This window comes from Pezoporus flaviventris, unplaced genomic scaffold (assembly GCF_033815535.1).
Source record: "Pezoporus flaviventris isolate CSIRO_AGI_PZ_B2104156 unplaced genomic scaffold, CSIRO_AGI_Pfla_v1 ptg000029l, whole genome shotgun sequence".
NCBI lineage: Eukaryota > Metazoa > Chordata > Aves > Psittaciformes > Psittacidae > Pezoporus > Pezoporus flaviventris.
The window spans coordinates 1,644,227-1,716,315 of NW_026892577.1; the positions used below are offsets into that span (position 1 = coordinate 1,644,227).

A 72,089-nucleotide genomic window follows, 5' to 3' on the forward strand; every position below is an offset into this window, starting at 1 on the left:
TTTTCCTGTTGTAAATTTTCCCTGTTCCTTTCTTCTCCCTACACAGACGCACACCAAGTGTGATCTCTGCTGGTACGCAGTAACGCTGCCAGCGCTTTACTGGGGATTGTTGGCACAAGCATCCCCTCATCCTCCAGGTAGATGCAGGAGCGGGTTACGTTTGTCACTTGAACATAGGATTCACTTGCTGCAATTCCTGTGTGCACCAGATCTGCTTGCAGCATTTTCTAGAAGGCAAATCTCCCCTGTGTTGTAAATAAACAACACAGAAATAAACTGAACTAGACTTGACCACTACGAGCCGCTGTTTTAAAGCAAACCATGCCCTTCCTGCATTAGATGCAAAACCACGTTTTAAATCGTTTGTATTAATGCATTTTCAGGCATTTCTGACTTGCCAAATCAAAACAGATTTCAGGTGAGGTGTGGCCTTGTGGTTAACAACAACCCTAACTCCTACTTCACAGCTCCTAATTCCATCTATGCCGGTGTTCAAGGCCAGCTTGGACAGAGCCTTGGGTGGCATGGTTTAGTGTGAGGTGTCCCTGCCCATGGCAGGGGGGTTGGAACTGAATGCTCTTAAGGTCCTTTCCAACCCTAACTATTCTATGATTCTACTTCTTAACTGCCCTAAAACTGGATACTCTGAATTTCCTTCTTTCCCTTCCACACAGCCCGCAGTTATTTATAAAATGACACTAAAATCCGTAACTGGGATTGCTCCTGCTTGGCTGGTGCCTTGGAGCTGCCACTTTGTAAGGGCTGAACAGAAGGAAATCAAAACCCCAACCCTTCGGGTCACGTTATTGCACAGCGCAAGGGTCCCGAAAACCTCTTCATTTGCTGATCTCTGCTGCCCTCTCCTGCAGGAGCTGGAAACTCTCCTGCGATGGTTTGAACGGATAAGCCACGTTTATCCAGGCTCTTAATGGTGACCTACCTAAATCCCGAAGGGACGGGGCAGGAGTTTCAGGTTTAGGGGAAAACTGATGTTGAAGAGGCAAAGTGATGAGGACAGCTGACTGAATGGAGTAAGGAAGAAAATTATTAATAACAATGATAATAGCGACAACAATGAGTACTAAGAATCGATATATGCAGGTATTGATGTGTATTTGAAGGCTCTGCTAGGGAGATAACCAGCAAGAGAAAAACAAGTTTAAAAGTGGTAAACTTATCTTTAGTGTGTATATAATGCTCTGTTGCTCTCATGAGAAGCAGAGTAGCTCGTTTTCTGCCTTGGCTTTCTACTGCAGTCACAGAGTCAGGCTGAAGCACAGCGCAGCGCCATTCCCCACCTTGGAGATTCTCCAGCTATGGCTCAGAAATCGAGTAGCTCAGTCCTCCCCTTGCCTCCAGGTGGCAGAAGATGACATCTGTGGCTTACCCAGGTTACAGAAGAAAACATCCATATTATTCTCCATACAGGATCTGCACACTTCTCTCCAATCCTGCGAAGCCTGATCTTCATTTCTCCCCTCCATTCTCAGCATTTCTTCACTCACTGATCTGCACCATCCGTACTGTGCTTTTGTTTTTCGTTCTGCCTGCCTTTTCTGTTGTTATTTAACTCATTCAGCATTTCTTTGAATAAAAGCTGGGGAATCACTAAGAACTAGATGGCCCAGGAGATCTGCTTGGGGTAATTTTTAAGCCTGCTTTCACACTACCTATTGGGTTTGAAAGTTGAAGTTATATAGAACCCCAGACTGGTTTGTGTTGGAAGGGACCTTAAAGCTCATCCAGTTCCAACCCCTGCCACGGGCAGGGACCCCTTCCACTAGAGCAGGTTGCTCCAAGCCCCTGTGTCCAACCTGGCCTTGAACACTGCCAGGGATGGGGCAGCCACAGCTTCTCTGGGCACCCTGTGCCAGTGCCTCAGCACCCTCACAGGGAAGAGCTTTTTCCTTATATCTAACCTAAATCTCCCCTCTGTCAGCCTAAAGCCACTACCCCTTGTCATAATATCATAAGTTATTATCACAGCATATAGCATGAGATATATATAACACAAGTATATAATACTATCACACTGTATCATGTATCATACCAGAAGATATTATCACAAAGTACTGGAATTTCACAGAAACACAAACATTTTAACAGTTCAGAAATGAAAATGTGGTGGAACGGGAAAGAGAAAAATGTACTTCCCAAATAATTCTGGGACTGAGGAATTTGCCTGCAAAGCAGTCAGAGAAGATAAACAGAAGATTTCAGTTCAGCTGGAAGAATGTGCCTTGGCTTTTTGATGGGATGGTTGTGGCATAGAATAATAATAAAGCCGCCCTACACATTGGCTTAGTTCTACTGTGAGAAAAAAGCTGCTACCGGAAAACATCAGGAGCAGGCGATCACTGACAAATTACCTTCCTGCTCTGTTTTCATATTAGCAAGGTTGTTTTTTCTTGCAATGCATTAATCTGCCTTTCAGCTTGCTTTTAATCAAAACCAGGTTTAACTTTGTGGAGTGGAAAAAGAAAGCAGATGCTGAGGTAAACCACAGAATAGAACTGGAAGAAACAGTCACAAAGGAAAGTCTCTTTGGCTTGATAAGTATGTAAGAACTATTTTTCTAGAGGGAAGGGAGAAAGAAAACACTCCATTTTGTTCCAGTTTGGAAAAACGGCTACGCCTGCCTTCTTTTCCCAAATGTAGGAAGAATTAGCTGCTTCGCACAGTATTTTTTGCGCGTGACAACTCCTATTGAGTTGTGCGAGATGCAAAAATCAGGAAGTAAATGGTGATGATTTGCAAAATGGTCATGGAAATACAACTTTGGGGTTGTTGGGAATCAAGAAACACAGAAACAAGTACTCCAGATTAGGCAGTTGTTCTGCGTGGTGGTGCATGCAAACCACAAGTCAAGATACAGCACTTCAGCTACTGTACATACCAGTTAGTATTTCAGATGCAAGAAATTACTGAAATGAGAACACGGTAAGATAGAAGAGACATGGATATTTGCAGCTTTATGACTTGGGTTTTGGTTTTGCTTGGTTTTAGTTGTGGGGGGTTGCTTGAATTTTGGGGTTATATTTTCTTCTTTTTAATGACTTAACTTTTTCCAGCTACTGACGGTACCCATCATCAACACCTGATGTGTGCTACCTCCAATGCAAATGATTGTGTTGGTAACTTCAAACGCAGATGTTGCAAGTCAAATGTTGTCATTCAAAATCAAAACCAAACCCCTCACATAGAATCATAGAATAGTCAGGGTTGGAAAGGACCTTAAGATCATCCAGTTCCAACCCCCCTGCCATGGGCAGGGACACCTCACACTAAACCATGGCACCCAAGGCCTCATCCAACCTGGTCTTGAACACTGCCAGGGGTGAAGCATCCACAACTTCCCTGGGCAACCCATTCCAGTGCCTCACCACCCTCACAGGAAAGAATTTCCTCCTTATATCCAACCTAAACTTCCCCTCTTTAAGTTTGAACCCATTACCCCTTGTCCTGTCACTACAGTCCCTAATGAAGAGTCCCTCCCCAGCATCCCTATAGGCCCCCTTCAGATACTGGAAGGCTGCTCTGAGGTCACCATGCAGCCTTCTCTTCTCCAGGCTGAACAGCCCCAACTTCCTCAGCCTGTCTTCATACAGGAGGTGCTCCAGTCCCCTGATCATCCTCGTGGCCTCCTCTGGACTTGTTCCAACAGCTCCATGTCCTTTTTATGCTGAGGACACCAGAACTGCACACAATACTCCAGGTGAGGTCTCACGAGAGCAGAGTAGAGGGGCAGGATCACCTCCTTTGACCTGCTGGTCACGCTCCTTTTGATGCAGCCCAGGAGGCTTCAAAGCAAAAGCCTGGTTTCATGTTCTGCACAAGCAACCTGAAGCCAGGCTACCCGAATATCAGACCCTCACGTCTGCATTCACCTCTCTGTGCCTTAGTAAGCACACGGTGAACCAGGCCAGGGAACTGATCTAGCAAAAGGTTAACCTAAAAACCTCACAAAGACCTTTAAACAAACAAACCCCGTTATTTTCCAGCCTGTTCAGCCTCTCTTGTGGCTGTGCCCTACAAGCACCAGCACAAGAGCAAGAAGAGCACGGATGTAAAGGAAGTGAACATGGGCATGGAGCACACCATTTACTGACCTAGCTCACCAGGGACTGACTTAGCCCGGTGTTTGTGCAATCACCTAGCTCCTAGCTGAGAGGATGGACAGTGCACACTCTTTTCTTCCTGAAAAAGACATTAGATATAGCCAAAGCGCTGTAAAGATATGCCAGATTATTCAAAGAATTCAGAACAGAAGAGGAAATGTTTGGGGGGGAATTCTCCTATCAGTCAAGGGAAAAGACTAATTAATATTACTCATATCCAGGAGCACTGGATATCTCAACTTGTTCAGGAGAAACTGCAGAGTAACATCAGGGTGCTCTTGGTCAGCATCCATCCAGAGGTGTGGATGCTCAGAGAAACCTTTCTTCAGCACGTGGCTTCAGCATTAGGTTGAAACCCTTCCAACCAGGGCAGCTCTGCCAAATTTCCTCTCTCCAGACAAAACACAGCTCAGCCCTGTTTGTCTTCGGCCCCAAACTAGGGAGCAGAGCAACCAGTAAGTAGCAAGAGAAGGTTAAACGGCACTGACCTCTTTAATGAGAAAAAACATGCCTTGCCATCCCGAGAGACCAAGAAAAGACGTTCTGACTTTGTTTTCAGTTGGCAAAGGCCAAAACTAATTCAGAAGTTGTGAAGGTGCTTCTGATGAGGAGGAGAGATCAAATTATTCCCAAAATATGCAAAAATGTTCATATGGCTCTTGACGTGTGTAGTTCTCTGGTTTCAAAGATACTTCCTCTGGCAGGACAAGGAGTGGAAACCCTGTGCAAAAAGGAATGTAAAGCTGCTGTATTCATAGCTGTGTAGACGCCCCTATCACCCACAACCTGATTTAAAGCACCTTCTTTGCAAGTATTTTCTCAGGCAGATTCTCTTAAAGTGGACAAACTAACTTATTATTTAATAACTTGTATTTTCCATCCCCAGAGATCCCAGTTGCTCTCCAAACACTATGTCCATTGCTTTTGTACATATCTTGCTCCCAGGGCCATTCTCCTCTGCGACAGAAAGGTGGCTGCTTACCAAACCATCAAGTAGTGCACAATGAAGTTCATCAAGGAAATTGCTCTAGAAGATTGCATAAAACCTGTTCTGACTAAAAAGGATGAAAAGAGATTCTTTTAGCTCAGATGAAAACTTGCAAATCTATGATGCAATGGACAGCGTGGAACACGACTGATGGAGTAAGTCAGTGTGATCTGAGAAGTCTTGTGTTTTATACCTGGAGGTCACAAGTACTGAAATACCCTCTCTTGTATGTATAGAACTAAACACTGTGGTAATGGCAGAGAAGCTTCCTTAGCAGCAACAGAGCAAACCAAGGTGGGGAGAAAGGCAAAGGAGCCAGTGGTGCTCCTGGTATAACCAGGTTTGCATCTCTTCCTCCTCCTCCCCTTCTCCTTCATTTCCAAAGCATGGACCAGCACTTTCATTGCCATAGCACCATGCCATAGCTCCAACTTGGCTTAAGAGATGGTTGCTTTGTTTAATTTACTACTGCAACTTCTGTGCTTCAGTATCACAGCTTAGTAGTAGGGGAAAAAGCAAAAGTGGGAGGGTAGCACAGGGGCAGAACTAAAAGAGAACAGCCTATTCCAAACCAGGGCAATTTTGCTGCCACTCATCTGTGCATAACTTCATATTTTGCTCTTCATCTGAAAACCATCTTCTATGTAAATAAAGGGGAGAAGGAAGGAAGGGAGGAAGGAAAAGAAACATAAGAAAACAACAGAAAACCCCACGAAAATCAAAACAGGTGTTCAGACATGGGGTCCTGGGAACTGAGGCTGGAAGTGTGAGGTGTCCCTGCCCATGGCAGGGCAGCTGGAACTGGATGATCTTAAGGTCCCTTCCAACCCTGACTATTCTATGATTCTATTATTCTAAGATCAACTTTTTGACACGGTGAATAAGGAACACGAGAGCACAGTGATGTGATCAAAGCCGGGGTTCTTGGAAAATGACACCTGCAGCAGCAATCTTGCTAACTCCTCATAACACAAGATAGTGGTAGAGCTGAAGCAAGAGAAAAGAATTAAACAGTAAATCCAGACAAGAGACACAGAGCCTGAACACCCCGAGTATTTGCAAATGTGCTGAAATGAGGTAATATTATGGCAAGTTTCATAGTAGCATTAAACTGGTATTATGTCCCCAAAGCTGGATGCGCTGTACTGCACTTTGTGGTGAAAACTGTTCGAAAAGTTGTTGACTCCCAGATAACACAGGGACCACGTTCTACGGGCTCTCCAAGGGAACCAGTCCACACCTCCTGTTCAGACTGCGGTTTGAGATGCCATACCTGAATGAAGAAGAGAATCTGAAAGTCTTCCCATTAGGAACTGGAACAACTCTGGAGATGACAACTGAAAAGTACACTCAGAAAAGACAGGCATGTAGAAATACAGTAACCTTTGCCTTTGTATCAGTGACACTCCAGATCCTGCAACCATCAGTGGTAAAAAAGCATCCCTGTGAAAAGCTAGAAGCTTCACCAAGAGGGAACCATGAATGTTATGCATTACACTACTAAGAAACTGTGATTTCTAAAGACATTGTGTGCATGGTTCTTTTTATTTAGTTAATACCTATGACTGCTTCTTACAAGCTACTGTAAGATTTCATTCACAAGCAATACTCAGAAAAACGTCTTCAAAGGGTCACCAAAATGAGACCAGTGCCTGAAAGAAAACACTCATAAAAAGAAGCACAAACTTCCTTCTGCAACTGAAATTTGTTGCCTATAGCTTCTTACTAGAGACAGCAAGTGAAATAGGAGCCAGACACGTCTAATATAACCCTATTATCTCTTCCTACACTAGGGTGAAAAGTAATGACAACACACTAAGGTCTTTTTTAAAGCACCTGTGGTCATCTGGCTTGAACACTGTATTATACTATTGCTCAGTAACCCTCTGGAAAGCAGTCACTGCACTGGAGTTTGTCAGTGGGAAGCGCACTGAACTCCAGGCAGTATTTGCTAAATGAAGCAGTGGTGACAATGACATGGGGTAAAAAAGTATTTTCAACTTATGGATCAGATTCCCAGAAAGGAAACCGTTGAGTATGGTTTAAACATCCTTCCCTTTGCCACCTCCTGAGTCTGGAGTCTAAGAGACAACCTCGATTTACTTGTAACATTGCTGCCCTGCTCACAAGTCATTCTATGCTGTGTAATCACAAACTCCCATCACCCGTGATGCCTCCTGCTGCTGCTGTTGCATTAATACTTAAAAAGGAGAAAGTAGGAAGGTGGAGGAAGAAGTTTATGTTAGGAAAGGGGACCATGGGAATAAACCTAGTATCATAGAATAGTCAGGGTTGGAAAGGACCTTAAGATCATCAAGTTCCAACCCCCCTGCCATGGGCAGGGACACCTCACACTAAACCATGGCACCCAAGGCTCTGTCCAACCTGGCCTTGAACACTGCCAGGGATGGAGCATTCACAACTTCCCTGGCCACCCTCACAGTAAAGAATGTAATTGCTTATATAAGATTTTCAAGTCTGAAATCAAACTTAAGCTTCCCTTCCTCCAGCAGACATAGGGGGGCACCACTTACCTTCTGCAATTGCATTTTGACTCTGTTAGTTGGTTCCCTTCTCTGAGCATACACATTTTTCTTCCACAGTTACGTCCAAGCTAAAAAGCTATTTAAATCTTAAACAAGTTAAACACAAAGAAATTCCAGAATTTTTAGAAATAATTAACAATAATCTAGATGCTCTATTTCAGATATATTTGCTTGACATATTTTCAGATATATATATATATATATTCAGATGTATTTTGAAAACCCAACCCATTTCCCCTGAAAGAATCTGTGATCATCGTTTTCTATATCTAGGGTCAACTGCTGCAAAGCATCACCTCTTAGATTTACTCAGACACTGAAGACACCAACATGCTGGACCAGGTTCTCTTGATGTATATATAATATATGCCTCTATCTGCTTGCAAAGGCCCTAAATTAGCAGACTGTTTGCATTTTAATGGAAGTAAATTATAAGTTTGCAACACAGTACTAACCATTTTTACACTGCAATAATTGGTTTTGTCATTTTCCATAGATTATTCCTCCTGAATCAAGTAAATGCATGTGTATCTATGTATGCATGTACATGTATGTATAAATGTATGTATGTACACACAATATATAACAATTTCTTGAGAAGTACTTCAGAAATTGATCCAAATTAGGCAATTTTGGACACTGTTATTCAATACGATTAATTTACAGATTTATTGTGAGGCACATCATGCTTTAATTAAAACTCTCCTTAGGGCTTGCTTATATCAAAACTAAGCTGCTAGGCTATTTTCTAGTATTAATTACAGCTAGAACAAGAAAAATTCATGATCATAAACCTCAAATTAATTTGGCCTTAACCTTCTTTAAGAATCACATCAGGAATTGAAAGGAGTAACCCTGTTCTTCAGATTAGGTACTACCACAAGAGTCCCATGAGAATATTTACCATAAGCTTCTCTCAGGTTGTAAAGCCACTAGTGAACGTGAGCACACAGATCTAGAAAGTACACACCTGTAGGACTGAACGAGCTTCACACAGAGGTACAGACTTCAGAATGCTTCACTGAAATGAAGACAACTTTTCCATCCCTGGAAACGTTAGTTGTATGCGTGGTATTTTGTCAGTCATACAAGTCCAGAATGATGTATATGATATAATGAAAGGGATGACCATCGCCAGTAAGGTTGTTTAGGTTTTCCATCTAGAAGCTCTTCACCTAAACAACCCAAATGTCCAACCCCCTCCTTATTTATGGACAAATATCAAAGCCTTTTGCAAATGAATCTTCAAATAGCTCCTGAGTAATCTGCTTCAACAATCAAACATTATGCTTAATTAATGTAAGACCCATGTTGAAGGAGAAGTGGATACAGAATCTCTATACATTGGCTTGAAAACCCAACTCCACCATTTCTTCATTGCCAAGAATGGTCAAACACAGGTCCAGGATTATGGCTGCATTACAGACTTCACTGCTGACAGCAGCTTTAAAATGCAAAACCTGGAAAATACAATTATAAACTTCCATTGCCCTTGAACTATTCACAGTGGTTTGAGGAAGGGATTTTCTAAGGGATTTGAAGGAGTTAAAATTATATTTATTGGAAACTTACTAAAGGAAGTTAATTTACTTTAAATGTTCCAAACTCTCATGTCCTTCAAACATGCAAGTGAGAAACTTCTCACATTTCACTCACTACAAGCCAATTATACACAGTTATCTGTATTTTTTTAAACAACTCCTAAACCAAAGTGACAAAAGCATCTGAAGAGCCAAGAGGAACATTACATGAACTGGGGAGGAGAAAAGCAAGACTTCGCTGACAGTGAGCATTGCTGAATACATTTCATATATTTGAGAATCATAGAACAGTTTGGGTCGGAAGAGACCTTAAAGCTCATCCAGTTCCAACCCCCTGCCACAGGCAAGGACACCTTCCACTAGAGCAGCTTGCTCCAAGCCCCATCCAATGTGGCCTTGAACACTGCCCAGACAAAACCAGGATGTGCAATGCTTGCTGGCAGCAGCTGAGAAGGAAGGAAAAGTCTTGTGTTACTGCCTGTGGGATAGCATGAGAACAGAAAGGAAATTACTTTCTTTCCTTACTTATTTCCTTGCTTTTAAAAATCAGGAAGCGCAGACAATGTCCTGCTCTGATTTGACCTTTTATGTTTGCTAGTTAAGCCTGGGAATTAATACTCCTCAAACCCAATGTTGCATTGGTACTAATATGGAAAATGTGACTAGTGTGTATAAAGGATAATAACTCTATGTACTAAATCCAGCTCTGAGCATTGTTCCGGTCCTGAAGGCAAAATAACAGCAATTACAAAATGAGCGCTCGATCCCAATGCAACAGATGACATTTTTATAGTAAATCAAGACACACAAGAGATTTTAAGGGGTTTTTATTTATTTAGTGTGACTGCATTATCATCTAAATAAACCTTTCAATCACTTTTACACTCTCTATTCATCACAAAGGCTTCACTTGGGAATGCCACACAATATTCTACAACCTTCACACGTAAGTTTACAGAAACATTCAGTATTAAAAGGCCTTTGCAATGTGCTTAAAAACATTTATAAACCCCATACTTTTTTCCAGAGACCCACTGACAAACAATTCTATGTGATCTCTCTCAAAGAACTTACATTAACTATGTAGTAACCTTGTCCGTAAGTACCACTATCAATAAAAAGAGTAGGAATTGAGGAATGCTGTAGTAGTGAAAGTGAGACAGAATTTTGGACATTATTAATGACAATTAATTTTGCTCTGCTCTGCTGCTCACCAGTTGATACTTAAGGCAAACTTCACTGTAGACTTATCTGCCCAAGCTAAAGTCACTACATAAGTGTTGTCCATACTGCATTGAACAGAAAGGATTTTATGGTATACGTAAGGTATGGCAAAAAGAAGTAAGATAAACTGCAGTTAAAACACTTTTATGCTTAGAGTGATGAAACTCCCGTTTTCAATTTGTATAAAAGGCATCATTATTGAAAAGCCTAATTTCAACTTTTACCAGAAATGCTATTTTAGGTATGAACTAAAAGGCTTATGGAGTTAGAGATGTCCTGACGCTGGTGCTCCTCCAGGAAGGAGTGTAGAATACGTATCCACAAATACTCGAACACAAGGAGAATCCAATGCACTATGACTTTAAGTAGACAATGCATGAATTACACCCAAATGAAAGACCTTTTACATGATACAACTCTTCACTACTGCATACTAAACTTCAGTGGCTCCAACAACTTGGTTTAAAAAAAAAACAGGTTTATTTTTTAGCCAAGACAGATTTTCACATGCCAGAGTCTTCAATTTACAAGGGGGACTGAACATCAGCATCCACTCCTCAGCTGTGAAATTTCTCAGTCAATCAGCAATAAACAGAAAAGGTACATGTGACATAAGAAACAATAATGCAAAGGAAAATCTAAATACTGGCACAAAAATGAGAAAATACATTACTGGTGGCATCCTTAAGTATCTGGACCATAAGATTGTTAGCATAAAAAGTAACTAATTAAGAAGCCAGCATTTGGGCTTTTTTACCTAGGGTTAGTCACACATTCAAATAAGAAACAGAACAATTAACCATGGAGACAGCATAAGTCTCCTGAATATTCTGCAGGCCCCTACCTTGCTTTTGAAGTAGGATCGTCTCCCATCCACCACTCAACACAAGGCAGAATTTAGTCCCTAAAGAGCGCAGGGAGTGCACATTTGAGAATAAAACAGAATATAACATCACTCTAATTGAAAAACCAGGATGTTTCATGGAGTTTTGGAATGTTCCATAAGTAAACTTGTTAAAGATGCCATTACAGACAGTTACAGAAATCACATACATTGAACTGATTGAACATGACAGTAATTTTAAACAGGAAAATTAGACTGAGCAAACACAATGTTCCAGGAAAGAACTGTGTGTTTTGGGATCTACATTTAATCTTTAAATATATTTATATTTTTATAGTACAGATTGACTTATTTATACATATAAATACAACAGCAGTAAAGAACCAAAAAGATTTGATTTTTAGACTTAAATGGACGAGACTTTTACACATGCATAGAACTCTTTCAGCACATTTCTCAATTTGATTTCTGCTAGAGTTGAAGAAGTTGGAAATATTCTTGTATAATTTTATCACGGGCTTCTTTCCCCTCCCGTGAAACTGGAGACAATTTCAACACAAAAATGAACATGAAACAGTTCTTCATCTCACCTCCACCCACATCTAACAATATTTGCTCAAATCACACATACCAGTTATTACAGTGATCCGAGAGAAAAGTGTACTTTCACACAGCAGAATCTCAGTCTGACAGACAACCCAGATCTCCTCAGGAACATGAAATTCTTACTCTTGTGTCACTTCTTCTTTAGGCTGTTTGAGCTCAGTCAGTAACTCTTTACCGCTTTCCCCTGCTTTTGAGGCAAAGAGAAGAGCTCCCTGCTTAAAGCCCAGCAGCTTCAAGCTTCTGGCATAATCCGCATATACAGCATGGATCAATTTATGTAAATGAAGCATTAAGGAAAACACAAATTAGTAGCAAAATGAAAAAACTCTGTTTTTTTTCTTCTCACTCCTTAGCTTCCCCCAGCTGAAAACGCTGAACATTGCTACCGATTGTGCTAAACCAATGTTTTACACCACAATTAAAGACAGAAGTTGCTTTAAATTCTATTATTGAATGCATATTAGAATTTATCAGGCAATATGCAGAGTGCTATAAACTAAACCAGATACATTCCAGACATCCATAACTACCTGCCATAACAACATGTCATAACTTGCAAATGCAATGAAGAAGGCCATACTACAAGTATGACTACAAGGTCATACTACATACTACAGGTGCTAATTAGATCTGGAGTTATCTAAATGACTTATTAGTGGCTTCTTTTATTTACAAGTTGACAGCAGTGATGGCTTTATAAAATCCTACCAGGTATTATTTACACATGCATTATTATTTACCGCATACAATACAAACATTAGAGCAACTGTTCAGCTTCCAGAACACCAGGCTGGATGTGCAGACTGTAGTGATACTTCAGATACTTTTAAAAACACTTAGGACATTTTCAGCTCATCCGATCTTGACCTTTAATTTTGTTTTCCCTGCCTCAGAACTGACTCCTCCACGAAGGACTTCAATCACTACAATACTATGTTGATGTAGGTGTTCGATGAAGGGATTATTTTTCACCTGACATACAGTGTTTAAAAGATAAATGAACAGATCAGTGGCAGTGTTCAAGGCAAGGCTGGACAGAGCCTTAGGCAACATGGTCTTGTGTGAGGCACTCCTGCCCATGGCAGGGGGTTGGAACTGGATGATCTTAAGGTTCTTTCCAACCCAAACCATTCTGTGATTCTATCATTTCACTACACAGGCTGCAGTAATAGAATAATTTCAAAGCTTCGCAAATAACATTTTATCATCCATTCTTTTCTCTCTTATGATTGTTTTTTTCACTTTTAGTTTGCTTCCAGTGCCACAGGCCTCACAAAGCATCAGGAGGAGGTAACGTTATGGGTTTATGCAAGCGACTCCTTTTCACTTCTTTCCTCACACTTCCTTCAAACTACATAACCTGGAAAATAAAAGTAGGAACTCCTGTTTCTGTGCAGGTGAATTCATCTAACCTTGGCACACGCATACTCACTGTGTATGAGTACAGAGATGCAAAAACAGAATTCCAAACAAAAGGATATTTGTATCATCATTAACTTCAAATGCCCCGTACTTCAGACAAGCTTCCACAAATAAAGCTGCTCTATCAAAGTATCTCATACTGGTAAATGGAAAAAAAAGAGAATAATTTGTTAGGACACAAAACAGAAAAGTATTCCAAGGCATTGCATCAAAACACTCGCACACAGGCTTTCTAAAACTTTGCACCTAGGTGTGGAGTGGCAAAGCAATTCTGCACTGAGACCTGAACAGGCTTCTGATCATCACCAAGGTTAAACAGTATCACCATTTAGCCACCACTATGGCACATGTTCACACTCTCACAGAACGCACTGCTCTCATTTTCTAACGCTGCTGTACTTCGCTCTCTTCACCTTCATGCTTCACAGTCCTTAAGGTTTCACTACATCAGGACAGTGCTGAGTGCTTTCCTCATGTCAGTGAATGCTGCTATGCTGCTCCCAGGCTGTATATAGGAACAAGTCATACTGCTCCCATGTCCTGCCTTATGTTCCTCCTGTACCCGTTAGTCTGGCACTGCCCTCTCCCCAAGTTCTTACATCTCCCCCTCCTCCCTGCACTTAAGGAACTGACATTTAATGCAAAACTTAGAAAGATGAAGTCTCAACTCAAAAATAATCATAGCTATTATAAGTTGTTACTGCTTGGTCAGTGGGGGGCTAGCAAACTTAAAGCCTGCAGTAAATTTAAATGCCAGTGTGTTTCCTGAAATTGCAACAGAAACATCAGTTCCAGCACACAGAAATGATGCACTGCTGAGTTCATTAAAGAAAAACATGGTAAAATAGAAACAAATGTCAGAAACTGCAGACCCCCTTCCTCCCCATGTTATAAATGCTTAAATAACAACTTTGGCCAAGGGAAAATACAGAATGCACTGTTTCATCTTTACCTGTGCAGCATCTCTGCTACTTTTGTAAAGCATCCAAGTGATAAGAGGACAAGAATGGCTTTGGACTTCTGGTTGACTTGTGGAGAGCAAAGATGATCTACCCAGCGCTTTAACACATCAGCACACTCCTCTGAGTTCAGACGAACCTTTATAAGATGGGAAAGCGAGTGATGAATTCTCAGTTGCTAATTAAAGACAGCATTCTGCTTCTGTTTCCATTTTTTCAGTGAAATGCTTTGGGCAGAAGTAAAAGCATCTGAAATGAACGAGTTTTGTTTTCAAAAGTACACTTATCCCTTGAATTAATCTAATATAAAGGAAAATTAGAAATATATAGGCATAAAAATACTCCACTCAGCTCACTCCACATTTACATGTAATTAACACTATCTTTACCACAAGGCTTTTCTAAAAGCCCAAGCATCAAGAAGCTGGAAGTCTTTATCCTATACTGAAGACTTAAGTATGTTTTGTCCTTAAGAGCAGGATTCACTGATTTACAAAATCTGAGCATGACTTTTTCCACACTTTCTGCAGGAAACATAACAGAAACTTTAATTAAGGGGTACAGACAGATCATGCTTACTGACTCCTGTCCGTTTTAATTTGGAGAATTGATCCTGTTTCTAGGTACTTTTACTATAATAATGTCTGCATAGCAAAACAGAAATTGATGCAAATTTATGTGGCTGGTGCTAACTTTAAAGTCAGCACACAGGCTAGCTGGAGCTCAGCATGTCACTGCCAAATTATTTATTCACTTCCAGGAATGGGGATTTTTTTGTACTTTATCAGGAATTCTGTACTGCTGCAGCTGTATGCAACTTCATAAACCACTGCTCAAAAATTAGAAAATTAAGTATTCTAACCATTATTAGGCCCCAGTCCTATCATTTGGACAACCAAGGCAGACTTCTGTAGCCAAAAGGCTGATGAAGAATCTGCCAACACTTACTGAATGGATTGGCTTTTTATAGCTTAACACATGGAAAGAACTGATGATGGTATTTCAGATTGGTTTTTAGGCTTCTAACTTTGGAGAACTTCAGCATCCTCATCAGCCTTCCCACCTATATATACTAAGTAGGTCGTTTCTGTTAGCAAACTGAAAATGAGGAAATTGCAGACCTTTGCAAGCCACGCTGCACGATTCCATTCGCCGTAAGTTTGCAAGTAACGACAGGCATCAGCAGCCTTATCAATCAGACACAGCAGCTGTACACCCTCTGGAAAATGAAAAGCACACTATATAATAAGTTAAAGGAATAAAAGAGTTGCAATATAAGTGTGAGCAGGTCATTCCTCCCCAGAAAATGATCACTATATACTTCTTAGCATATGAAGATGTAGAAACCTCCTGATTTCTACCATCCAGCTCTCCATATAAGCTGGCTGTCAGTTTTTGTATCTTTTCGTTCTGGGCTACAGGGCTTAGAAAGACCTCACAAATCTCTCATTTATCTTTCTCCTAAATACAAATGACAAAGGGTTCACTGGACTTATCATCATAAAGAGATACTGGTGTTTGTAAGTCTTATAAACAGATTTCACAGCTAATCCTTTATTTTAATGTTGCCCATAGTGTAATTATTAACAGTGAACTGTTACTTGTCCACAGAATATTTTTTTCAGGCAAGTACAGACAATTGTATTTCCTCTGCATGTCTTTGAGTATTTCAGTTAATCATCATATGGTGAACATCTCTTCCATGAAGCAAAATTAACCTGTATGTGCATGTAGACACACTTTTTGAAACAAATTCTGAACGGGAAAGGAAAGTAACTCCATATTTAAACTTCAGTAATAAGAAACCAATTTCTAATTAATTCTTTAATTAGGAAAATGTAAAAATACATGGTTCTAAGGGCTTGGCCTCTTTTTGTGCAAACAACTGCTAAGAGAAATTACTCCAGAAATATGTTTTCCAATGAAAATTAATCCAAATAAGTTGAACTTTACGACTAGTGATTATTTTTGTGGTAACTACTCCAGGTAGTACATACTATTACATATGCAACATATAAGATCTATTACAACAGGACATCTCTCCCATGTCCATTAGCAGCCTTAATAATGTTCAGAATTACTGGTTTATAAGCAAATGGAGAATTAAAGTTGCTTTTTACCTGCGAGCTTTCCATTGGCTATCATGTTGGTTGCTACCAGTTTAATGGTACTTTGAGATGGACCTGATGAGGTGACAGTTGTGACCAAACAAGCTTTGAGTGAATCGCAGTAATAATGTGCATTCTCCGAACTCGTTTCTAACAGCAGTTGCACTGCTCTGTCAGTCTGGCAAAAGAAACAAAAATGTAACTTTGATCACAACATATATGTACTTTTGGTTAAAGACGTAATATTTCTACCCTTTTAAAGACATGGAACAAATACCAATGAAAGTTATTCTAAATTAGAGTGCAAAAATATCTACCAGAATAGTAATAATTAGGATTCTATTTCAATTAAACATATGCAGTAGGATAACATTTAAAACCCCATCATGAATATAATGTTTAATCACAGACCAACATTTCTAGGAGAGAATATTTATTTCTTTGCTTACATATACTTTTGCAGAGTTATAAAAAGAGGAGAAGCATTTAAAAGAGGCAGAGAAGAAATAAAATTGTAAAGATGCAGAAACTGGCCAGGATCTGAAGGACTGATTCAATTCCTGCTATTTTAAAACAAAGGTAGAATTCATCCATTTAAAATGTAAGTTACAGCTAACATACAGCTGAGCACCTAATCAGTGGGGCTCGTTACATTGCCTGCAGACACCTGTCTCCAAATGGAATGAATCACTATAGGCATGTCACCTCTGCCTGCTATTAAAATGAGGTGCCTAACTTCTAGAGGGGTCATTTTGGTGAGGCCAGTCAAACTGAAGGCTTAGATAATCACAGAAATAATGACAAGCCCCATTAAATACATATTAAAATCCAGTGATTCAATAAGCTGGCATTTTAGAAGTTCAAGAAACTGGCATTTTAAACTTACTATCTACAGAGTAAGTATTTCTGGCATTTTCTACTGGTAACATGTGTTGACATGCTCAAATGCAAAGTGACACAGAAATCAATTAAGTTCAAGCCAGCAATACCAAAGCTATTTTTGGAAATGGATGCAGCACACCTGCACTTGCAGGGAACAGCTCATGAGCTATACTGTACACAGTGCCAGTAAGCAGCTCTGTACAGTGTCTAACTGCTCAGTACAGATCTGCCAAAAGCTTAGGTTTATCCTTTGTTACCTAAAAGGAGTTTTTTTAGGGTTCCCATGATAATGGAATAGTCTTGAAGGAGGTAACAACAAATATTACCATACACTGTGTCACTCCACACAGTCTGCAGTGCAGTAACGCATTAAGACAGCAAAAAACGTGCACTGGGTGAATAAAAGTATGAAACAGTACATATGAATCAGACAAAGCCTTACTTGAACAGGGCAAGTACATAAAATGGACAGGGAAGAAGAATAAAAAATTCAAATATTACCCACAAACCTGGCCCAAGAGAAGAAGTTGATCAGCACATTTCCTGGTATGATCATATGTTGATCTCTTCACTTCCTGGAGATTCACCCTTTCCAATTGAAATTTCTGCATGAAGAAGAAAAATATTTGAAATGTAAGATTACCATAAGAAATAAATAAAAACAAAGCGTTTACAAGATATAGAAGTATTTTGAGAGTTTTTGGTACACCCTTTAATTTTAAATAATGAGGAGTGATTTAACCCAGAGTGGTATGTTACTAATAACAGTGAAATACGTACAGAGAAAAGCTAGTAAGTAAGATTTCAATGCGGAGCATTTATTTTGCTGATGACATTCTTAATACATGTATTTTCTAATTCCTCAGAATACCTGGAAGTAGTGATTTTCACACAGTATGTCATAGCATATATCCAAGGGATTAACCAGCTGTTCTTGAAGGATAGCTGTGTCTATTTGTTTTGCTGGCTTTTCTTGGGATAAGCTGTGCAGATAGTGGGCAGCAACAGTCCAGAAATGCAGTTCAGATTCATCTCCATACAGTCTGAGAAGATGCAAATCAGGACATGAAATACGTTTGTATTTTTTATATGTAGCATAAAAATATCATACAGTTTAAAATATCTTTCTACAAGGACCATTCATTCTTGTGTACACCACAAGTACTTTGCATTATCAATGGGACAAACAAGATAAGATTAAGGAATGACAGTCAGCAAGCTAGGTAACTAAGAGGCTATGCAGATGATTGTTACAATAGCAATTAAACTCAGCGAATGTTCAACATATAAGTATGTGGAAACTGATATTTTATTAATATTTTACACTTAGGAACTTTCCTGTAACTGAAAGAGGATATTAGTGATTAAGTATGAAAAACAGCCCTGAATAGAGACAGACTAAAATAAGCTACAGTTTAGGCAGAACAACAGAGAACAAACACATCTGAAATAAAAATCAGGCCTTCACCTATTTGCAAACATACCATTGTGTGTTTTGAAGTTCTGAATTACATTTCTGGGCATAGAATCATAGAATAATTAGGGTTGGAAAGGACCTTAAGATCATCTAGTTCCAACCCCCCTGCCATGGGCAGGGACACCTCACACTAAATCATATCACCCAAGGCCTCATCCAACCTGGCCTTGAACACTGCCAGGGATGGAGCATTCGCAACTTCCCTGGGCAACCCATTCCAGTGCCTCACCACCCTCACAGGAAAGAATTTCCTTATATCCAATCTAAACTTCCCCTGTTTAAGTTTGAACCCATTACCCCTTGTCCTATCACTACAGTCTCTAATGAAGAGTCCCTCCCCAGCATCCTCCCCAGAACTGCACACAATACTCCAGGTGAGGTCTCACGAGAGCAGAGTAGAGGGGCAGGATCACCTCCTTTGACCTGCTGGTCCCACTCCTTTTGATGCAGCCCAGGATACGGTTGCTTTCTGGGCTACGAGCACACACTGGAGCCGGTTCATGTTCATTTTCTCATCAGCCAACACCCCCAAGTCCTTCTCCGCAGGGCTGCTCTGAATCTCTTCTCTGCCCAACCTGTAGCTGTGCCTGGGATTGCTCCGACCCAGCTGTAGGACCTTGCACTTGGCATGGTTAAACCTCATGAGGTTGGCATCAGCCCACCTCACATGCGTGTCGAGGTCCCTCTGGATGGCATTCCTTCCCTCCAGCGTATCAACCGAACCACACAGCTTGGTGTCATCGGCAAACTTGCTGAGGGCGCACTCAATCCCACTGTCCATGGCAGCGACGAAGATGTTGAACAAGACCGGTCCCAACACCGATCCCTGAGGGACCCCACTCGTTGCTGGTCTCCAGCCGGACATTGAGCCATTGACCACAACTCTTTGCGTGCGGCCATCCAGCCAGTTCTTTATCCACCGAGTGGTCCATCCATCAAATTGATGTCTCTCCAATTTAGAGACAAGGATGTCGTGTGGGACAGTGTTGAACGCTTTACACAAGTCCAGGTAGATGACATCAACTGCTCTACCCCTGTCCATCAGTTCTGTAGCCCCATCATAGAAGGCCACCAAATTGGTGAGGCAGGATTTCCCCTTAGTGAAACCATGCTGGCTGTCATCAAGCACCTTGTTGATTTTCATTGTAAAACTAAATGCAATGTAGGCAGGAGAACCGCATTTGTGCAAGGACTGCTGAGATACAAGGAAGTTCTCTGCATGCAGCAAGTAAACCAAAACTGCTTCAGTGAGGTAACATTGCCATTTTCAGCCCTAAAAACACTCTTAATACAGGGATAAGTGGTTTAGGAATTAGACTGAGTTAAAAGAGAGTTAGTTGAGTACTTACACATCAACACATTTACATACATTAATAGGATCAAGACTTATTAGGAAACATTTGATGTAGTTATCTGAATCTTTACTACCTGGCAACTAGGAGGCATCTTTGCAAGAGAGTAAAATCTGGATCAAGCAAAAGTTTCTTTATGTCACTGCAAAAAAGAGATAAAGAGAAGGCCATGAACAACCTGTAAAATGCTGTGCAAGTTTTTGTTATTGGTTGGTTTTGAACAGAAATAGGATGTAGGATGTTATCACCAAAAAAATCAAACCCAAAAATACACAATTTCTTTTCTGAAATGAAAAAATGTGTCTATCAAAACAATACAAGGAAGTATACATAATCTGAAACTGACCTCAAGAGACATGTCACTCAGTTTAAATACAAACAGTGAGTCCATCAGGAACCCATTATTCATGTAATAAAGGGAGTGACCACAAGGGTGTACACAAAGCAATAAATTACTCTGCAGTGATTCTACAAATTACACAATTAATTCAATTACAAGTAATTTTGCAACTCTGCAGTGCCACAGTCCATGATATCCATGTACATGAATTCAGGTTTTCTACATGTTTCAAGTTGACTAAAAAAGTTATCTTTTGTATCCTACTAAATAAAAGAACACAAGGAAAATGGAAAACCTTCTGTTTATTTTCTTTAAATATCATAGAATCACAGAATGGTTTGGGTTGGAAGGGACCTTAAAGCTCACCCAGTTCCAACGGCCTGCCATGGGCAGGGACACCTTCCACTAGAGCAGGTTGCTGAAAGCCACATTCAACCCAAACTTTTCATAGTTTAAATGGAATATCAAAATCTGTTTTCCGTGTAAGCAGAACAATTTGCAAAAATATTACCTTGGAAGTATATCTCCAATAAAGGATTTTTACAATTGTTTGCCTTTTCTTCCTCAGAGCTTAAATATCGCAGCAAACCTTGGGGTATATAAGCACCAGTGTCCAATGAAGTCTGGACCAACATCAAAGAACCAAACATCACTGAGAATTACTGCCAAAGAATTATGAATGCTCAGTGGTCAGTTACAAACTATATACTAACCCTAATCAGTGCCTTTGAAACTGTTCTTGTCAGACACTACTATAGTAAAACCATGTTAAAAATTCAATATTGATTTCCATCACGCTTTACATATATTCAGAACAATGCATTTTAAGCACTGAGTCAGTACTGAACAAACCATTTTGAGAGAGTTTGCTTATTTTAAAAAAATATATTGTTCAGATTGTATTATGGTGTATTTTTAATTAGAAAAAAAGAAATAAAAAATAATATCCTCAATAAAATGAATAAAGCACCACCTTGAAAAACTACATAAAAATAAAACTTAAGTGTGTTTAAAAGAAAAGCTGTCATTACTCAAGCTTATCTTTAGAGAGGCAAAAAGCATTCTTTCTACATTAAGTTGTTAACTGCCACAGATTCAGGGGTTTTGCCTTCCCTGAATTCCCTAGCTTACTCAAATATTAATAAGGAAAATTCTTACTTGGACAACGAATTCAACTGCTCTTGAAGGAGGTTTTTAATATTTTCATTCTCTGGATAATCCCTGGATAAAAAAGAAAAAAAGAAAAGAAGTAAACAGGTTTCCTATATTACCAAAAATGACAGAATTATCTGAAATTAAAAAGTGTTACTGGTAGTAGAAAAACACAAGCACATATATGGAAATAACCTTTCATATTCTTAGGGTAAGCCATTCATTCAAGATTCTTTTTCTAGTTCCAAAATAGCAATGAAAACTTGGTTTGCTTTCTCTCAACTTCAGTCAGTGCCACCAATCTTTCATTCACCACTTCTCTTCATGAACCTTGAATTTTATGAAAATGCCAATGCCAAACCCATTGATATGCGACTACCAATGGTATACAAACATAATAAAGGATACAAAAAGGTGCTCCAACTATGATGTGAAGCACAGCTCCCTAAAAGTAAAGCCAGGCCTACGCAAAAATCCTGCCAGCACCTTAGAGAGCAATTTTCAATAGCCAAGTTCTACTGAAAGTCAGAATAAATAAAATACTTCACCTTAAAGCTCCTTAATTATTTTTAGTAATAAATACTGAAGCTATTATTTTCTTGACTGTCTCAAAGAGTGAGGAAACTTATATGTCTAAAACAGTTACTTGCACAGAAAGACTAGCAAAAGATGTAGGCTTAGAAACAACAGTAACATTTTACATACAGATACATATTTCTTCTTACGTGTTTATAATATCTAGAGAATATTTCTCATTCCACGGCTGATGCAACAAGAATGCTTTTAAAGCTAATGAAGCCCTTGGAACAAGCAGATAGGGGCACCAAGCAGGTTCTGAAATAAAAGGGAAAGATTCATTGTTGAGCAGCTAATGTGCAATAGCACTGTGTTCAGTAACCATAAAATGTACCACCTTGTTTTCAAGCACCAGAAGAAACTCATAAATCACTGTCTTTTCATACACACAGCATGGCTTACTAGACATAAAAGATTATCTTTACACACAAGCAAAAACATTTCATTGAAGGTAGAGGGTTATCAACCATGCTCAAATGAGAGTTTCAGGACATTCCATATTAAGCTTAGCCAGATTCCTGGAATACATTTAAGTAGAGCTGTATACAGTGATTATTCCTACTACAAGGACGTGCTGGAAAGTAAGTACAGCTATACCAAAATCTACCACAATGCATGTTCTAGTTTTAGTTTACAATTGTAGTTTCTACAGCATTATACAAGGATAAATACCCCCTATCTGATAAGAATAGTGTGTCGTTTAATACATGTCTATATTAGTAAAGAAATAACATTAAAATCATGGCACTAACTGTGCTATATAGTTATATGCTAATCATACAACTTTAAGGCAGTAAGTCTATTCAGTACAAGGTTTGGATGATAAACACAGTAAACATTACCCACTAAGTAAAAAAATAAGTATCAACCAGCTACATTATTAAATATTCAGCAATTCCCTGTACTTCATGTGCACTGAATGATAAAGGAATCTTTTCATTGTGACTTTGTAATTAAAAGGTTACCACGGTATAGAGGCAGAAGGACAGCTAAATCACAGGCAGCCTTAAATCCTGGCATATCCCAATTTCAGTGTGCTTGGATTTAGAACATTAAGTTTTATAGCTTAATATTACAGAATTTATTTGATAGTAAAAATAGCTGTGATAAACTATGTGTTTCCTCAAACGTCCCACACCAGAGCCCCCCACACTGTAATTTTATTACATATGTCTTTATTACATATGTCTTATGTTAGGGAAATTGTATGAGTGAAGGCAGGATTGACCAAAAAAAGACCAAAATAAAGGCAGTTATTTGGAACATCAGTAATAAAAAAATGTAGCTTAGCTAGTTCAATATTTAAATTCCCTTCTTAAAGATACAGCCAAAAAAGTCAAACAGCACCAATATGGCTATTTTAGAGTTCAGTGGGAAAATCTACTTTGAAAAGTAACAGATCAGTCTACAAACTGCTTTTGATCTCTGTGAATATTCAAAAAGACATTTTCACACGTTAAGAAATCTTTCAAAATCATGTGATGAATTTAAGCAATGTAGGTACTGATACTCAATTGATGTATCCAGGATTTTGAGGTCAACTTGCTAGAAATTTGTACAAAAAGCCTCTTATTTTGTTATCTTTATTGCAATTAAGATACTCAAAAGTATAGTTTATTCAGGAGCTTAAACATGCACAAAAACCACACCTATATGACCTAAGCCTGAAAAAATTTATCTGCATCTATGAAAAACCTACTATGGGGACACCTAATCCTCTAGATGGGACAATTCTCTGTTCTAATAGAAATGCTGAACACTTTTATGGTTCACTTTCAAAGTGAAGCATCTAGCGGTCAACAGCCAGGAAGAAATCAACATACCTATTAAGTCCTGTTCATCCATTCTAAAACATGATGCTTTCATGGACAAGTCTAAAACCCGAATGCACCCGTCATCTGATGCCAAGACCACTTTGTCTGAAGTGCACCAGTCCACATCCAAGATTCGGAAATTGACGTTCCTTCCACTCCTTAAACTGCTCACCATTTGCACCTTGAAAAGTCATTTTTCATTTTTAGTAGGCTTCCCATCACACAGTGTAAGACTCTGCCACACGCCCATAAGGCACACCACAGAATTTGCAGTAAAAGGTGAAGTTAGTCATAAATCATTTTAATGCTGATCTTTTCTGAAGAGCAGGGAAATTCAGAAACCTTGGAGTAGGGCATATGGTTGCCCTGAAACAATCCTTCCCAACTGATAGCTGAGAAAAGATCCTTTTGAGCACAGCTGTACAGCTGCCTTTTGTGGTTTTTGTATCACTCATGTGTTTTGTCTGACGTAACACTTCCATGGTAAACTGGTTTAAACTTTTCCATTCCAGTCCCTGATCAACACGCATCAAGGCAAAAGTGAGTGTCTCATTAATTAAATCATGCTCTTCACAAACATATAAATAATGAGCTTGTCCAGAAATACATTTTGACGTACTATTAACATAACATTATGGGAATAGGATGATTTATTGTCCACAAACCAGAGATGCAAAATGTTCCAAACTGCACTTCTAACCACAGGTCAGTAGTTAGACATTTTGTAACCCTTCTGTAGCATCACCAAACATTATAATTGTTAATATAAGGAAATACTTATGAAGCCTCTGCTGCTGTTTTGTTTCACTTACTCTAGGGCAAAGCATGGAGTTAAGAGAGATTAAAAGTCCAACAGCACTAAAGCATGATTACTCTCAGTTGTGACAGAATTAGAGAAAAGTGTGGAAATATTGGTAACCGGTCGTAGGCAAAGATGAAGTTCTCAGGAGAGGATTACGTGGAAAATAGTAAAATATTTCTATAGATATTCTGAAAGATTTTGGGCTGAAAATATGAATTAATTTTAAATGCTTTCATGTAGGAAACTCTTTTCCTTGTCCCAGAAAAAGAGAGGGAACAGCTACAGGAAGAGTATCCAATGCTATCAAAACTATTTAAATGTTTCATGGGATAACATTCTATTGTGCCTACATAATTCACAGGTGTTGGTTGTATATGCTGTCCAATTCTGATCATCAGAGAGAGTTTCACATTGTTCAAATTAAGCGTTGAAGTAAGTTTGGAGCTGGTGTTCACTGCAAAGTGAACAGAAAAAAAAACAAATTCCCATTTCATACCCTCATGTCCCGAATTTACTCGGGGGGGCTAAGTTAAACCAGTACAATTACCTTTCCTGCCCCATGGTAGGATAATCCCTCGAAAGACCCATGAAGCAAACACAGAAGGTATGTGATCATTATTTCAGAATTCCTGAGGAAGAAGCTGGTCAATGTTAATGAACAAGCTGCTTCCTGGTATTCCCTACCAAATTAAATCCATGCAATGACAAATCCATACTCTTGACTACGCAGAGAAATTAAGAAACCTGGAGTAAAAATATTCTTGTCCATAAATTGAATTCTAATATCGAGGATTCCCCTTAAATTTTCAACATGTAACTCTAAAACATTACAGAAGAATGACAAAAAGTATCTCGGAGACACTGTTGGCTTTATGTGTGAAAGGAACTTTTCACTGATGACAGCTTAAAAATGCTTTATAGGAACTAAAAGCCATACAAATTTACCACACAACTGTCAGCAAGAAATCAGGACTAATTAAAACTTAACCACTGACTTGCCCTGATTTTCAGTAGTATGCACACTTTGCAAAGAAGCCCATACCAAAAGAAGAGACACTCACCTCTTTTGAATCCCAAATTTCTGCTCCATCGTTGTACATTGCAAGCAGTTTTTGATTTCCTTTGCCTGGGGCAAACCGGATCTTTTTCACCCAGCTTCGGTGTGTAGGAATCCCCCTAAGAAACGCAAAGCACAAAAATTAGTATCAATCATCCTGTACCTAATCTTGTGGGTAGTTAAATCCTTCCTATGAATGTTACAGATCATGATATTGTACAGATTGAGAAGGAGAAAAATCAATTATGCACACACATAAATGGCTATCCAAATTATAAAAACTACAAAGTTAAATGCTTTAAATAAATGTTACAATACTCAACGTTTTATCAGAAGCCATTGCAGATTTAACATAGAATCATGGAATAGTTAGGGTTGGAAAGGACCTTAAGATCATCCAGTTCCAACCCCGCTGCCATGGGCAGGGACACCTCACACTAAACCATGGCACCCAAGGCTCTGTCCAACCTGAACTTGAACACAACTTCCCTGGGCAACCCATACCAGTGCCTCACCACCCTCACAGTAAACAACTTCTTCCTTATATTCGATCTAAACTTCCCCTGTTTAAGTTTTAACCCATTACCCCTTGTCCTATCACTACAGTCCCTAGTGAAGAGTTCCTCTCCAGCATCCTTGTAGGCCAGAAAATATCTATCCAGCTACTTTAAAAACGCTGATAAAAATCTACTCCAACTGAAAACACAAAAGCTGAAGTGCAGAGAACTGTATCACAGTAGGCATTTTCTGAACCTGTATTTCAGAATACTTGCATTTTTCCCTTCAAACACTACAGATGACCTCCTACAGTGAAGTCAAAAATGAAGGTGGGGAGAAACATTCTAAGCCGCATTATTTCATGTTTGTCAGACTTAATTTGCATTCATACCTGGATACTCTAGCTTTTAAATCCCAGAAGTTTAAGTTTCCATCAACATCTCCAAGAACCAGGGTATCTCCTTTCCAGGCAATACATGTAATGCTACCCATACTTCCCTGAAAATATTTAAGAAGCAGAACAACATCTCATGATTAATGGAGCCAAACATAGGAACAAACATTTCTTTTTTTAAATATTTTATGACATGAAAGACCAAATTCTATCAAATATAAGCATTTATCATGTCAGTCATATTTGCTTCAGAAGACATTTCCTTGTAAGAAATTCGGGATTTAAAGCAATGGAAATCAATTCTTTATCTCTTGTCGCAAGGAAAGATCAAAATGGCAGACCTCGTTTATCACAATACTAGCATAGAGTAAAAAAGAAAACAGAAAGAATTACTATTTGTAAATTCCATTTATCAAAGCCTTCAGAAACAACTGAAAGAAAGACTATTCTTCAGAATAACTAAGAAAAGAAAAGCCAACTTAAAATTCAGAGAAGAATGCTCCAGCCCACTCAAGTCCTTACGATGCAAGATAAAATCCATTAACAGAACACAGTCATGCTTCAATAACATCCTCTTTGTTATTCAAGCTTTTGTATATGCTTTATTAAAATTCTTAAAAATAGGTTGGGTAATTTATTCAGAAAGCAAGTCAGGGCCTATAAAGATTCTGAATTCTAAAAAAAAATGCACAGAATCATAGAATAGAATCACAGAATAGTTAGGGTTGGAAAGGACCTTAAGATCATCCAGTTCCAATCCCCCTGCCATAGGCAGGGACACCTCACACTAAACCATGTCACTCAAGGCTCTGTCCAACCTGGCCTTGAGCTCTGCCAGGGATGGAGCATTCACAACTTCCCTGGGCAACCCATTCCAGTGCCTCACCACCCTCACAGGAAAGAATTTCTTCCTTATATCCAATCCAAACTTCCCCTGTTTAGGTTTGAACCCGTTACCCCTTGTCCTATCACTACAGTCCCTAATGAAGAGTCCCTCCCCAGCATCCTTATAGGCCTCCTTCAGATACTGGAAGGCTGCTCTGAGGTCTCCACGCAGCCTTCTCCAGGCTGAACAGCCCCAACTTTCTCAGCCTGTCTTCATACCGGAGGTGCTCGATCAATCAATTCATTGATTTCAACTGTATTTTCAATAGAAAAGTTAAGATTGTAAAACTAGAATTGATATGGCTTTTGAAGTTGGAATTTTAATTACATATTTTAAACCACTGCATTAATGCCCACTTGTCAATACAAGGCATATTCCTGATTTTTTTTCTGGCAATAACAGATGAGAAAAAGAAATCAAAGCATCAACAATACAGGAAATTTGAACTCACATCAGGAGGAATTCTTGCACTGTCTTTTACTGCGTTTCCTTCTACTGTGAGATGATAAACCTGCCAATCAGCACCTGTAAATACAAAGTGCTCTCTGGCAGAAATGTTCTGGCTCAGCTCTGATTTACTTTCGGCTTCCTGTAATAAGCTTTAAAGAGAACACCATGAGACACAAGTATTTCCTTCTTGAAATCAGAATTGCAAAGCAAATATTCCATAACTAATGCATAGAGGCAGCACAAAAATGAATGTATCCTTAAAACAATTTATCCAGGAGCAACAGCTAACTCATTTATACACTTGTGGAAACTTTCATGGGCAACTTCTCATGGCTTTACTTCAAGCATCAGGTGACTTCTGGACTGCTGCACCTGAAAAACAGGTACTCTATTTCTCTCATCCAGCAATACATCAAAGAACCATATCTAAAAGCTAAAAGGAGGCCCACTAAGTTGCTCTGTGTTATGCACTTGAGAATCAGTTCCAAAATACTTTGTTCTGTAGAACAACGGCACATGGTGGAAAAACAACAGATGCAGAATATCATATTAAAATGAAAAGTACCTGATCACAGAAGATTCTACGCTGCTAACTTCAGTATCTGATGCAACCGTCTGCCGGGCCATGGCCTCACGGGCTGCTAACTGCTTCTTCCTCAGGCTTTTTAAGTTGTGAGAAGGTGACCACTCCTGTGAAAAAAAGAATGGCAAAGACAAATGTTTACTCCCCAAATTTACTGGGGATTTTTCTGTTAATTTTAATGATTTCAATGAAGACCGTCTTTCTATAATCCCTCCCTCCATCACCCAAAGGAGCACACTTGATTTTTCCACCAGTACCTGTTTTTTAATTCCCTCTTATTTGATGACAGATGAAAATGGAAGGATGAAAGAACTTATCTGTATGCTACAGATAAAATAACATTTTGATGCAAAGTTGTTCAGAGGTTTTGATACTATCTCAACATACTACATTCAACAAACAGTAGGTAGCAGATTTTATTCCTTACCAAAGCGGTCGCTATTGGGAAGTTTTTAGACATTTCTCTGAGCAGAGTGCATGTTCTGACATCCCAGATCTCCAGTGGTTTGTCTTTAAATACCACAGCTAGATACTGCCTAAAACAGGTAAGAATTTATTACATCAATATTAACAATCCCATATTAATTTGAGCATTTCACTTCATACGTGTTGTTCATGGCACCACTGCAGAAACCCTCTAAAACTAAGGAAACAGAGTAATTTGGCTGAAATCCCACTCTGAAGGTTGTAATTTCATTGTGTTGCTGAGGTGCAAAAGAGTGTCTGAAGATGAGTCCTCTTTCAAAGCTAGAAGAATTAGAAATTTCTGTCATGTGGTGCTGCTCAGTTACTGTAAAGGAGACCAGAGAATTCATTCAGAGAAAGCAGCAGCTCCTCTAATTTAGCCATAGTCAGCCAAGTTGATGAATGCACAAGGTATCAAAAAGACATACTAAGGCTGTAGGTTGGACTGATTCTTAATCTGATCCAGACACATGCCATTTCTCCAATCCAGTGATAAATGAACATAAAATCCTCTTGCACTAAACCACATGACAGTTATGTCTTCAGACCTTTCATCTGTGGAGGTAGATGAGTACACCACTTTCAATCTACCACTTTTCATGTTTACCTTGAGAATACAGAGGCTCTGCAGCTATATGTACCCTTCATAACTGCATTAGTCTCCACTGAAATGAACTATCCTTTCTTGTTCTCAGTTATCAGTCTAGTCTCTTCAACTATGCCCACAGCAGATCTTAATTTTTAATGCATTAATAAGACCATTTTATGGTTGAACTCCTCCAGTTCTGGTTCACATACATACTACCAAAAATATTCCTATACAAGCTTAGAGAACATTATTTTTTTCTCCACTGTAAAGAAAAAAGCACTCACTTTTGAAATTTAGAGACAGTGCCATATTAAACTCAACACTTTTAATTTCATTTACACAGGAAAGCAATCTCAGAGTACTACTGTTATTACTTTTGATACAATAAAGACCAGCGTCTCTTGTCACAGGCCTTATCTCAAACATGAGCAGGACTTGATGCAAACAATGTGGTCATTTATCAGCTGACTCCTCAAAGATCAGTGCCTCACACCTGGTTTTCCAGTAGACAGTTTATAATAACTGTATGAAATACGTAGTTAGAAAAACTGATGAATACAGCAAAAATCATCCCACCTTTAACGCCAATCTTCTAGTTTCAAGCATGCCTTAAGTTAGAGAAAAGAGAATTAAGTCGTAACACTCATAACTGACAAAAACTGTTCAGCACTTTTACTCTTCCTAATATTAACAAAAGGTCTGTTCAGTGAACCCAATTCTTAAAAACCCTAAAATATTAATGACTGATCTTGCAGTGTGTTTGGATCCTAAAGTGAGAAAGTCAATCACACAAACATTACAGCTTTTGCCCTTTGAACTAATATTCTGAAGTCTTTTTCTCTTTATACTTTGAACATTTTTCTGTGCTCTCTGGAGTGTTTTTTTTTCCTGGAATTTCTATTATGTCTATTAAGTCGTGAGGATCTTCATGCAGTAAAGTAAAATCTATAAACTTCACAAGGCTAATGTACTTACTTCAAATGAGACACCTTTATCATTTCGATAGCTGGCTCATCATTGCCTCGCTCCCCACGAAATGCAATGCTCCTGCCTGGAATGCAAAAATAACATGGGAGAAAACAGAAAGAGTAACTAAACTAGTTTATTAACTATTCCGTTTGTAAATAGAAATAGCTTACAAACTAAATGAGAATATCTCCAAGTAACCTGCTGTATATTACTCTTGTCATTGTCGAACTTTTACTGCATTTCAAAGGACTAAATATCACATAAACTCTAACTTACAACCTCACTCACTTCCAGAGCACTGAAAGCGATGCATCATCAGCATTACATAACTATATAGAGATATAATTTTGCAGTCAAAGCCAACGAGATCCACTCCCAAATCCCCAAGGTGGAAATTCATGCATAGATTTCAAGTTCTGTAAGAGAAATGAACTCCGCCATAAACTATGTCTGAAAGCATTCCATGGTGAAGTACTCATTCTACATTTAGCAGAACCATTCTCTCTTTCCAGCTAAAAGAACATTATAAACTTATCCCCAACAGAATTTTCACCCACCCGTACAATGGGTTGCAGAATTAAAGATCATATGCATATCATTAAAATAACTAACCTACAGAGTATCACAGCATCTCCTGTGCAAGTTTCAATCACCTTAACTTTCAACAAAACATCGAGTTTTCAAACTTTAGCCACTCTTGTGGCTGCTCATAGCTAAATTACTTATCTTACACCAATCCTGTGAATACATCTAGTTATCAGTGATGCTGGTTAGGGCTCTCATGTCAGAGGCCAGGCTACAGGAAACCTCCCAGTTCTATTTTCTTCATTAATGATGAATAATTTTAGGAATTGTCTTATCTTAATTCAGAAAAATAAATGAGAATTTTGTCAACATGTTTATGAAGTAAATACAAGTCAGCACAGTTTTCCTAGCCCTCAAATAGAAAGTTGGGCTAAATAGTGATGGAAGAACCAACAATCAAAGAGTTAAGTAGTTATGCCTTTCTGGTAAGCTTTGAAAGAGGAAATGTAACATTTTCTAAGCAAAGCAAAGCATATGCTTTAAAGATCTCAGATATTCACATTTACTTGAAACTTGTTGCCTAAGGAACTACGGAACCTTTTGCCATTTATAAATGTTTGAATACTGATTTACAAGCTGAGGGAAATATCAAAATCCCATTTTACATGAGGTCAATTTTACAAAGTACAGATCTTTTTTAGTTTTGATTTTAAACAAATGAACAAAAGACATTATACAGAAAAAAGCATCAATACTGTCATGTTAGAAGAACAGTCTCCTTGTGCAGCACCCTGGAAGTGAAGAAACTGGGTCTTTTTTTTATAAGCTTAAAAAAAATTAAAAATTCACTTTATGCTACATAAAGCAATTTAGAGTTAGCCCAAGTGTTACAAGATTCAGGCACTTCATTAGAAATTAAATCGCTCCAGGTTTTCACATTCAGAAATAATTTAAAATCATTCAATGCTTCCTATTTTGGGCTGTCTAATCTCCCAAATTATACCTCCCAGTATTGTGCTCTTGAGTTCAATCATAAATATATCTGTCATTCATTTTAAGGCCAGAATAGCTGAAAAAACACCCATCATCTGTTAAGTTTGCTATCAAAGTTATTTATCTTTTAACCCTTCCAAATCTTCTAAAATTATGTTATTACTAAAGTAGCCTTTTTACATTAATACACACACTCAAATTCTGGCCATATGCCTGGCCTACCATAAGCTTAAACAAACCCAATTAAAAAAAAACCTCTTTATGCTACTCATTAAAGTTAATTATCTATTGCTGATATAAACCACAATAAATAGTTCAACACCATTTCAGACACACATGAAACAATGGGTTGAGACTGTGACAAAACACATTTGAAAATACATGCGTTTTGTGAAGACAACACACCACTATACTGTGTGAATGCTTCTAAACCTCCTGCAGACACGTATTTATTGTTTTAATAATCCAAGCCACAGGTATTTTTGCAAAGGTGTTGTTTCATGCTTGTCGTAGAGAACCAGATGGAACTTATTACGTGGCTTCACAAAGACAGAGGAGCAGAACAAGTTAAAACTCCTCTTTATTATTTTGTCATGACAACAGATGGGAAAAAAAAGGCAGCAAGAACTTATGTTTGTCACTCCCCAGCAAATCTGTCAGCTTCTTGTACAGATTTCTCAGGAAGTACTAACCTGTTGGTAGGTCCACGAGCTGCAACTCATTCCTTACTAGCCCCAGATTGTTAGGTGTTGAGGTGGCAAAGGAAATAAACCCAGTCAAGCTTATCCACTCAATTCCCCTGTCATCAAAAGAGTACATGGAGCATATGAGCCAAAATATTCAGATGGCCTAGCAAATAGCTGAAGTACAGTAGGTTTTTTCATACATATTCTTCAATTTGAAAACAGCACAGAAGTCATTTTTTTACAGTATATGGAACACTATATTTAAGCATAAAAAGAAGCTGCACATTTGCAACTATGATGTAAATATGAAGTTAGCAAATTAAATTAAAGATCTTTCTTTTCAGACTACACTTGTTTGGTTAGAAGAAAAATTTCAGTGGGAAAAACACTGGAAACTTCTGCAAAACTCCCTCACAGACGCTCAGCACCAGAGTAGATTAAAATCACTGCTCTGATTAAATCAGTGGTTTACCAAATGAGAACTATCAAGTAACTTGAATTTGCCAGCACACAGAAAAAACATTCATATGCATAGCAGTGTGCGTAGACTTGATTCTTTCAGTTCAGAGAGAGGAAAAACAACCGATTAGCAAAAAAGAGAAGCGCTGAACAGATCTGACAGGCTTTCAGAAGAGAACTGAAAACATGGTAATATTTTTTGTTGGTTTAGATGATGCCAAGGCAGACAAAAACCAAATTACCTTGAAGCCTGGCAAGGATGTAAAGTTACAACATACTGTCAGCACATATGGATTCTAATTGAATTCTTAAAATATACCACAGGCCACAAAAGAATGGGAAGCAGCACTAGGTGGTACTGTTCCAAAAGCAGATAGTCCTCCCTCCCTATTGCCCACACACACTTTGTGCCAGCAAAAATGGCTGAATGGTTTATCTGCGAAATACATAAAGGAACTGATTTAAACAAAAATTGAGATTGTTCTAATATGGCCCCCCAAAAAAGTTCATTTTAATGGATAAATGGATTTAGGTTTTTCTCCAATCCTTCAAACATAGATTACTTAACTACTTCCAGGACAAGTCTTCTGTTACATCAATTGAAAGAGTCATGGTCTCTCTTGCACGAACATATGTGAAATATGAGAAAGATAAATAACAGTATGAACGATTTACTGTCAGTAAATCCAACTCATGTCGTATTAAGTTCCCTAAATGCAATTTATACATGTGAAAGCATAAAGCACTCCCATAATATTTTGCACATATTTGTTACAGCCATATTTACCTTTTTTTTAGTTCAAGTTTTAAGAAAATGGGAACCTTTATTCCCATTATTCCCCTAAATCCTCAAGTAAAGTTAAAAATTTAGGACCCAGTCCTTTTTCCAACCAGGACCTATGAAGGTTCAATTGAATTCCTGAATATTTCAAGTTAGTGAATAATTTCAATCAAAATGAGAAGTATTCAATTATGCATTGAAACATTATAGGAATAACTGAACAGAAATCTACAACTGCAGTAATGTGTGACACTGCAAGCCTCCAAAGGGTCTTATATACAAGGAGCTTTCTGGAATGGAAGAAATATCAGTTCTGACACCTAATTTTTATCTATTATTCTACCATGTTTTTTTGGAAAAAGCACAGAATACTCCTAATGCATTGTTATTGCCAGCAGCAGTCACCATTCTCGTTCCAAGACTTGAGGCATTTTCTATACTTCTTTCATCAGCTCAGATTGAACAGAACAAGTCCTTTTTCTGTGCTGCTACCAGGCAGTCTGTCAATACCAATAAAAATCTACAGAAACACAAGATACTCATAATTAAAAGGAAACCTTAGCTTAGCTAACTGCTGGCACCTGAAACAGTACGGGTTTTTTTATTGTCATGCATGTAAATGAAGAATCTGAAGATAGTGGTTCAAGTTTTAATGAAGGAAACAAGTAATGTCTTCTCTATTGAATTATCTCAATTTGCAAAATTTCCTCATAAAAGACATCTTTGTCTACTAGAATTAAGGGTTACATTCAGCTGTAAATTATTCCTCAGACTGCAGCCACTCTCTTAAAACCTGAAATTATCACAGAATCCTAGAATGGTTTGGGTTGGAAGGGACCTTCAGGATCATCTAGTTCTAGCGACAACCTCCTCTAGACCAGGTTGCTTGAATTCTGGGATTCTTTACTCTCAACTTGCCTCAGCTATTTCAAGGGTAAGATTCAGGTTTGATTAATGATTCCAATGCAAACAAATTGTGCTGAGTGTACTGAAGCAGATAAAACCACAAATTACTCTTCTAGTTGGGCATGGATTGTTGCGACTCTATATCGAGTCAGCTGCTAATCAAAACAGTTATAAGATTTCTAAGAAAAAGGGAAAGGAAGGAGTGGAAATAAAACCTTATCTAAAAGCAAACTGTATTAAAATCTCAATCATCAGAAAATACACTCAGCCTCAAATTTTAGTATTTAAAAAAGAATTTTCTTTCTACTTTCTCAAGTATTTGTATGTTCTACGTGCCAAAAGTGAACATCAGCAATGGAACAAGTTTTTCCTTTTTAAGAAGAGGATGGTTAAGAAAGAAATTACAATTAAGTGCTGAATATGCTATTTCTAAGATCAATGTACAGCCTGTAATGGCAACTTGAGAATTCAATTCTGAATACATGGGATTTCATTGCAACGCTGCTTATACTTGCCAGTTAACATGTATTTACTAATGCACAGAAATAAATCCAGCTCAGGAACACTGTATGACAGAAGTGGCAAATAGTTTTCATTCATCTTTCTTTATGTGAGGAAAGCTTCTTGAAGAGGTGATGAATGTTTGCAAAGCAGCTTTCCAAAGGGGAGTCAGCTTAAACAAAACTGCTAAACCAGCTGAAAGTGCAAAAATTTGGGTGTAATGCAGTGATTTTCAAGTTTTGCCTGCAGGCCATACACATTCTCGTTGCAGTCAGTGAGATTTTAATTTCAAAAAATAATGCTGTTGCAACCTTGAACTTGCTGAGTTTCAGTGAAAAAGAATGAGAAGCACTGCCCCACAGTTATCTCTCAGAATAAGCAAATACAATTAGGCAATTAAAGACATGCAAATAGAGTACCTGCAATGCAGCTTCCAGTTCACTTTCACTGAATATGTAGCTTCTACAGAAGAGCACTTTAATCACCAAAAAGTGTCACAATTGCTAGTACCTAGACAACTCTGGCCATTATTTTAGCACACTTGATACGCAAAGGACAGTTGCTGTTCCAAAGACCTTAGTTTTATCACATTCTCAAACTATAGAGCACTGAAAATTCTGCTGGCCTTGAGTTACAATTTCAGGGTATTCCCAATTACATACTAAAATAATGGTGTTCCCTGACAGTGTATTTTCAGACAAAATTAAAATAGAGGCATTAACCAATCCGTCTGCATTTGAGAGGTAAAGCAAGAATTCCCACTGAAAGAAAAACTGTTCCACTTAAAAAAAAACCCAAATCCCTGTGCTTTATTCTGCACTGCTTAAAGCATTCCCTTAAACTTGTAAAAATGATGTGGAAAGTCACTCAGACCATTTAGAGCGGGACTAAGGAAATTAAACCAATGATTAAACACTCACCCAGATAAGAGCTTATGGCTAAATAACATTCACAGTCATTTTAACTTTGTTCTACAAATACCACTTGTGCAAGGACAGCTGCTAGAAAGACAATGGATTCTTGAAGTTTCTCAAGTGTTGCAAATCCCTTACAAGCTGAAAAGCCCAAATTGACAATACCTCCAATAATATACAAAGCCTAAATAAAAGCTAAAGAAATATTTCTTCAAAAGTGTATTCCCTCCTGTCTCCCCATCTTAAACTGCTTTTATTTTAATCTGTGAAATGTTAGTAGTGGTTTTCATTTTGCATTTTATAACCACCTTAAAAGTGTGTGCTCTTGTTCTGCATAATAGAAGATAAAATGAGAAGAATCCTCTAAGCAGTTAACGGTATGAAACCAGAAAACTCATATGGTTTTGAACAGAAAGGGGAATTCTATTCTTACAGTGCCGACTAATTGCACCACAAAGATAAATATACTTACATGATTTCTGCGCTAGCTTCAAAGCAGGTTTCTATAATGAACTCTTAGTGTTATCTATCCTCAGTCACCTCTACTTGTCTTAACTTCTAACAGAATGAACAGGATAATAAAGATCCTAATCTGACGAAGGCCTCATGCCACAACTTTGATAGGAATTTTTACTAATATTACTATTAAAAATAAATATCTTATTTTCAATGCTTAAATTGTCCAGAAATATGTATCTAGCAAGCACCATCTTGAGTATGTTTGCCACTAGTTATCCAAAGAATTATGCCATTGTGTACACAGTCCAGGAACTTAACAACTTACTCTGTACCTCCTTAGGCTGGATAAATACTGAGTCCTTTATTCGGTCTTTAAAATCTTTTAAAGCTAAAATTCTTTTTACTGCAGTTAGGACTAAAACTGCCTCAACAGCAATTTCAGTCCCAAAGAGGCAAAGGAAATAAACCTTGGTGTGCAAACCAGAATTCTCTGAGTCACAACAGTTATATAAATAAAGACACTTTATTACAGTTTCTTGTCCTAAAAAGGCTTCTTTGTACTACAATGCACTAAAGAAACTGGAATTAGTTGGTATGCATTCTACACCGGCAGGCATACATATAATTCCAATATTTAATTCAAGGCAATATTCACTCTGATTAACTTCTTACACATAGCAAAAATACTGTGAGGGTAGACTACTGAATACTCAATTTTCTTGATCATCATTAGCAATGAAGTAAGACACCCACCCACATTGCTGGTACAGCATTAGTTACATGTTTTACCATTTGTATCCCAGGAGGATTATAGTAGGAATTAAAATTAAGGTCTTACTTGACTTCACAGGAGTGGATGCTTAACTCTTTGTGTAAGAGTCCACTGGTAAGATGAAACACCAGGACAGACCCATTACTTGTACCTATTAAAAATATATATACACACCCATTTTATTCTTCCCTTCCATACTTCAGTGAACAAGACATTTTCCTGCATTTATTTCTTGGATCAAGACATATCCCTGAATTTATTTTTAGAACTTGTACAAAATCTTTTCATTCTTCTTGCATTTTCACAACATAGCCAGTAGCAAGAGAAAAGAATGTTTCTTTTTCTTTTGATTACTCGAGGCAAATAAATGACTTAAGGAAGAGTATTAACTATTATCTCACTGTAATCCCAGTGGAGAATCATGGGTAGATGTTAGCTACCAAATCATTAAAGCAATTCTGCTGTCTCATCCCTGAAATAATGACCTCTTTCAAATTATAAATCAATAACTTAGTAGCTATTAGCTTCAATTAGATCAAAAACCTTCTGAAACACTGAAGTTACAATTATCTGTTAGACACTGGGAAGCCTTGTTCTCTTTTTTCTTTATACTCAGATCAGCCTTATTAATACAATAATGGATACCTAAAGAGCCATTAAGGTACTTTAAGTCTAGAATGCTGCAGACTTTGCTGTAAATGTATTTTATACCTACCTATTAGTTTCCTAATCATTTCATCTTTTTTAAGAGCTACAGCTTATGTAAAATCAAAAGTTACATTTTAGTAATATCATGTAATGATAGCTTGCCTACATTTTAAAGCACTACTAATGGTAGTTCCAAGCTCTGTAATAATGGAAGTATTACAAGAACTGCACAGAAATATATGAATTATTATAATGTTTTCATTACTGAAGGGAGATCCTCTTTGTAAGCTCCTGCATAACATTCACCTCTGCAATACCCCCCTTTATCCCACCAAAAAATCTATGAAGACTCTATAGTACATGCAACCCTAAGAATAATGAGAATTTCCCAAGTCTGACTTGCAACAGGCAGAGTCTCTACTTAGACAGCCCCCAAAATATCTTAGATCTCAGAGTTCTCCCTATTTAATGAGGTGCTTACAAGCAAGTATTCTAATATCTAGATAAGTTTAACCAAATTTGTAGTAAGGCAGAATAGATTAATTCAAGAAAAATTAAGTGCTTTAAGTGTACTTTTAGGTACATATATCAGAACAAAAATACAGTCTCTGTTAAATTCATTTATTCTATGAATGCAGTGCTATAGAACTGTGTATTTCTTGATGTTTAGATTAAGGTGACAGCAGGGTGCAAAAAGCCAAGTGTATCAACAGACCAAGATCATCATAAATGAAAGGATAAACACAAACTTGCAAACATATTGCAATTTTTCAGGTAGCATTACTTAAACCCAAGGCAGGAAAAAAAGAATCTGAAAACTATCATGGATGTGAACTAATACAACGGTCACTATCTATCATTAGTTACACAGGATCAAAACCTAGATATTAATTTTTTATGTATTAGTAACTATATTTGTATTTAATACAGAGTATCTTTTTTTCAGAGCAACAAATAACCTACTCAAGCTGCTTACCAACAGCAAGGATTGGCTCATACTGTTTGATGTTTTTTGTCGTAAGAGGTGGGCACATGCGGATAGCAAAGGGAGGCAGAGGCAGTCCTGACAGAAGTCCAGTAAGCAGAAATTTGAGGTGCACTTCTTGCAGAAAAGGACTCTTTAACTGTTCTTCTCCAGCAATTGTGCTTTGCCCTGCTTAAAAATTAAAGCTCCTGTTAGTATTAAATTTTCATCGGAGATGGTATGGGAAGTTATCAGACACAGGAGTTTATAAAACAAATCTTACAAATAACCTACCATACAAACCAGCAGTGTAACAGTGTTTATTTAAAGATACATTCCTACCTGGTGAGCTCTGTATAATCAAACTTTTTGGAAGCTTGCACTGCTGATTTCTCCAATACTTTCTTTCCTAACACTAAGAAGGAAGTTAGTTGCAAACACTTGAAAATTATTAGACCAATTCAAAGATGTAGGGAGATATAACTCCAAACAGTAAAAACTCAGTGCAATCTATGACTAGGAATATAGGGAGTTTTCTCAGATATAATAATATTAGTTAATTAAATTATTAATTAATTAAACAGAGGAAGTTCAGATTGGATATACGGAAGAAGTTCTTTACTGTAAGGGTGGTGAGGCACTGGAACGGGTTGCCCAGGGAAGCTGAGAAGGCTCCATCCCTGGAGATGTTCAAGGCCAGGCTGGACAGTCTTGGGTGACATGGCTTAGTGTGAGGTGTTCCTGCCCATGGCATGGGGGTTGGAACTAGATGATCTTAAGATCCTTTCCAACCCTAACTATTCTATGATTCTAATATGGACATGAAAATGATGAAATCCCACTGCTGTATACCTTCTGCAGTCAGTTGTACCACTCTGAGTGATATAATACCAAAATAACAATAGCTGCTATGTCAATGAATTCAGGAAATGCACATAAGAAAAAAAATGTCATCTTTAAACTTATGAGATAAAGTGCAAAAGAACCTCCCCCAGTGGTATGCTGCCTGCACCAGATAATACGGAAAACTCTTACCAAGAGCATTTCCAAATCTGCACCTTTGTAACTGCAAACACAATTTTACTTTTCCACTAAAAATCAGGTTTACAACACAACCATCCGGTATTGGAGTGCTGGCTGCTATCTAGATTTCACAAAGATGAGATGCATCAAATAAATTGTCTTCATCCATTCCATTTTAAATTACATTTTTTCCCCCTCAGAGAACATGTACTTTGTACTTTGAACATTGGTCTTTAATATAAAATGCTCAAAAATCTTCATTTGATTATTTTCTTAGAGATCAGGAATTACTTTCTTTCTGAATTACTATTTAGATAGCACACAAAATAATTCTAACATATATAGTCCTTAAGTGTCGTGGTTTGAGCCAGCAACCCAGAACCACACAGCTGCTCGCTCACTCACCCCCATTCCTCCCCAGCTCCCGGAGGGATGGGGAGGAGAATCAAAAGAATGTAACTCCCACAGGCTGAGATAAGAACAGCCCAGTAACTGAGGTATAACACAAATCACTACTGCTACCACCAATGATAATAATGATAAGGGAAATAACAAGGGAAGAGAATACAATCGCTCACCACCCGCCGACCGATACCCAGCCCAACCCCGGCAGCAATCTCGCCCTTCTGGGTAACTGCCCCCAGTTTAACATCCTGCGCATGACGTGCTGTGGTATGGAATACCTCTTTGGTCAGTTTGGGTCAGGTGTCCTGTCCCTGTTCCTCCCGGCTTCCCCTCCTCCCTGGCAGAGCATGAGACTCAGGAAGCCCTTGGTCAGAGTAAACATTACTGAGCAACAACTAAAAACATCGGTGTTATCAGCACTGTTCCCAAGCTAAAAGTCAAAAACACAGCACTGCACCAGCTACTAAGAAAGAGAAAAAATGACTGCTACTGCTGAACCCAGGACAGTATGCTAAGATGTACAATGAATTAAAAATCCTAGAAATGAGTAACAATAATATTAGTGAAAGAAATTCTTACCAATCATGCTGTCTAATGAGAGGTCTGGAAGTTTATTTTGGAATGCTCCTACAGGAATCCCACAGAACGAGACTGGGGAATACAAAGGTGATGCACTTGAACTGCTGTAAAAGAAATGAAAACATGTTCCTAATACAGACTGGATCGCCTGTTGACTTAGTTCCTCAATTTTGTTTTAACCCCAGGCTGTTCTTTCAGTATTTCTACCACTTCTTACTTGCAGAATATTCTGAGATTATTCCCACCACCAACTTCCACGAACAACTCTACCAGGACATAATGCACAGAAAAATGTATAAAACTCAAAACAACTTTCATCTTCCTTACAGAGATATTTTTAAGGAACAGAAAAACACACAGATGTATCACTTCTGAAGCAAGCATTGAATGGAGGCTTTAAAATACATTGTGTATTAATATGTAGAGCTATGTCAATGAATATAGCTAAGCACCGACCATGAAATATTTTGACATTTAAGAACAAATTCCCAAACTTGAGGAATGTTTTTTGTTAACCTAGATAAATTTCTTAGATAAGGGCCAGATGACAAAACCCATAAATGAAGCAAAGCCTTTCACCTAAACATCTGAAACACAATTGCTTCTGCATATACAAAGCTACAGCAGAAACTTCAGTAACTATGTATAGTCTTCTATCTATGCATCAGGTTTTTGTGTTATATTTTTCCCCAATGACTGTCACTAGGTCCCAGTGCAACCTCCATCTAGAAGAGGCTCAAAGTGCCTTTTGCAGCCTTAGCAATCATATCCTGCTGAGCTGATGGCAGGTGTATGCCATATGCAAAGACCAAAGACTACTGACTGCACATGGCTGTACATAAAAATGCAGTTTAAGGCACATCCAAAGCCTTTAAAAATCTCACTTAAACAGACTGAGTTCAAATTTTAATTAAGACCATCACATCCAGCAGGGTAAACAGCTAATGGAGGAAAACATCTTCAAAACCCATTAAAGACTCCGTGCCAGCCAGAAACACGCCTTACTTTTCAGTACAGGGCAACCATATCCAGAATCCTCTAGGCTCAGTGGTTCTTCTACTATTATTATTATTATTAGCACATTTTTCCTGGTTATATAATTATGAAAAAGATCAATGTTTTAGAAATGAGTCTATGAATACAATAAGTAAAACCCAGCAACATATGGATCCTGAACAGCTCTCTTGGATGTGCATCACATAGAATTCATCTGACAGCATTTTTGAGAACACCAAGAATAAAATCATTTAAACACTTATGAGCAACAAAAGAATCCATGTTGAAAATCTGGTACTACTGACATTTAAAAGTGTGCTAAGAATTCTGTATTTCTTTTATGGTAATAAGTTGTTTTATTCTACAGTACTTTAAAGGTTTATTGCAGCAAAATGACCTTTATACACTGAAAGCTCAAAAGAACCATAGCACTTCATATAGCATTTTTTGAGACTGCTCAAAATCTAAAATTCTAAAGGCTTTGTATATAAAAACATTGTTTGTACCATCATATTCCAGCCACCTGTTGTGCAGCCTCATGTTGCTCTGTGTCAAATTCACACAAATCTAGCAGAACACCTTTCCCTTACTAAAAATGTAGTCCTTCCTACACTCATTTTGAAGCCCTTTCATGTGACTGAAAGTGAGGGATCCATTCCTGAGGAAAATTATATAGCCTGAAGAAAGCCAAATGTTTCCCCAAAACAATGAAGATTCATTCTATCTTTCATTTCCCTTACTCCAACCACTTAGTATGGAATAATTTTCCAAAGAAAGAAAAGTAAATACAGTTCCTTCACTGTCCCAAAGCAAGGGATCTAACCTATGTGGATGATGCATTTTCTTTCTTTTCCTTTCATTTATGTGCATGTTGCTACACAAGGAAATCACTTGCTTTTAGAATTTAAATAATACTGCATGCCACTTGCAAATGTAACAGATGGAAGGTTTGATAAGAAAAGTAAATCCCATTACCTGTTACGCACATTTCTGCCAGCAATACTGGATTTTAATTCCCAGATCATTACCCTGCCATCACTGACTACGAGAGCTGCAGAATTCTCATTCACTGGGCAACACACCATACTGAAGGGTCGAACTGTTTTTGTTACCCTGATTGCATCACACTGACTTCTTAAATCATAAATCAGCTCCTGAACTGGGTCTGGATCTGTAACATCAATGTCCCACAGAGGACAAACAATTAGAGTGGAAAACACAGGATATGATCAATCAACAGAGGTAAATGTGCAGCATGACTGAGCTATTTGGTTGAAATCCACATGCTCCCTGTGCAACAGTCAGGAAAAACAGTCAAAAACTACATACTGCTCATCTTGCTGTACACAACACAGCTCTGAGAAGTTCTCCAAAATGTAACTTTGTAATTAAAATACCTTATTCCACAGAAATCTTGCAAAAATTACTGTTTGATATCTGGGTAAAAAGCACATCTGCTCTCCACAATCCAAAGGAAAGTAAATCATTTGATTTACTGGTAAACCTGGAAGTAAGTAATGTAGCTCACCAGAAACTGCCAAACACACTAAAACCAAAATAAACCAAACAAACTATAACAAAATTATATTTACATTTACAGAAATGTATTTTCCTTTCTTTTCTCCAGTGTCCTCCATTATATTTAAAAGGTCACTCTTAGTAAGATTTCACAGAAGAGACAAAGGTTTAATAATTTAATCTAAATATATGCTTATGTCTCAGTTCTATAACCGATTCTTCCAATTGAGAAAATGACTTCTAAAGCCTTGTGTTTGCCTGAAGAATGCTTTTTCTTAAAGTGAAAATGAACATACTAACCATTTTTTATGTAAAACATTCTTGTATCTGTGACTCTTATGCCACTTCATACATAAAGTATTTATTTTCAGGATATTAGTATTGCATATTGTGCACTAAATGTCAGAAAAGTCAAGAACACTAGAAGGGCTGTAATTCACTATTCTGTATGAGGCATGATGGCAAACACTGGTGTTAAAGTATTAAATAGAATGCCTCAAAGTTCATTTCTGGACATTTTTGACACAAAAGTTACCTGGCTCTTCATTTGGAGTTCCAGTTATACTGCAGTTAGATCTGCGAACTCTTAAAGTTATACAACCATTTTCATGTAGGCAAAACAGCCCATCACGCTGAAAACAAGGAATTACCTAGGTAAAGAGACAGTACATTATACCATGCTATCAATGTTTTATCCTTTGCAAAGTACACTTGCAAATGAACATACAATTCTTGATGTATTAGGAAGTCATTAAAAATGTTACCATTAAAGCAACACTTCAAGGAATTTCTTTACCTATAATACTTGTGACTAAGAAAGTCAACTAATTTGAGAAATTTACTGAAAGCTTTTGTTAGAATTGCTTGCTGGTTTGGGGCTTTGTTTTCTTAAAACAGTGATGTACTCATACATATTCTTTTTAGCTATTACCTTTTAGTATCAGAATTCATGACTCTGAAAGAATAAAAACTCTTCAGTAAGACCTCAGACTAGACATAACTGTCTAATTAAGCAAAGGCAGATGATCAGAGAACTAGTATTTGTGTGTAAGAAGCTTAATCACCAGAGAATGAAAAGTCCTTTTTCCACAGCTCTGTTTCCACACTGGTTAACTTTTAACACCACAAAATGACGTGGGTTTGCTGCAGACATCAGAAAACTAAACAGTTCCGAGAATATTTTTTCCCCTATCAGCTAACTTCTAAATAAATCACAAACTTACATATGATCTTAATAAACTTTTACAATGGCAGAAACCAACCAAATTTTCAATACCTGTAAGAAAGGCACTCCTGTTCTTTCAATTGCAATCACACCCACTGTCTGATTCACCTCCAAGTCAAGAATCAGAATTTCTCTGGGATACAATAACAGCATGTAGTTTCTTTTGGAAGGCAGATATGACAACTGAAGGCAGTCATTAAGTGTTACAGATTCAGCACTGTAAAACATCAGATATAAACTTTAATCAAGTCATGTCAATAAATACTTCAAGTTCAAAATAAAATTAGCTATACATTTTCATGCAGCTACATTTTTTGGAGTATTCCCTATTTCGATCAGTAGGCAAGTGCATATTTGTGTGTAATTGCTACAGCAGTGCAAAGCATCACTGACCTTCAAAAGACAAGACACTGTCAAGAGACTTTTGTCTAAATAAGATTATAGAGTAAGTTTTAAAATAGTATGTGATTCAAACGGAACAATCTCAAACTCCTGCACATGTCAAACAGAGCAATTCAATTATGAAGAGTGCCAGCTGCCATGACATTTACTGATATTCATGGGAAATTACCCTTAAACACACTGCATACTTCAACTTCTATATTATTATGCATATCAGAATCACAGAATTGCAGGTTGGAAGGGACCTCAGGGATCATCTGGCTCAACTTTCTAGGCAAAGCATCACCTGGACTAAATGTCCCAGAAAAATCTTAACAGTACACAACACTGGGGAGTCCACCACTTTCCTGGGGAGATTATTCCAATGGCTGCTTATTCTCATCGTGAAAAATTCTCCTCGTGTCCAGTTGGAATCTCCCAGGAGTAACTTGTGCCCATTGTGCCTCTTCTCCATGTGACTCATTGCAAAAAGAGTCTCCATCTTTGTAGCCACCCTTTAAATACTGGAACAGTATTTACTGTGTATGTACAGTATTTAAAAGTATTACTTTGAAATGAACTGAATATCCTATTAAAAATAACAGTCTTCAAAACTCAAAGGAAGCAGCAAAAGAGCAGAAAAGTTCATTATTTTGTTGAATGTTAACAGAATACTGGTTGCAAGGTTCATTAGGTACATGCAACCAGTGAGCTGTGCTTAAGCCACACTGAAGAAAATCATCCGCATACTGTGTACAGTTTTGAAAGCCTCTGAACTCATTTAATATCATCCTTTTTGAGAGGCTGTGTTTGGTTTTAATCTCCTCTTCCAACTAAGCCTGCCTTACACACTTCTTGCATCTCAGTCCTTGCTTCAAGCGTCTGAATCCCTTTTTGTCTCCACTTTCCTGACAATCTCCTTTTTCTCTTCCCTCAAAGTTTCTCTAAACTCATATAAATCACTGCCGATACAATTTTTCTTCCCTTTCTCCCCATTCTAGTCTTTTCAGGTGTTCCAGATAGAAAAGAAGGGGAAAAAAGAGAAGACTATCATACCTTTGGCAATATTTGCACACAACTTAAACTTGCAATGAGGAGAATGCAAAAACAGCATCTCTGTCGATTTACTGTTACTACAGAGTGTACATAGGGCTGCAGCAGCATAGAGAATCATAAAATCATAGAATAGTTAGGGTTAGAAAAGGACCTTAAGATCATCTAGTTCCTGCCATGGGCCACCTCAAACTAAACCATGCCACCCAAGGCTTTGTCCAACCTGGCCTTGAACACTGCCAGGGATGGAGCATTCACAACTTCCCTGGGCAACCCACTCCAGTGCCTCACCACCCTAACAGGAAAGAATTTCCTCCTTATATATACTGTTTCAGTATCTGCAAATCAGGTGGTCTGCCCGATGCAGCGCAAATCAAGCATTATGGAACACAGTATGACAAGATCATGCCTATTAACGCTATATAAAAATCACAATTTCTTAAATAATTACTAGAGGAGGTATCATCATCTTCTCCCAATTTTGCAATTTAGACACCTTATTAAAGCAGAGTGCAAATTTTGTTGTCAGATGCTGACTGATACTACAGTCTGGTTAGTTTGTTCTCACATTTGCTTGAGGTTAGAGAAATACTTTTATTACTCAAATATAAAATACAAAAGGAAAAAAGTTACATTACACAAGAGTGGCCTAGAGAAGTTCTAACAAGAAAATAAACCAACCCAAAACACTGCAAAATGGTTTTAAAAGAAAATATACAATTAGGTATGTATAAATTCCATTTGTATTCATACACTATTATAGAATCATAGAATAGTTAGGGTTGGAAAGGACCTGAAGATCATCCAGTTCCAACCCCCCTGCCATGGGCAGGGACACCTCACACTAAACCATGGCACCCAAGGCTCTGTCCAAACTGGCCTTGAACACCGCCAGGGATGGAGCATTCACAACTTCCCTGGGCAACCCATTCCAATGCCTCACCACCCTTACAGTAAAGAACTTCTTCCTTATATCCAATCTATTGCCTCCTACTGCAGTACCATGTACAACACCAGAATGACAACTTTTCCCAGATATCACTACTTACATAATTTTTACTCTGTCACTACACCCCTTCGCATTCCACAATTGAAATAAATTCTAAGAGCCCATTTTCATCCTTTTTTCCCCTCTAAGAAAGATCTTTCTGAATCTATAATGCATGAAAATGTGTTAGCAAAGACAGAACATTGTTATTAAGTTATATAAAACATGCTGGGATGATACGGCTGGTTTTACGACAGAACTGGATGAATGACTGTCAATGCTGCATTCTTAAATAATTCCTCATTTAGGATATCCATCTATCAGCCTAGCCCCCAAAAAATTCTCTTTTTTAAACTATTTACCTTACAGGATTTAACTTAGTAATAGCTATAAAATATACAGGCATACAATACATTATCTGAGGAGAAATACTTGCAACCTACCTTGGTTTTTCATTACTGATTAAGATTTTTACTTTATCAAGAGCCTTTTTGGCTCCTGTAGCAGCAGCCAGCTTGTTGTGAGAAGGGCTGGAATGGGGACTAGAGATGTAAACTTTCTTCCCTGAGCTCGCAGGAGCTTTGGAAGGTGAGAAGTCAGAGATGAAGACTATTCCTTCGCTGGTGAGCACTGTACCAAGAAAAATAATTGTCAATATAGCAAAATGCAATCTCCAATTTCATTGTGGGTTTCCATTTTAATGAAATTTTGGTGGGGAGAAATGCTAATAGCTTTAATAATACTGTATTAGGTAGAAAACTCAGAATTCTAGACAACTGGCACTTTCTACTGAAAAGAGCAGCAAATGGTCCATTAGAATTAATATCCATAAATCTCAACTTTTCAATATTAAGTCTATAGTAAAAAAAAATACCATGGGTCTTACTAGCACAAACCTTTTGGCTGTTCGGAGCAATTATTCACTCTCATCAACTATTTTTCTTTAAGCTTCACAATGCAAACAGAAGTTAGCTCTGTCACCTGCCCACGTTAGCTCTGTCATCATTTTGTGTTCTCAAGCAGAGCGTGGTTCAAAGAATCATTAACTCACAGTATTTATGCTACAGCACAAAGATTCAGCTAAGCTGTAAAGATGTAGCTACATGTTTATGGAAGGTTGAGTGGTATGGCAGATAAAAACCAATACAACTACAAAGCCTGGAAACTGCAATTTCATTACAGATCACGAGTGTGGAAGCTAAATTAAAGATTAAAACAGTGACTCTTATTTCTCTTCGTTTCTCCCTGCTAAAATGTCACTAAATCTGCACTACATCTCCCTTGATATCTGAACTGCTACTGAAACTGATGCTCATACTGTATTCCTTAAAAGAAAGAAAGTCCTTTTTGTTGAAAGTAACATTTATTCTTGGTCTACTCAGCTCACTCAGCACCCATTCTTTTATAGTTTTTTATGCCAGTATAATGGAGCTGTCTCTATCTGGCTTCCTCCAGCTCCCTGTCTAGACCCTTTACACCTTCTTTCCTATAGTCTCAAACATTTCTTTTCAGTTTCTAACTTCTCTACTGATGCCTACTTGTCCCCTTCCCTCACAAAATGGCATCTCATTTTAGAAGATTCCACACCAGCCAAAACCTCTCATCTTTGTTTTGAGACTTCCTGGCATTTATGACTTCATCCTCTCCAATTTATTATTATTTTTAATCTCAATCTTAATATTTTAGCTTAACATTTTTCCTGGTCACACATATTCAGGTCACACTATTTTATATATATAAACTTACAAGCCAAATGTGATGGATCAAAGGGGTCAAATGAAAAAGACAGGATATTTTCAGCATAACTTTTCTTCCAGAGTTTGGTGCCTGTGTCTGCATTCCACAGTACAATATAGTTCGGTGGATGAACTGCAAGCAGTAAATCTCTGGATGCATCCTGATTCCATAACCACTGCATGTCTGCCAAAAGACAGAAGGAACAACAGTGAAATGAATTTCCAAGAGAAGTTCTATTTTAAAACTACTCTTCTTCTACCCTTGTTGTTCAAGAAATTAACAGTGATTTATTAGTAACAAGATGCTTCTATTTCACAGTTGTAAAAAATAAGTTCCTTTTATGGCCTGAATATATGTTTTTAACAAGCAGCAATAAACAGGGTTACACATGTACACAATCCACAACCTATTTAAAGAATTCAGATTTTTTTTGGACAGTGAATTTCTATATGAAACAACATACCATACTGTACATACACAAGATGGAACCACTGAAGAGTCAGAATTAAGAGAACCACACATCATCTCAATTAATACTTGGGATGACACCATGAACCATAACACCATCCCAATTAATACTTGGGATTGTATCAGTACTGGACCTGGAAACAAATATCTTCTCCACTTCAGATACTTTTAAAACAGAGAGTCTGAAGTTCAAGAGTGAAATGCAACTAACACATAATCAAGAATATGAGTATAGTTCTTAAATGCTGGGTCAGTCTGAAGAGGTATGGTTGCCAATCATCATGGCTGGGCATCATTTAAACATTCAAAGTAAATGGATACAAAACACTATGTTTTCTATCAATAAGAACAGAGAGATGCCTAACTTACTTGAAAGGAGCTGTATTAGAGCTACCTACATGCTCCATGGGTGTCGTGGTTTAAACCCAGTCAGGGTAAACATCACTTAGCAACACTAAGAAAATGATTTTTTCCTCTTGGTCTGTATGTATATGGATGTATATATGTGGGAAAAATGACTGCTACTGCTGAACCCAGGACAATGGGGCAGTGTTTTAGACAATAGATAGGGTTGGGCAGACAGTCCAGCTCCACTCACAGCATGACCTCACCAAGGCACAACTTCTCCAAGGCATGTTAATTTATATCAAGATGTCACAAAAAAAAAACAAACCTTCCTTCCTCAGCTCTTTTTCTATCAATTCAGCTTTTTCAGAGCACTGCTAAGTGCTCTTCAGTGGGTTTCAGAGGAAAATGAATAAATCCAGCCATGTGTGTCCTCATCAGTTACACTGCAAGTCAACAAAAGGTTAACTCTTTCTCAGCTGAGTGCAGAGTTTGTATCAAATAAAGAAGAGTGCCTTACACTGATGCACCACTCTTATGGAAACATCAAGGCTCCAGCTGTTACCCTACTAGGCTCTTGCAAGTAACACAGAGAACCAGCAGATCACTCTGGTGCTCAGTCTCTATTTGAACCATTTTCTACAGGCTCGTACAAAGCCAGAGGCCTCAGAAACAGATGGAAAGGAAAAGAAGCTGCTTTTGTTTGAGCTTATTGCTTAATCAAATTAGGGACTGAGGACAACAGAATTTTAATTCTGCTGCTTATTAACTTTTTTTCTCACCCAACACACTGGAAAGACTTCATTGGGTCTGAAAACGTGGAGAAATCTGCAAATGGCACAGTCAAAGCTCCACTAACATTCAGTGAATTGGTATCAGGAGTAAATAAAATGCAATTTATAACACACACAAAAAGAAATCAACCTAATAAAATTAACTGCAGTCAACAGAGTAAATATTCAGTGCCCCACTATCAGACTTACAATATTGTATGTACCTTCACGTGATTCATCAAAATAGAACAATAACAAAAGCCAAACAACCTGGTTTCATAAGAAAGCTTTCATATAAGAGAATTCAAAATAAAACACAGGTATAACACAAGCATCATCACAATTTTTTTAAAACCGTCCAAATAAACTGTAAATTATCCTTAGAAACTCATTATGGTAGTTTCCTGGGGGGGAGGAAGTGTTCTAAATTTCACTTCAGAAATAATTTGCAGACATATTACTAGCATGGACAGCAGCAGCAATAAACACAAATGCAGAACATACAGCACAGCACGTAGCTGTTGCTGTACTTCCAGAGTTATCGCCCCCAGCTCATTCTGAATGAGCCAGTTCCATGCTGGAAGTGGTCCACCGGCAGCACCAGCCCAGGTACTGGAAGCAAACCAGCCAGAGTAGCACAGCCACAAAGCTAACGAGGTCCCGGTGTTCCAGCCAGCTCCTGGTCAGCTCTGCTCCGAGTCATTCCAATAGACCAAAAAGTGTCTACCACAAGTAGTTAGAAGGAAAACCCCAACTTGTACAATAGCAGGAGAGTACTACTATCAACTACAAATTGCACCTATCTATTAAAGCAGTAGTAAAAATTATATTGACTGTTGATGCACCAAGGAATGAAGTCTAGATATTTTGATTCCCTTTTCTGAGTTCTAACCACTACCTTCACTTTTTCATTGATGTAGCACAAGATGCTAACTAATGAAAGGGAGCACTTGATGGACGACACCTTATTAATAGACGAGCACAAAACAAAGCAAGGAACAAAGACTATTATTCCTTTCCAATGTATTATCTTAATCGTGTTAGACATGGCCAGTGGCTACATTTTCTGTCCTCTGTCCTTCATCAGACCAATTAAGATAGTACTGACCTCTATGACAGGCTTCTAGACATTCCTGCCTCTAGCACAAGAAAACATAAATCTTCTAAAGCCTACATCATCATAAATGCATAGCTCTTTTTTCTCCAGGCTTTTTTGTTGGCTTGGTGGTTTTTGTGGGATTGTTTTTGGGGTTTGCTTTTGTTTTTTACTTCCCCCAGAGACGTGAAATTCCTGAATGAGATCATAGCTTTTTTTTTTCTGGTTACAGGATAAAGAACCTTCAAGAATCCAGCTGTCCAGAATAGTTCGGGTAGAGTTTATTGAGTATTTTTCACTGCACTGGGCTACCATTTAAGCTTAGACTTGAAACCTAATTCAGATTTGTCATACTCAATTTGGAGACTGCATACGACCAACTCCCAACACTATGCAAAACCTATCTTATTTACAACTGTCTTCTGATCTAAACGTTCCACAGTACCTCATTCTTTCTCCATTTCACTATTCACATCTTAATATTGTTATGCATAGAAAGCCTCCTTGCTGCTATGAATCTGACAACTGCACAGACACTCAAAAACCCGTTCTTTCCCTAGTAATACTGAAAATGTATGTTATCATACTAGTATATTTGATCAGAAGTAGCTATATAATGACCTAGCTAAAAAGTCATCAAATCATATGTGCATAATCAAAACTCTTTACTTGCAGCAATGTAATACTCTTTAAATACTGCACCACTACAGATGGCATTAACAATCAGGTGCGATGCAAACTGCACTACATCCCTAATTCAAAAGCAGAAAGATGTACCTGACACTATAATTATGATTATTTCAAATAATAACATAGATAAAAATAGACTCTAACTTGTTGTCAGATCTTGGAAAGTATTACTATAGCGAATTCAATCTCACAGCATCCTTCTGGGAGACTGTAAATCTTACATCTACACATGAGTAAGCAAACATACAGAAGGCCAGTAATCTCAACAGTAAAATTCAATGGCAGAAGTGAGCATAGTTTACAAAACCTAGGTGATGGATTCATAGCAGATGCTCCACAAAGTAACGTCTACACAAACATCATGCACTATCATTACCCTGAATCGGTTTTGCATGTTCTTGTATTTCACAACGAGCTGTTCCTGTTGCCACATCCCATACAATTATTTTTCCAGTAACATCAGCAGAAGCTAAACGTAAAGAATATGGAGAGCCGATATTGTGATGGTAATTTTCTTTAGCCCATTTAACCTAAAGATACAGATAAAAATTGGTCAAAGGAGGCAATCATATAACAAGACACCATACTTTATATAAACAAATCATAAACTCAATCAAAAAACATAGTAATAGTTAACAATAAAAGCATCTTTATGCCAATTAAGAATACCATTAAGCTACCATTAGTTGTGCAAATTTAAGGTGTATCGCAACTGTGCTGCATGACTGCAAAGTTGATACTACACAAATCTATAATCTTTAGTCCTGATGTTAGCTACAACAATCCATAAATATATGCTATGTATATAAAAAGTTTAACATATATGTAAGAAACTAAATGGCAATATTTAAGGTTCTGTGGGCATCCCCAAATTTCCCCAAAATTACAAACCCACTGATTTCCAAACAAATTACAGTTGAAAACTTACCAACTTTTATATACATCCTAAAACGTGTCATTTTCCTAATCTGCCAAATATATTACAGTATAGGGGAGGAAGGGAGGTTAGTCTTTCATCTATGCATTGTCCCATGTCAAGCTATTGCTGATATTTGCTATCTTTTTGGTCCTTTTTGGCATGTTGCCACCTCTGACTTCCACATATCACTTTCTGGTTTGGGATTTCAAGCTGCAGGGGCTTGCAAGCTGGCGATACTTACAAAAACTAGGTGTCTTGAAATTTGAAACATTCTGTCTACAAGTCTCCCAAGATTATAGAGAGAGAAGACCGACTTCTTCCCTATGTATTCAATATGGATTTGTTTTGCTACCTGGTATAAGGTGAACTTCCGCCCCTAAGAGAGACTGAAGACACTGACAGAATAAAGAAACATAAATGCTAAGTTAATATTTACTTCAAAAATGACACTGCAGTTAGCTAGCTGTGTGCTGTCACAGTACCTGACAGAGAAAGGGCGATGACAAACAAGGCTTTTTGCAGATATTGAAAGCATGGCATTAAAAACATGGAAATAGAGTTATCATTAGGCACCACTAACTTTGCAACATAAATTAGGTTTGTACAAGTATTCGGAGCACTGCAGCCACCTCTGTGCTGTGCTATCCCTTCTCAGAGGTGTGACCAGGATGGATCTCAAATGCCTGGCTGAGTAAGTTAAACAAACATTACACATGCACAACAAGCACTCTTCAGAGAGCTCCAGCTATAAACCCAAAGCAGGTTTCTATCAGAATAACAAAAAATTCTTGGGAGACTGTCCTCTATCTGCAAATTTCAGCTTTTCGATTCCTGCTTCCCTGCTGTTCAATAAAAATTACCCATGAGCCTACCTGCATGTAGCTACTAAGAAAAGTAATTGTAGAACCTACAAAGCTATTTATTCCCAAATTAAATATATATTAGTTAGAAGCAATTTCCAAGTCTGGAAAACAGAATTTCCCACGGGAGGAACTGTCACCTGAAGTTCTGAATAACACAAAGGAGATCTTCGCACAATCACTCTCAGAGCTCCTGTGGCACACCCGCATTGTAAACCCTCTTTTCTCATTGCAGTAGCACTGCTTCAATGAAGTCCCCAAACACAGCTTGAGTGTCTGCTAAAAGAAATTGTTTTCATGCTGTATTGTTCACTGCCTGTTGACCCTGACTTCAAACTACTGCAGCACTGGACATTAAAAAAGTAATCTCTGGTTCCTGTTTAATTTTCACACCTAATTTATGAAGCCCTATTATCCCTATCAAACATAATGTCAATCCTCTCATTTCTTGTTCTAGCTCAAAAAAATCCTCCTGTAATTAAATTTTCTTTTGTAAAAGCACTCTTTCAAGCACTCTTTGCAAAGGTACAAAAAAATCAGATATAATCTACTCCATAAAAAGTCATCAGTAACACCTTAAGAGCAGAGGGACATCTAATATGGAACAATTTTCAGTGAAACTATTAACTATTCCAGACACAGCTATGACAGCCAAAGGCCAGGAAGTACTTAAAGAAAAATACTTAAATGGGCTGCAGAAGGATTGTGAAACAATTGCTTTTTTATTGCAAATAGTGGTATGTTTTGGAATTTTCAGAACTGAAGCATGGGGTTTTGGCAAGAAGATGTCCTGTAGCCTGACTTTGTAGGTGTGAATCTCTACTACAAAGAGTTTCATTCAGATATACAACAGACTTTTTAGAGATCCCCTTCAGCTTATTTATGCTTTTAGCATTTACAAACTCTTTAGGAAAAAAAAGTTAGGAATTGAAGAAAATTCCTCAGAAATGTTAGGGGATCTGCAATGGTCATGGCTTCATGTTTTCTCACATAATGCCAATTTCTTAAAGTACCATAGAATTCTTTCATTCTTTCCCATAAATTCGTCATCTTCTTACAGTCTATTTCTGTTAATAAAGTATCAGATAGTGGCTTTGAAAATCTACCTTATAAGTTATATAAAAACTATTTGGACTTTAGCATTTGGTTTCCTACTGAGATGATGTTACTGTTCAAAGCTAATGAATGTAACTGAAGCACATTAAAATGATATCACTACATGGATCAAAACCTAATTTTGCTACAACTTGTTATCTAAGCTAAGTGAAAATTTCAAAGCAGAGTCATCATTACAGTTGCTACCTCCATAACACTTATATTTTCTATTTCTTTTACACAATTACAGACACTGGAATTGATTTATTCACTTTAAAGGGCAGCTTGAAGACAACGGAGGCTTAAGGGTATGCTTCCCCAAACAAGTTGCTCAAAGGCAAGCAAAGGTATTGATTCAGAGTGATGCTGGCCCTGTGGCTGCTGTCGTGTACACACCTTTGCTCTGAGATAACAAGAGAAATAACCTCTCCTTACTGTGAGTCAGACAAGTTGCCTAACATTTGTCACCAGAGACACTATTCCTAAGAGTAGCACAAGCTCTCAGTTGAAAGCAACATTCAGGCAAATCCTCAAACCTCCCAGAAAGATTTGGGCACGTATATAGATATGCTGGAGGAAAAGACTTTTCAGTCTTTTGTGACATTTTAGTACCATTTTTAAACATGTTGGTACACCAGTCTCAAAAAACAACATACAGTATCCATTTTGAAACCTAACCCCTTAAAAACTTCTACATTCCTTTTTGCCAGTTTCAAAATTCTCTCTAATCAAGCAAAACTAATTCCTGAACTTTACAGCCATTTTTAAAACTACAATCTCATTATGCGTATGGCTTTTGGCCAAAATCATGAATGGATCTGAAGCAGTTTTGCTGTACCCAACATCTTCTTTCAAGATTTGAACACTTTACTTATTATTATAAAAGCACACACTTAGCTGGACTCTGTAGCACAGAAATACATTATACTGCATAGAAGTACATAAACACCACCGGCTGGGTAATTACTGAATATACTGAAACTTCACTCAACAAAAAAGCCGAAGCTCTTCAGTGAACAGGACATCATCAGAACATGATGGCTCACAATGCAATACATTATCAAGCCCAAGGAAAGCACAGTTCTGTTTAATTTTAAAATACTAGAGCTGCCATATCTGCTCTATTAGTGTGTCTATAAGAAGATGGTCCATTTAAAGGAAATCACACATGGGAAAAAAGAGTGTGCAATCTCCAGAAGGTGTGCTCGAATTTTTACTACAAAACCAACCAAAATACCCCCATCTAAAAATCTATTTTTCCTCTTAAACTACTGCCTGCTTTCTAATATAGCATTTAGGCCATGGACTATCAAGCATTACATCTGCCAGTCAAACAGTCCTCTAAACCTTGACTGAATCTGCCATTCTTCACACTCAAAACAAATGATGTATCAAAGACACACAGCCTGTTCTACACTTGACCACAAGTCCAACTTTGCAATTTCAAGTCACGGACCTTCAAAGGAAAATACAACTACCCTACACTTAGCTTAAATTTGGTTTCATCTACTACTGTTCCTTTTCCATAGATAAGGACAGTAAAAACACAGTAAAAAAAAAGACATAAAACTTTAAAATAACTTCCTAGTCAAATGGTTACCCCAGCATGAAAGATCTGCAAAGACATCTGCAAAGAGATTCACTTGATATTTTATAATGTTCCTTTGAAATTCCACCATGTTAAGAGCTTTCTTAGAAGCATTCCCCTGTGTTCTACAACACCATAAAATGTTTCTATATATTCTATACCTTCTACAAATATATATCACCAACCTCAGCTCAAATTTCAGCATGTATGGTTTGATTTAGCTGCAAAAGAAACCATGTAAAATACAGGTAATTTACACCAAATTTTATGTGAAAATCAAGTGCAATATGATGTCAAGCATTTACACTGATTTGGAAAAATAACAGATACACCAGAATCAAGTAATATACCTTAAAACACATACATCTCACCTTGACAACACTAGCTTTGTGTCTTTCCAAAACCTGTAACGTCTGAGCGGTATTGGCATCAACTACCAGCACAAGAGAATGACATCCATATGCAATCAAACCTTGCCAGCCCCTAGAAAAGCACATATCAGCATCAAACAAGCAAAGACGAACAAAACTCATTTCACAACAAGAATGAGGCTTTTTTCCTTGTTTTGTAAATTGAATGCATGCTACTAGACACAAAACATCGAACAGTAACAATTCTTTAATAACATGAAACTGAAAAGCACTATAAAATGACATTGCTACGCTGTTCACTGTCTGCTGATTGGCCCCTAACCCACCACAAAGCATCTCTTTGTGTCCATCTACAATAAACCTCTTGTGTAAATTCAAGACATGATGTATAAAGTCATGAAGTGCATTCCCAGATTTTATAGATAAGCATGCAGGTAAGCAATATATTTGCAATTATATAATTAACAGTATATTTATTCTTTTTTAAAGCCAAAAAGGGAGCATGACTACAGTAATAGTGCAAAATCTGCTGAGGCCCATCTGATTTGAGGAGAGGTTACTGAGGCCACCAATGGCAATTATAAAGCTGCAATGAACAGCAACCAAGTGGGAACTGTCAAAAGCGAAAATCAAGTTTCAAACTAAGCACTTCAGAGCCTTCAATGTTCACAAACAGGGCAGACAAACCTAAAGGAAGCAGGTTTTAAAAATCACTTGGTTCAGCTCATTCAGTTTACAGAATGAGAGAATCATTTTCTCTCCTTAAGTCTCAGCAGTATTAGGATAATGGCCAGCTGGGTTAACTCACTGTTCAGAGCAATGAACGCATAAACCAATGTATGTACGGGCTTTACATCAAGCCTCACAAATAACAGGAACAGAAACCAGAAGCAGCTGCTCTGATCTCTGCAGTTCATTGCACCACCAAGACCTCCGCCCAGGAAGCAAGTGTCGCTGGCAGAAGGGACCGGACCGTGCTCACCCGCGGCCACGGCTTTGTTGCTGCTCCAGAGCTGGGCAGCAGCAACAGCCCCCGCCGCAGGCTGAGCCTGCGGACCTGCGGCTGCACGAACGGCACATTCCAAGCGCGACCTGCCGCTGCCGGACAGCGGGAAGAGGCAGCACCAGGCAGGCACGGGAGAGCGGAGCCCAGCAGCGGCTGAGGCGAAGGAGCCGCGGGGCGGCCCGGGACACCCCAGCCATCCCTCTCCCTTCCCGAGCCCGCCCGCGGCCCGGCCCCTCACCAGTCCGCCGCGCCCCTGTTCGGCGCGCTGAGGGCGCCCGTCAGGGTCCGCGCCGGCAGCTTGATGTTGACCGTAAAGCGCTGCATGGCGAGGCCGGAGAGCGCCGGGCCCGGCGGGGCGGCCCGAGCGCGGGCAGACGGCGGCCGAGAGTACCTCGGCCCTCCCCAGGGCCGCCGCGCAGGAAGCACCGCCTCGGCGGTGCCGCCGGTCCGTGCGCCGGGGTCCGCCGGGGCCCCGCGGCTCGGGAACGGCAGTTCCGGGGCCGAGCACGGCCGCCGCGGCTCGGAGGGACTGATCTAGGCCGCGGCACCACCGTGCCCGGGGCAGGGCAGACCCCGCGCGGCGGCAGCCCGCTTCCTGCCGCCTCAAGCGCCGTGCTGCGGGGTCCGGGTGTCAGCCGATCCCCTGAGCCTCCGGGGGACCCAGAGCAGTCACCAGAGCCTTGGGGCACGGGTTGTGCTCCTTGGCTTTAAATAGTAAACACAAGAGGGACGTGGAGCTGTTGCAGCGAGTCCAGAGGAGGCCATGGAGATGCTGCGAGGGCTGGAGCAGCTCTGCTCTGGAGCCAGGCTGAGAGAGCTGGGCTGGGTGAGCCTGGAGAAGAGGAGGCTCCTGAAGGGGAGACCTGAGAGCAGCTCCAGTGCCTAAAGGGGCTGCAGGAAAGCTGGAGAGGGGCTTGGGACAAGGGCCTGTAGGGACAGGCCAAGGGGAGTGGCTTGAACCTGACAGAGATTTAGATTAGACATTCGGAAGAAATTCATATATGTGTACCCTGTACACCCCCAGCTCATTCCATGTCCTCTGCCCCCACAAGTGAACCTCCTCAAATGGCAGAGCATCTGCCATTTTATATGATCATCATCATAAGATGAGCATCTTAAACAAGCCTGCCCTTCTGCACCTTCAGCTTGAGATCTCCACGTGTAAAGGCAGGTACATTACAGCTGTGTCACATCGCAGACTCTGTTCAAGAAAGTCATGCTCCTCATCTCTTGACCTGACATGGCACTGTTTTTTTTTCTCAAGACAAGTGAGAGGTCTCCATTCAGAATCAGCAGAGAATTGGGTCCTCTTTCAGTGAAGCACTCTTCTTGAACAAAGAAGCACGAGCAATCACATCCTTATTCAGCAAAGCATGCTGTGCAACAAAAGGCTTCAAGTGTATCTAAAGCTGCACCAAAGAAGGGGCATGGAAACATCTCAAGGCACCCTTGAATGCAGGTGGAATTCAGTGTGCCCTCCTTTGAGTATTAGTGTGGATACTTTTGTTATTTAAAATCAAGCTAGTGGGGTTTGGTTTGGTTTTTTTTTTCTGCAAAGGGAATGATCTGAAGTCGAGATTCATTTAATCACAGCCTAATTTTGTAATCCTAACAGGGATCTCTGTATTTTCAGGAAAAAAGGAAAAAAAATAAAGGTATTGATGATATTCTATTTCTGGGATTTAAGAGTTCTGCCAAAATTAACATAAAAGTAAAATCAAGATATGAATTTCAAAGTGGGAAATATTTGGCAGCTACAGCCCTCTCAGTTTTATACTAAACCGTATGGTTTTTGACCACTGGCTCAAATATTTGTCACCCTTCCCAAAAGCTTTCAGCTCAAAAGCTCAAAAATTATCCAGAAACTCTCCTCCAAGGGAGTATGTGTGGTCTAACCCGGTTCCCCTGAACTTGCTGGACGTCTAAATGTAAACTTTCAAAGGCGGTGGAGCAAACTGTGAAGCGAGCTCTGATGACTGCCTGCAGTCTCACTTTGTTTTGACTAAGTGTCATCAGAGGAAAAACTTACCAAACGGCCTGTTGTTTTCCTCCAAAAATAGTTTCCTTAAGCATTTTTCTAAGGCTCCAAAAATTATGAAATATGGAGCAAGTTGTTTTTATTTGCAAATTAAACTTAATTTCTGTGGTGCTGGTTTTGTTTCATTTCTTTTTGCTTTCATCCTAGCCTTAAGTATCCATGACTGCTCTGTCACAGTCACTGAGAGACTCTGGCCCTTATATTTCCTTTCACATCCTTTCTTTGAATACTTCTGCTGCTCAGCGTTCACACACCTCCCTGAAATACATCACTATTACCAGGTTCACATCTGGGGTGGGTTTGCAGTCTGCTGTTGTTAAAGAGAATCTTCATTAAATTTAATTCTCTGGGGTTCAGGTGTGATTTCAGGAAATGGCACAGATCTGTTAAGAGAACAGTCCCCTGAGCAGTATTGCTCCTCTTGTGTCTGGTAAGGCTGATGCTGACAGCCTCTGTCAAAGCTTCTTTTAGCCATCTGGGGGGCAGAAATCTCACCCCGTTGGTATCTGTCCTTACTCTGCAGCTCAGTATGTGTCTGAGAAGACCTGGAACAAGAGCAGGCACGTGGTCAACATGAGAAGAGCAGGTTGAGCAGAGAATAGGATGAGCTTCCTACTGTTGCATTGCTCATGATTCTATGTGACTCCTGCTGCCTGTGGTTGCTGGAGAGCTTGTGTGAAAGAAAAAAACACAAGTCCTCTAACTCCTTTAAATGTGGACATATGTATTCTCCTGTCTGGTTTTGGTAGTCTTTTGCAAAGGAAAACTCAAAAAGTATTTAGGAGTTGGAACCATGCAGTTTAATGATCCTGGACCGCAGTATTAGGGCGGCTTAATCCTCTGAGTGAGGGATGAAATGAATCATAAAAGATTTAAAGCTTTTGTAAAAAGAAGAGAGGATTATTCTGTTAGCCAGACAACACCTCTTCCAAGCACTGGTGCCATTACATAGTTAACTGGAATAATCCTGAACAGGTAGATTACTGCTGCATCAACCTTGACTGTCATAGTAGTTTGTTAAATACTTTGAAACAGCATCAGAGAAGTTGTAAATAAAACAAAGAGAGGGCTAATGAATGGCACTGAGAGCTCAGTCTAGTTCTACTGTGAACTTGCCAACCCCTAAACCATGCCACCTTCTCTAATGCTGACCCATGCAGTCCCCGTGCATTAAACAATACCCAGAAAGAGTGAGTTTATCTGGATCTACATCTTCTTGACTCATTTCCCACCCAATACTAGACAAGGAAGCACTTCTTCCACTTCTGTATTCATTTTATGAGGTCTTGAGGGAGGTTTTGTTTGTTACTCTGCATTTGTACAGTCTCTCGTGCTCAGAATTCATTTAAGTTCCAAGTTAAGCTGCAGCCTACATGAAAATAATAAGACAAAACACTGCACCCAGTGTTTAACACCCAGTGTAATATCCTGCACACTTACAGTGTGAAGAAGCTCCCGAGAAATGCATCAGATAAACAGAAGTAGATCTGAAACACGGATGTAATGACTCACAGACACAAAGAGGGAACAAGAGTGCTATTCCCATATACCCACACCCAAATTTGATTGATCTGCACTTCAAAAATTAGGGTTTTTTTTTCCTAAGAAGGGAAATAAAAATTTCAACTAATATAACTCTGAGCTTTCTTAGTGGTGGCTGTTGCTAAAGTTCAGCTTCTGTGCACACATATCTGCTCTACGTAAGCAGGAGAGTTTGTGCCCGGGATGACCAGCACTGTGCAATAGCTGTCCATGCTGCTAAATGATCTAATGAATGGATAAAAGGAGAGAAGCTCGGGATATTTCAGAGCTTTAAAAATGTCCTAGCAGTCTGAGAAATCATCTGTTTCCTATTTTATGAGGTATCTACATAAAGTAATATTTTTTGTAGGTAATAAGTAATTTATCAGCATCAGTGCATTTTACTGTAAGATCTAGTATAAGAGTAGCAGCCTGGTGAAGCTGGGATTTGAAATCTAAGTGAAATACAATGCAGTATACTGAAGACTGATAAATCAATCAGTGTTCCTGACAACCCAGTGTGGTATGACATAAATGTTTAAGGAGGAAGAAATCTCTAGGAAGACATGCTTCGTGAAAAAATCATGGACAATGAAGCAAAGACTGATTTTTAAGAGCCATCTGCAACTCCATGACTACAGCTAATGAAAATGTGAACGCAGTAATTTATTGAACTTGGTATAAGTGTATGTTAAGAAATAAAACTGTCCTCATGTATATTGCATATTAAATGGGTGGAAAACGTTTGAATCCATATTATCAGTGTTTTGGGTTGTGCTTTTTTTTCTTTTAAAACTAAATTCAGAAATTTAAATGTCCAGAAACCACAACAGCCATCTAAATCCAGTAAAGTGCTATTAATTGCTGCAAATAATATATCCTGCACACCAATATTTGGGTTGGATACAGCCCAAAAAATATTCTTCTAAGACCATAAACCTTCAGTTATTCTAATTTCACTTTCATTAAATGGTTATGACATTCTTAAGACTTGCCTGATTCTGGTGTCCAGTGAATTTTGACAGTTCATGTCAAAGTATCACCCTGCCTCAAAAGTTCAGATGGAAGACATCCATGGAAAGTGACAATATAGTGCAAAGTAACTGTGTATAGTTCAACATGTGGCAGTGCAAACTGCATGTGGGAACAAATAGCTTCCTTGAACCATTATATCTCTCCTCCTTGAAATGGGATAAGAATTCTGTGGTCTCGCCTGGTTTATGACTAATTAATACTGAGGAGCTTTGAGCCTCTTATAAGCTCAAGGGAAAAATAAAATTCCCTGACATAAGATAGGTAGGAAATTGTTAGAGCGAGTCCAGAGGAGGCCATGGAGATGCTGCGAGGGCTGGAGCAGCTCTGCTCTGGAGCCAGGCTGAGAGAGCTGGGCTGGGTCAGCCTGGAGAAGAGAAGGCTCCTGAAGGGAGACCTTAGAGCAGCTTTCAGTGCCTAAAGGGGCTGCAGGAAACCTGGAGAGGGGCTTGGGACAAGGGCAGGTAGGGACACGACAAAATAAGCTGTGGCTTCCCCATCCCTGGCACTGTTCAAGGCCAGACTGGATGGGGCTTGGAGCAAGCTGCTCTAGTGGAAGGTGTCCCTGCCCATGCCAGGGCATTGGAGCTGCATGAGCTTTAAGGTCCTTTGCAACCCAAATAATTCTGTGACTCTGTGATTCACAGGTTATCTTCAGCTTCTCTCAAAATGCTTCCTTAAGGTTATTATGCCCCTGCAAACTGTTTTTTTTCCAGCAATTTTGGAATTTCTGCACCGTGAAGAGGTATTATATTGAGTTTTAACACAAACAGCCAGTTGCTCAGTGACAGGATCAACAGATCTAAAACTGTGAGCCCCAAACACCTTTTCCTATCAATTCTATCAATACTGAGGATTTGTAAAGCTTGATGAGATACTACTTGAAGAATCAAAAGGCTAAGATAGGCTGTGAAAGGTGAAGTCCCTGCATAAACACAAATGGCATTAACAAGCAGACAGTGACATTAAAGTAAGATTTTGTTCACCACATTTGATGGGCCTCCAGTCCTCATGAAAGTTACTTCACCACCAGTCTTTTGACCACTCTTTTACAAGTTATGGATGTATTCCCACCATTTCCTCTGAGAGGTGTCAGTGGCTTTAGGTAGTAGTTTCTAATAGGGCATTACATATTCAATCCCAGTAGCAGCTTTGTAATTGTTCTTTTTTGCCCCCTAACAAAATGAAAGTGTTACACAATGGTTTGCTATGGGATTTGGGGTTCTTTGTTGAACCTCGCTGCTCCTTTATGAAAAGCATCCAGGAAAATGCTGTGATCTCTTTGATTTACTGATATGTGTTAGGTGGAGGACCAAAACCTTGCAGAGAAACAGAAGCAAAAAATAGAAGTTCCAGGAAAATTCTGGGTATGATCAGTACAAAGCTTGCTTTCCTGCTTACTAGGCACAGTGATACCTGTGACTTGCCTCTAGCTGTGCTTTCTGTGGTTTCTTTTTATCTGGAGTAATTATAAATTGATCACAGGCAGGAAGAAAAGATGCACTTTTTGCAACACGAGGTCTAAGTGCACCAGAGTTCCTGGTCAGCTTGATTTGGGATTTGTCTGTTTTCCAGTTTAAATAAAGCAAAGAATGATCACAATACAAACTAGTCTGCAAGAACTGAAAGACCACGCAGCAGTCTGGCAGGACAAAGTTATGATCTGTGCAATCTCTATATTGGCAGCATAATAAAATACCCAGATTTGTGAGAGTACTTCTACACAGCTGCTGGAATCCAGATACTAAATAAAAATGATTTAAAAATCAGCTTCTGAAGCTGGTTCACTGACGATACTTTACAAGCTACTTCGCATATTGTGGCTCTTGGATGTGCAGGGTAAGAGCACTGGTGCATCCGGGAGGAAGGAATAGCAAACGGCCTTTGAGATTTGGTTAAGGGATGAAAAATGACTCTGGAAAGGCTCTGAAAGCAAACCAGTGTAGTGAACAGCCCAGAAGCATGGGCACTGGCTGTGGGAAGCTGTGTGGTTTGGATTGCCTCCACCTCATCAGAGCGTGTAGAAGGCAGCTCTGCAGAAACATCACTCATGTAAGAAGTGGACATTGATAGCAATTAGTTTAGATTAGAGTCTGGAAACTGCAGGAAAGAGAAAACCGTGTGGTCAGCGGAGCGAAGGCAGATCACAAGGGCTTTCTCTTCAGTAAGGCTGACTGCTGCCATGGCTGTTTTTCACGCTTTAAACTGCTTTCTCATGTGGCATTAAGTTACTGAAGAAAAAATCAAGTGAGTCTTCTTAGTACTTTTCCTATGGTGATGTGTTACTGCTAAGATTTCAGATTTTAAAGAGCTTATGTAAGTGTTTCCCATAAGTATAGTAATTATTTGATCTGACACTGAAATAGTGCTGAAAAAGCAAGTTTTATGATCACTGATAAAGGTAATGTAGAGGTAAAAATCCTCACAAGGCCCATCACATTTGACATATAAAGTGTCCTGTTTTTATGAATGTCTGCAGGGGAGAAAATGACTTGGCTGAGATACTGTATCTATTAACAGACAAATACCATGTATCCATATAGAGGAAAACCATTCTCTGAAGGGTCCATTCTAGCCAAACACTGACGTTGCCGTGGAGATCAGACCCCTGCCTTACCAGCTGGGAATAAAATGCATTCCTTCACAGTCCTGTTTGAGCTGTATATGTTGGATTATATTCTGTGGCACCAGTAGTATTCTTTTTTCCCCTTCACTGAAAGTAGTGGAGGGAGAGAGTTGTGTCTTTGCTTTGTTAGTGATATCCTAAAATGTTCAGATCCTCTATAAAGAAGATCCCTTAAAAAGGAAAATTGTTCCCCCAACATGCAGTGGATGTCAGGGAAATAATAATAGCTGTTGTTTTGGTACATTCTCATATATACAAGAGACAGTTTGACTGGCTTCAGCCGTGTGATAAATTGAATTTAAGGCCCTCCATACTGTGGCAGTATTGCTGTACTTGATTTTATTTACATTTCTGACTTTTGGCTCTTCGGCACAGAAGAAGAGCAAAGGCAGATTGAAAAACACCAACCACCAAAAACCCCTAAAAACCACACGCAAACCAAACGACTCAAAACCCCCATGCCTTCAGGGCTTGTCATGAAAGCCTTTGTAGGAGTTTGATCAGTTAAAGATGTCTCATGCCTCAGAAATACGATCTCTGATCGGGGATGAACTATGATGTAATGCAGGAGTAAGACATCTCTGGGACTTCTACAAGGATACAGTGTTCTTCCACACCTCATTAAGCTTGCCAATCAGTGCTGAAACAGTTCCGAAAAGATAAACTACTTGAGAATTTCTCTCTTCTTTTTTAACTTTACTCATTGTCAGGTCATAGAGCAGAGCTGTCAGGAACGCATGTGGGAACTTCAATTTACAGGGCAATTTATACAGGAACACACAAACGCATAGTGATTTCTTCACACGAGTAATATTTGGAAGCATCTGACAACTCCTTTTTCAAGGCAAACTTATGCGGAAACAACCTTCAAAAAGCAACACTGCATAAGGTAATTTAGGAAGTCAGATTTTTCCAGCGTGCAATGTGGCTGCGGAATTTACGGCATTAAGTGGGATTTTGTTGCATTTGTTGTGGAAATGTATCTCTCCCTCTTTTTCTTTTTGCAAAACATTTTCAGATTGTTGCTTTGAAACTCTGCCATAAAGGAGTTGCTCTATTCCTGTACTGCGGGTACTGGGGATGATTTCAGATTTCCATTACTTCTCCTCTCCAAAGTAGGACTCCCATGAACCCAGGAAGGAAGGAATATATTCATTGTGAAGCCCGTTATCTCAGGCCATAACTGCAATAATATACTTGGTGACTGGCATTCTCAATGGGACATAAATTGTGAGAGTAATAACAATATTTGGAAGCAAAGGTCTCTATCTAATATTTTCTCTTTTTTTTTTGTTCTATAAAACAATAAAATTAATTTCACTTCAAGCCAAATCTTCAATTCTGACAGTGCTAAGTGATAATGAAAGTACCTTTTCTCATTAAAATTGCAGCTGAAATTTTGCATCTATGCTGATAATTTCTGTATCTACATACTAGGGAAGGTGCTCTTTGTGCCGCACACTTGGGAGCATCCCACTCCTGAGGTCCCTACCACCGGAACCTGCCTGTTCAGCTTCCAGCTTGTTTGCCTGCATAATGAAAGTGCCGATAGTAGGTGGGATACAAAGCAAGACTGTTTTTCTTCCTCTGTGGGGTAAGAGAATATTTTCCCTAATGAAACACATGCACAGTTCACTTATGTCTGGTTTAGTCTCACTTTGTGATACATTTGTCTGCAAACTTTGCCAGACTGGCAAGTTTAGATGAAATATTTCTGTTCTTCAGTATGCTAAGCCCTCCCCAGATCCCTTGTAATAGGATTTTCACAAGAGCTTCAATATGGAAAGCCAGAATATTTTTTTACTAGGGACATATTGTGTATATATCTTCCTTTGAGAAGGAAGTAATTGAAAAGATTACTATTGCCAAAATTCGCTTAGTTTAAGGATTTAAGGATTCCTTAATTCTGAATTCATATCATTTGATAAGTATCTGCATTGGTGACCATGTGGCATCAGTATACTTGAGGCTTTCGGTGTAGGACACATTACTTTTGTAAGACTTAGTGCTGTTGATGGATGTTGGAAGAAGAATATTTCTTGGGCTCACTTGGGGAAAACAGCAAGTTTTGAGGCTTATTTTTTGTACTAAAAGCACAGTATCTGATGTCACCAAAGTTCCCATCTTCAACACTTTAATGCATGGCAGATGCAAACAGCAGGTGACCGTGTAGCAGTGGAAAGAATTACATTTCTGCATGCTGCTCGCAGTGCAGTGTTTAACGCATGAAGCATTTAGCACATACTTTTACAAAGCAGAGGCTACCTTGATCTATCCTCTTCTTTGACAATGTGCACAAAATATGAAAGAAAGGAGCTTGATGGATTTGAGAAGCAAAAAGATCTGCTCACATTTTATCACATATTAAGCATTATTTGGTAGATTAATGACATACATATAAGAATGCTAGTGCCTCCTACATACTGTGGGGAGATGATCAGTTCTCTCCAGTCCTGGGATGATGTTTTTTCACATGTAATTTGGGACCAATGGAATGCCCTGACTCTTAAAAGTCAAAGGCATGCATTTCTCCCTGAACATGCCCCTGGCCACACAAAGAGCATCAGTCCTGTTTTAAGCAAAGATCGGTTGTATAGTTATTTTGTTTTACAAAGCAAAAAGATTATTGCAGTATCAGAATGAGGGTTTCATTCCTTATTCTAGAGAAATGCTAATACTCTTTCTCAGCCAAGGGGCCTATCAGTCTTATTTAATAGGGAGCCAGTTCTCTGTGGCCTAAGAGTCCCTTTCAGTTATCATTTCATGACCAAATCAAGCTGATGTCTTAGTCCATGGTTAGAACTTTGCACTTAAGAGCTCAACAAACCCAGCTCCAGAACCCAAGCTCCTACTGAATTGTCATATGAGAGACAGCAGGGAAATATGAAAGCTGAAGGACTGTAAGACAACCACGAAGCAATGCTGATGCACATGACAGAGCTCAGCTTCTGGAAACATGAATCTGTCAATCATAAACATAATTCTCGAAGGATGTGGAACTTGTTAGGGTGAGTCCAGAGGAGGCCACAGAGATGCTGTGAGGGCTGGAGCAGCTCTGCTCTGGAGCCAGGCTGAGAGAGCTGGGCTGGGTCAGCCTGGAGAAGAGAAGGCTCCTGAAGGGGAGACCTGCGAGCAGCTCCAGTGCCTAAAGGGGCTGCAGGAAAGCTGGAGAGGGTTGGGTTTTACTTTTGTCTAGTGGAAGGTGTCCCTGCCCGTGACAAGGGGTTGGAACTGGGTGAGCTTTAAGGTCCTTTCTAACCCATTGTGGGATTCTGTGATTCACAGGCTAAGTCTGCAGCTACTCTTGAAAGGCTTCCTTCATTTTGTTTCCTATTCTGCTGCAAGCTGGTTCTTCCAGCGATTTTAGAACTTCTGCTGTGAGAGTAGATGTGGTATTCAGTTTTAATACAAACTAAGTAGCCACTTTATTAGTAACAAGATCAAGAGATCTAAAAATGTGAGTCCCAAGCACCTTTTCCCTGCTTATCAGTCCTGTTCCATCTTCATCCTTGTAATTTCATGTTCCTTCTTTTTGTCTCTTTGCGATATTTTGAATATAACTGGGCAATACAGATGTTTTTCATATAGTGGATTATTGTAGATGAGTTTTCCATGATAAAACAATTCTCTAGCTTCCTATTCTCCACAGACTTTGAAATAAAATATCCCTGATTTTAAGATAGAATGATTAATCTGAACCAAATCCCAGACACAGAAAGCTTCAGAGGAGGAACTATATATAGAAAAGATGTTTAGCATGAGTTATGCAATAACAAAACCAAAGGAGAGTTGAAGTCAGAGTGCTGATGTTTGCAAAACATTCTTGGGCTTGATACCAAAAAATGCTTAACCTTTTAACAAATAATTTCTCCAATAAACCCATAATCTGCTGTAGCTAACTTCCTGATTTTTTGTAGAATGCCTCTATAAAGTGTTAGCGTGCACTGCTTAAAACTTCTGCCTTGCATTTCAACAGGTTAAAAGCACAGTCTACATTTAAGTTTCTTTTGCTTCAAAGAATCTGAGTATTCTGAATTTTTAAGGCTTTCTAATAGTAAATTGGTTTTGTTAAATATAAAATGTGAGAGCCCTTGCAGGGCCATTTTCAGCATAATGCGAGCTGCAATCCTACTGTCCATAGCAGTCAACCTCTCAAGGCTTACTTACTCAACCATGGGTGCTGAGGTTACCAGTTAAAGAGATGAGGTGCAAAGACTATTCACTCCATTATTTCTTCACGAGAACAAGAGTTGCTTTCTCTCTGGAAGGGGAAAGGTGGCCAAGGTAGTTTGTCTTCCATCTACAGGAGAGGAGGAACCTTCCAGAAAGAGAGAACATATAACAAGTTAATTCTTCTCTTATTTGGCTTGAATATAAGAACCTTCTGTGCATGCTATACATGCAATATTGTTGAGCACATATAGAAATTAAGCAGACATAGACCCATAAGGTTTTGTATTTGTCAAAATTGTTTTAAGTATGAAATCTTAAATGCCAGAAGACTTTTAAGTCCCCTGAGTTTCCAGGGTGTAGAAATGCTGATCTATATCTAAAGTCAACAGATTGGGTAGATGCAGATGGCTTGCATGGCAAACAGTCATGATTTCTTACGCAATTTTAGGGAAGAAAGCCTGTTTTTAATCATAATCTTGTTGTCCATAATATTTTGTAGTCTTTTGTAAAGCAGTTTAAACACGAGTAATCTCAAGGGCTTGATTTTTATATGGTATTGACAAGCATGTCTGATCAATAGAATCATAGAATCATGGAATGGCTTGGGTTGGAAGGGAACTTAAATCTCATCCAGTTCCAACCCCCCCTGTCACAGGCAGGGAAACTTCCCACTAGACCAGGTTGCTCAAGGCCCTGTCCAATCTGGCCTTGAAATCTGTTTGCTCTGTAATATACCAAGGGACAATTGCTCATTTACAAAGAAAATAATAAATCTATAGCCATTTTTCCCTTTAAATGATACCCCATTTCTTCTTCATTTTCCAGGTTTTAAAATATGGAAGGGCCAATGACTCACAGGAAAGTATTTTTTGCAACAGATGAGACTAATTATGCAGGCACTGTGCATATTTACATTGTTCCAGCCCTCTTCATATTCTTAATTATGCATTAAATGTTGGACAGAATAGCAGTTATTTTAGCAAGATTAGAAGTTAAGCAGGGATAGTGGCAAGGAGGAATAAGAAACAAATAGAAATCTGATTATTTCAGGTATTACCATTGGGATTGTATAATTAAGTGCATTCCTCATTTCATTTCAAGTTCAACTATAACAGTCAGCAACCTTCCCCCCACCCCTTTTGTGTTGATCTCCTCAGTCCTCAGAAGGGCCACTAGGCAAAATGAGTTCTCACATCTTTGATTAGCTTGAGAACAATCTGATTTTCCATGTTTCAGTATCTGTTCAGTTCAGTGAGTCGCTGTCTGAGACTCTTTTGTTTACAGCAAGATTTAGTAAGAGGCAACACTGTGAGATTGCAGATAGATCACAAAATACTAGTAAATATGTGGGGGTGGGAAGATGATGGGTTTATCTGTAAGTAGCTCTGAAGCAGGAATAGAAAACTGTGCTACCCATACACTGTGGTTTTCAGTTACATAAAGGAAGCTTTTACTGATCAAAATTCAGTGGTACCCTGGATTCTGAAAGCTTTTCCTTTGGCTCATTGCAATTCCTCACTGCGGTAAAGGCAGTGGCAGTTATGCCTGTTGAAGCGTTTGCTGCTGTGTTAGTGACCTGGCAAAGGTGTTCACAGGAAGAAATCACAATGGTCATCTGCTTTAAAGAGAAAAGATTTATCTTATAATTGTAATAAGGATCCTTATGTGTTGTAGTGCATTTGCCATTCCTCACCTTCTGAAAGAAAGAAGTATCATGATGCTTATTTTGCTGTAGGAAAAACTCACACAGGAAGATGAAGAGGCTCATCCAAGTCATCCAATAAACTGGTGGCACAGCCAGAGACAATGAATCTCTGCTATCCCAGTCTGATGCCCTATGTTCTCTCAAAAAGATTCACTAACAGTAGAAGGCTGCATGGCAAATACTCCTCATTACCTGATAGATTGTGGATTTCCTATCGACTTTTCTTTGCAAATCACTGTTTAGCTGTAAACAGCCCAGGTGTTTCCCATGACAGTGTTTGTAACACTGAAGACACTTGCAGCTACCGGGATACAGAGCACATGTGTCAAAAGAAAATCCTCATTAATAAAGTATGAGAATCCTGGCTTTTTCACAAAACCTTAATGTGACACAGAACCCCTTCTCACTGCTTGCCATAACTTTGCCTTTGAAAACAATGAAGTTTTGTGATGTGAGCTCACTTCAGTGAATTCACTGCAGGGAGGAATTTAATCTGTTCTTTTCTCTCTTCATAGCAGTGAAGAAAGCAGGTGCTATGAGAAGAAATAGCTGCAAAAGGCACGTGAAAGCAAACAAGCTGTTCTAGCTCTTTGGTTTTTTGTCTATACCATGGGAGTGGAGTCAATGC

At 38.8% G+C, this 72,089-nt stretch overlaps 1 protein-coding gene across 4 annotated transcripts; it reads right to left on the reverse strand.

Annotated features, from left to right (window-relative positions):
• Window positions 1-10,884: 10,884 nt before the first annotated feature.
• WDR11 (WD repeat domain 11) lies at window positions 10,885-58,826 on the reverse strand. 4 transcript variants are annotated; one of them, XM_061458608.1, is made up of 29 exons: window positions 58,605-58,826; window positions 57,361-57,472; window positions 52,904-53,057; window positions 49,165-49,338; window positions 47,862-48,048; window positions 45,048-45,213; window positions 44,307-44,421; window positions 43,229-43,424; window positions 41,258-41,358; window positions 39,263-39,439; window positions 37,705-37,789; window positions 32,853-32,959; window positions 30,649-30,724; window positions 29,047-29,155; window positions 28,602-28,726; window positions 28,038-28,185; window positions 26,698-26,804; window positions 25,813-25,927; window positions 23,959-24,130; window positions 22,285-22,393; window positions 21,566-21,628; window positions 20,144-20,209; window positions 18,110-18,281; window positions 17,748-17,843; window positions 16,369-16,534; window positions 15,370-15,467; window positions 14,242-14,387; window positions 13,346-13,428; window positions 10,885-12,141 (listed from the first exon to the last, which is right to left on the reverse strand). In XM_061458608.1, exons 1-29 carry the CDS (start codon window positions 58,688-58,690, stop codon window positions 11,987-11,989), a joined length of 3,666 nt encoding a protein of 1,221 aa, XP_061314592.1. In that variant the 5' UTR covers window positions 58,691-58,826; the 3' UTR covers window positions 10,885-11,986. The 4 variants fall into 4 exon arrangements, with proteins under 4 accessions (XP_061314592.1, XP_061314591.1, XP_061314590.1 ...); XM_061458607.1 differs by having other exon boundaries at window positions 39,263-39,442; XM_061458606.1 differs by having other exon boundaries at window positions 41,258-41,361.
• Window positions 58,827-72,089: the final 13,263 nt, after the last annotated feature.

Bases quoted from the DNA above. Each gene is read 5' to 3' on its own strand.
- WDR11 (XM_061458605.1), bottom strand. From the start codon at position 58,690: ATGCAGCGCTTTACGGTCAACATCAAGCTGCCGGCGCGGACCCTGACG. The intron at 43,425-44,306 runs GTAACTTTTGTG...TTGATGTTACAG, and splicing joins AACTCCAAATGAAGAGCCAG to ATCCAGACCCAGTTCAGGAG. The intron at 24,131-25,812 runs GTGAGTGTCTCT...TGACTTTTCAAG, and splicing joins AAATTTGGGATTCAAAAGAG to GTGCAAATGGTGAGCAGTTT.